Here is a 60,948-nt window from a genome sequence, read left to right on the forward strand (position 1 = left end):
ATGGTAGTTGACTCAGGTAAGAGTAGAATATGACATCATGAAACATACACTGTAAATATACATGTATATGCTCATTATTATGTTTCACGCAGGTTATTCTACTTCTTAGAAAGAAAAATAAAAATACGTAAAAGCATGGCATACATCCAGAGATTCTCAAATAAGACAATCTATCCAACTGAAATATCTTAAAAGTGGGAAAAAGAAAGTGATTCAAAATGGGATTGTGGGAAAGCAATATAAGCATAGTCTCTGACCTCTATGAGAAAATAGAGTTTTGATAACAACTCAAAAAATACATGATTCTTAAAAGGTTCTTAAAAACTAACGGGCCTTGTCTTTTAAATCAAACAAAGAATCGGGCAATTCGCAGAATTGCCCTTCGTTTGGGGTGGTCTTTAAATTTTTCTTCGTATTTGAAATCTTTAAATTTCTTGCCTTCGCATAAACCCATAGGTTCCGGGTTCGAACCCAAGCGATCAAAATTTTAAAAAAAAAAAAGGCAAGTTTAAATTTCGCTATGCTTCCCCAACGGCATACACTTGTGAAGGAATTACCAAAGTTATAGCGGACCATACTTATGCCTTATGCGGCGTATAAAGATCTGGCACGTATAACTTTGATAATTCATTCAAAAGTTTATGCCGGATCCGCATAAAAGTTTGCCCATTAAAAGTATGCTCCCCACCGGCATAACTTTGTGAAGGAATTACCAAAGTTATCTTGGACCGTACTTATGCCTTATGCGGACTTGGCATAAGTATCCGGGTCCGGCATAACTTTGATAATTCCTTCACAAAATTATGCCGTCTCCGGCATAAAAGTTTGCCCATTAAAAGTATGCCAACTTGGCAAGATAACTTTGTGAAGGAATTATCAAAGTTATGCCGGGTCTCAATATTACGAAACCCATATTTATTTCCTATTGAATTATGTTTTCTGCCAAAGATTTAGTTTCTAAGGGGTTTGTTTGTATCTTAAATGTGCATGTGCATTTAAGATTAAAAAAATTGATGTCTCGGGTTATTTCAAAGCAGGAGATATGGAGTTGCTCAGCTACTGTTTAATAAGATAAGAAGCTGGTTTCATGAACGATTATGACATTACAACAAGAAGGGCTATGTTTTGGTATTTGCTGCCTTCCTGCTTGATGGCTGATGATTGCTAGTGAACTATTTGCAATCTTTATTTCTCCTGAAGTCTTCAAGTACTGAAAATTTCAGTCAGCCAATTCTGAATTACTATTTCTCCTTCAGTTAAGGGATATGTAGAGGATTCTTGCTTACCTATATCTTTGAGCACCCAGCATAACATTTACTTTATGTGACTCTGAATGTTCCAAGATTTACTATTAAATAGTATGCCGGATCCGGCATAAGGAATTGTGAAGGATTATCTTAATACAGAATTATCGGTACGCCTAAGAGCATAAGTATCAGGTCCGGACCCATGTATGATACTTAGTTAGCGCATAAAATTTAAGTATTTTTTTTTAAAATTTCATTGCACGCCTATGGGTGTTAAGCGAAGAAATAAAATTTAAACGTTTCGAAATATGAGGAGCAAAATTTAAAAATACCCCCGAAAGAAGAGGCTTTGGTAAAAAAAATTCCTTCACAAACATTTTTTTGCACGGATTGCCGTTCTTTGGCGTCTTTAAATTTTGCACTCGTATTTGTGTTCTTTAAGTTTTGCGAATTTTTTTTAAAATAAAAAATAATTTCGACCGCGTCGGGATCAGCGAAAAACCAAAAAAAGACCTAGGGGTGCCTTAGACATTTTTTTTTTTTTTTTTTTTTTTAACTTTTCAAGGCACACTTTTAGTTAAGGCATACTTTTGGTTATGCCTTAATTAAAAGTATGCATTTCCAAAAAATTTTGAGGGGCAAAACTAAATTAAATAACTTTAGTTTTCCTCTATGCGGAGAAATGGAACTTTGAAGGGACTTTTTTTTTTTTTTTTTTAACTTTTCAAAAAAATAGTTAAGGCATACTTTTGGTTATCGCAATTAAAGTCCGCTAAGGCATAATTCCTTAAGGAAAGTTTTGTGATAAGAGCAAAACTAAATTATGCCTTGAGAAAGTGATGCTTCCATGATAACATTTTTTCCTTAAGGAAGTTATCATAAGCGGACTTTGCCTTGAGACATTTTTTTTTTTTAAAAAAAAACTTTCAAGCGCACACTTTTAATTAGAGCATACTTTTGGTTGTATGCCCAATTAAAAGTTCTACCACTAGTATGTTTTCCCTAATGTACTCAAAAAAAGTTATCCCCCTCCGGCATTATACGTATCAATTATGATCCTTTGCCTTGACTAAATTATCCCACTTTTATCCAAGATAGCCAATTAAAAGTACGCATAGTGATTTCCCATTCTAAACTATGTCTTGAAAAAGTTAAGTTAAAATTTTAATAGACATAAGTCTTACTAAATTATTATTTTCCAATAAACTTCAAACAAAGACAACACAAGCGTAGTAACTTTTGCACTCATTTTTAGAACATTGAGAATCTACTCGTATGTTTTCCTAGTACTCAAAGTTATCCGGTATTATACTTGTTTGATAAATTATCCGTGTGTGACAAACGTTTCCTTGTAATAGGCTATTTTAATAGTGTCTTACTAAATTATTATTTTCCAATAAACTTCAAACAAGCAACACAAGCGTAGTAACTTTTGCACTCATTTTAGAGGTTTTGATGGTTTCTTTGTAATAGGCTATTGTGTACGTATCTTGATGGCAACCACTCAAGCATGTTTAAGCCCATGGATGGTATGCTCAATAGGTGTTGGTAGGTTATTAACAACTTTTGACAACAAGTGAACATTTCAAATTTGGCATCCGTATGGGAAGGTTAAATGATGAGTCAAAAGGCTTTATGTTTCACAACTTGGTTATTTACAATTGCAAGTGTGCGTCACATGGTACATTCTTCCTATTCAACCTTAGGCGTATGCCGACTCAATGTATAAGTCCATTGGCGATAGATATTAAATTGTTGAAGTTTGTGGTTGCTCCTGAGGAAAATTCAAACATTTTACTCTTCTTGCAGAAGAAATGTGCTAAAGAAACGATTCTGTGCGTTCTTGATTAAATTACGTTGCAAGATGTATTTATGTTTAGTGTATCGCAATGCCCATGCTAGTTTCTGTGATATGTTAAGAGTTAGCTATGATATGTTTTGGGCAATGAACCAATAGGCATCAATCTACATTTCTAGCATCTCACCAAAACAAATAGCTAAAGGGCAAGTTAGTAACTCAAGTGCCAAGATAAAGAGAAGCGGCGTCTTATATAATTCAACCACCAAACATCCTTTTCTTATAAGGCGTTCAATCACAAACATCTTACAACCCGCAAGACATAGGCTTTAACAAAACTTGCTAGCATTAAGTTTCAAAATTTGAAGCTCGAAGGAAAATTAATGAAGCAAGCCAAAGCATAAAAAAGTCTCAACATCATCCCTAGAAGTAACAACTAAAATGGAAGCACCAAGCTCACATTCCTAGTAAAAAAGCTTTTTTCCCACCACCAAAGACACCGGAACCACCTTCAAGACATCAACCTCGCGGTTTTGGACAAAGGCTCCTAGAAAGCAGAAAATGTTACCACATACAATAACGAGAAAATAAAGAAAATTACTATAGCAAAATAAAAACGAACGGTCCAAACTCAAAAGACCTGTCCAATAATAACATGATCACCCTCTTTCACACTTTGAAGCATGGTGATATGTGAGCCGGAATATCGAGTGCCTCTTCTCATATCCGACATATTAATTTACATGTTACAACTAACAAAAGAAGAAGTTAAGCGACGAATATATTTAAAAGTGACAAGCTCTTGCCTGCGGTACTTCTTGACATAATGTAGGTAATTCCGTCGAACAATGATGGTTTACTTCATCTTATGCAATCGTGCATGCACCAATGAAGATACGACCTCGGATGGAAACATTGCCGGTGAATGGGCATTTCTTGTCAATGTAAGTACCTAAATTCAAACGGACCAAACCGTTAGGTTAGACCATAGAACAAAGAGAATTAAGCAATCATAGCCATTTTAAAATGCAGAAAAAAATTGCTTGCAATATACTTTTCTATATTTGAAAGCCAACATTAAGTTCATGCAACTTATTGTTATACAGGGTTTTAAAAAAGCACGTAAATCTAAAAAGTAGTCGTGGAAAATTTACCATCTAAGCCAAACATAACTTAAGTGAAAGAATCCCAACGGATTATAAGCAATAACAAACCGCGTTAAGATTCACAAGCGAGAACATGTACAATTCTTTCTTATTGGCAAAATGATGATCACATGTACATAAATTAATCATTGTTGCTTTGTAAATATTTACTATCTTGGCAAATGAGAAATGAACGAAGCATAATCCGTGAGGTTTTGGCTTTTTCAAGCCCTACAAGTTGCTTTTGGCTTGAATCATATGTACATCGATCAAGTCCATTTGTTGGACAAGAACAAAGAGAGGCAAGCGTCAAGGCCGCGAATAAGATACTTAAAAGCAGCTCTAAGACAAGATGTAGGATACTTTGATCTACGCGTGGCAAGCACGTACGATGTCATAGCTAGTGTCTCCAAACGATCTTGTAATTCAAGGCTGCGTTAGCTTAATTTGTTCTTTCATTATTCTAAGTTTAGTAAAATCATTCGAACATTAATTAATAATGTTTATAATTTGGAATTAATACGGTTCCGCTTTCTTGATGAACGTAGCAACATTTATTGGGTCCTACGTGGTAGGATTCTTGATGATATGGAGGTCGGCACAAGGATTTCCTTCTATTATTCTCCTAGTGATTAGGTCTTATGTATGGGAGGGCTCTTATGACATAGCCAAAAATAAGGGACGAATATGGCAAAGCCGGGAACTATTGTGGAGCAAGCATTTTCTTCTCGTAAGAACAGATATTCTTTTGTGGGAGAAAGCAAAACTATAGAAGAATACTCTCTGCTTCAAGTCCGTTAGGTTAGACCATAGAACAAAATTCAAGCACCAAACCATTAGGTTAGACCATAGAACAAAGAGAATTAAGCAATCATAGCCATTTTAAAATGCAGGAAAAAATTGCTTGCAATATACTTTTCTATATTTGAAAGCCAACATTAAGTTCATGCAACCTATTGTTAACAGGGTTTTAAAAAGCACGTAAATCTAACAAGTCGTTCTGGAAAATTTACTATCTAAGCCAAACATAACTAAATTGAAACGGATCATAAGCAATAACAAACCACGTTAAGATTCACAAGCAGGACATGTACAATTCTTTTTTATTGGCAAAAGGAATCATCACATGTACATAAAGTGATCATGTGCTTTATAAATATTTACTATCTTGGCAAATGAGAAATGAACGAAGCACAATGGATGAAATGAAATAACAAAATTGCATTAAACACGTTCTACAATGTGTTTCCCCTTATGTACTCAAATTGCATCAAACAATATTTTGTACACACTCCACAATCATCAATTCCTCTAACCCTCCAGTATGGCCACAAAATAAGTTCCTAATAGAAAGATTACCAAATGCCAACAACATTGCAAAAACTAAAACTTCTTAATACAGGATATACCAACTGCCAACTACATTACAAAAACATAATCCAGGATAGGTAGGCCAGTTGCTTTTGGCTTGAATCGTATATACATCGATCAATCTTAATCCCATCTAGTTGGCATTCACTACATGAATCCAATACATCAAAGTAGAAAATGATACAGTAAAACTATATTCACTATACTGCATAGATCAATCAACCATTCCTTAAACCCAAAATAATTGGCATTCACTACATTAATGTTATAGAATATCTGTTCTGCTTCAATCAGACCATCTGCAAATTAATTAAAAAACCTAATATCTAATATAAATCAAAAAGATACAAAGTGAAATACATATTAATTAGATGAAATGAAATGAATATTGACCTTCAGTAGCCTCACGAGGAGTCTTGAAGCCTAAGCCAATGCTCTTAAAGTATCGATTCCCTCCCTTTCCTGGCCTCTTTCCCTTACCAGTCTTCTTTGAGCTGCCAAACAAAAAACTCAAATCTTAGCCTCAAATTAATCTAATTTACGGAATTGAACGAACAAAGCATAGAGCATTGGTGAGGATACTGACCTTAGAAAAACACCAGGCTGCTTCAAAAAAGCCTTCTCAGTCTATGACACAAAACAAATTCATTAGATTTTTCTCTATACAAACTCATAACGTGACAGGCAACACGTGCGTGTGTGTGTGTGTGTGAAAGAGAGAACCTCGCTCCGCCATGATCAAGGGTAGTTGAATTAAACGAGGAGAGACGCGCGGCACCAAAACCCTAATAGGCAGCAGAGAGTCACGACTTAGATAAATATAGGCAGGATTGCTATATTGACTGTGGACTGGACTTAGAAAATGGGCTAATTTTTACAGATGGGCCCAAAATCCAACCAACTAAAATTGTAAACTTTGCTGTATTTTAATCATTTTTTTGCACGGATTGCCCTTCTTTTGGGGTGGTCTTTAAATTTTGCCCCTCATATTTGTGTTCTTTAAGTTTTGCCCTTCGCTTGGATACCTGAGGTTCTGGGTTCGAACCCCGCCGCATAAAATAAAAAAATAATTTCGCAAGACACGTCAGGGAGAGTGTATGGGATCCAAAGATACAATCCTTAAGGAAAAACCAAAGTTATGCGGAGGTAGCGCACTTTGCCTCGAGACATTTTTTTTTTTTTTTTTTTTTTAACTTTTCAAGGCACACTTTTTAGTTAAGGCATACTTTTGATTATGCCTTAATTAAAAGTATGCCCCATAAGGCATAGTTCCTTAAGGAAAATTTTTGCCGTAAGGCAAAACTAAATTATGCCTTGAGGAAAAGTTATGCCCTCCGATAACTTTAGTTTTCCTTAAGGAAGTTATGCTTGAGGAGGGCGACTTTGCTTGAGACTTTTTTTTTTTTTTTTTTAACTTTTCAAGGCACACTTTTAGTTAAGGCATACTTTTGGTTATGCCTTAATTAAAAAAGTATGCCCCATAAGGCATAGTTCCTTAAGGAAAAATTTGCCCCATAAGGCAAAACTAAATTATGCCTTGAGGAAAAGTTATGCCCCCTCCGCATAACTTTAGTTTTCCTTAAGGAAGTTATGCTTAAGCGTACTTTGCCTTGAGACTTTTTTTTTTTTTTTTTTTAACTTTTCAAGGCACACTTTTAGTTAAGGCATACTTTTGGTTATACCTTAATTAAAAAGTCGCCCCCATAAGGCATAATTCCTTAAGGAAAAGTTTTGCCCAATAAGGCAAAACTAAATTATGCCTTGAGGAGAAAGTTATGCCCCTCCGCATAACTTTAGTTTTTCCTTAAGGAAGTTATGCGGAGGGGGGACTTTGCCTTGAGACTTTTTTTTTTTTTTTTGAAAAACTTTTCAAGGCACACTTTTAAAGTTAAGGCATACTTTTGGTTATACCTTAATTAAAAATTTTTAATTTAAGGAAAAGTTTTGCCCCATAAGGCAAAACTAATTATGCCTTGAGAAAAAGTTATGCCCCCTCCGACATAACTTTAGTTTTTCCTTAAGGAAGTTATGCGGAGGAGGGCGGACTTTGCCTTGAGACTTTTTTTTTTTTTAAAAACTTTTCAAACACTTTTAGTTAAAGCATGATACTTTTGGTTATGCCTTAATTAAAAAGTCTGCCAAATAGCATAGTTCCTATGAAAAGTTTTGTCTCCACAAGATAACTAAACTATGTCTTCGATAAAAGTTATGCCCCCTCGGCATAACTTTAGTTTTTCCTTAAGGAAGTTATGCCGGGAGGGCGGACACTCCCTCCCCTGCGCTAAATTATTTCTTTATTTTATGCTTGAGCGGGGGTTCGAACCCAAAACCTCGTATCCAAGCTAAGGGCAAAACTTAAAGACCAAATATGAGGGCAAAAAAATTTAAAGACGCAAATATGAGGAAAATTTAAAAACATTACCCAAAAAGAAGGCAATTCTGCTAATTGCCCCCATGATAACAACTCAATTTTTTCGATTACTGCATGAATGAATCCATTCTGCCATTTACTCTTAGCCCTTCAAATTTCATCAAGTGATCATGCTAGAAATAAAGAATCATGGATAATTATATTATGAAAGTTTCCCAATGAGCTAAAGAACATCTTTATTTATCATAGTTCGTTTTCTTAATTGGAAATTAAAACAGTAAGTTAAAAATGATATTGGCTTCTTAATTACAGGAAAAAGAGAACAAGACGGTTGATGGCAGCTTCTGTATGAAGATGAGAGGATTAAACTTTTTTTTTTTTCTCTTTAGAACAAAACGACAAAATTGTTCATGATTTATCCGTGGATTAGAGGGGTGACAGGAATATTTCGAGTAAATAAAAATGAGTATAGTATAGTAGGTTAGCAAAATCCATAACATTTAAAGATGCAAAGCTGGAAGGAGAACTTCCAGATCGACCGTACAAATAAGCATCTTAACGTTGGTTACCATGAAAATTGGACACAAACCACATAGTAGTTTACACCAGAAATCCCCAAGAGGTTATCATTCCACATTGCTACTGAAATGGACTAGAAAAACATCAAAACGAGAAAGTATTACACACGGCCATTTCAGTAAGATAGGCACTGATAGCTCGTTGTACTTCTTTAACAATTGACTTTAGCGGCTCACATGCCATTAAGAGTGATCACAATTCTTCGTGGGGTAGCCGAATCACGGTGCTCACACAACCATATGCCCTGAGATTCAGAAAACATTAGTTGTTCATAATACCTGTAAGTCTGCCATTCAAGAATTTTCAAATAAACATGTAATGGTCTTATCTCGATAGAACAGAAAAATTGACAGTTGGTAAGAACTGTCTCTGCAGAGATCTTTTCATCCTTGTGATGGTTTCGATCTCTTCTATCCAAAACGGAACCTTACTAGATGTGTAATTAGCAATTACATGTTCATCAAGACTGGGAGCAATTCACAATCAGTAGAAGTAAAAGAGTAGGAATCGAAGGATAGGTTTGACCAGCTTATTAACAGTACTAGATGTAACAACTTTAACTGCTCCTTTTAACAGAACACATCCAACATGAAGGTGAATGCATTAAAATTCGTTCTTCTAGCCATGCTCAAATCAAATGACACTGGGAAAGAGCTAGCAAACATACCTGCCAGGTTCCCATGTTTAGTTTTCCGTCCGTGATTGGTATCCTGAAAACCAAAGACATGGTAAATATATCGGTGTATGAAGAGGTGCGGGAAAATATATGGATTAGATCAAGGAGAAATTCAGACGTGAGGGTGCAGCCAAACATCGATGACTTGATATGAGCGGGCATATCATCTGGGCCTGTCAAAATTGCAACATAGAAACGTCAAAATAGCAAGCAATAAAATTGAGAAAGATGAGTTAACCAAGGAGGAAAAGAAAGAAACAAAGAACTTAATCCCTGTAAATCCAGTCAGGAAGATTGAGGGTGATGCAATAGAATATAAATAAATAAGTAAATAAGTGGTAGTATTTTTTTTTTTTTTAATCAAGATAATTAAGCGGTAGTATTATCAGAAGGTATGACACAATTTGCGGAATGGAAGTCAGAATCATCAAGAAGTAATAAAAAGATATTTGCTGAACATTTAAACCCACTCCAAAGCTCTCCAGAAACAACTCAAATGCAGTAAAAGAGTCGATCCTGTGCAATAGCCCATAAACCACACAGGAGAGGTAACCTGCACTAGGGGAGCCCCGTGCGACGAGCTCGACCCAGAAGGCAAAATCCCCATCTGTAGGCAGGGGTTTCGAACCTGAGACCTCCATCATGGAAGTCCCATGCTCAACCAACTGAGCCACACTTGCGGGTGATCTAGCTATGCATTGGCTGATCACATGAGGAAGCGGAGCTGGATGCTGAAGTACGCGACGACTGAGCTAGAATTTAAGTAGTTAAACCTTGAATCTAAGTTGGTTGGATAGCAAATTGTTAGATTAGATGGAGCAAAAATTCCATTTGAACTCAGTCACAAGTCTCATTGTATAAATGTCGTCGATGTACATTAACTAGATAAATAAGAATATGGATACACTTTAGCTCAATCGCAATTCTTTTTAACCGCCTCTCGGATCAATTATATCTTTAGACAAGTTCTCTTACCTTCTTGAATCTCGAACAAAACCTAAGTAGTAAAACCTATGTCAATTTTACTTCTGTTACAACTCCAGTCTCTCTCTTCTCATTTTTGGTACAGATATCCTCCTCTCGTAATTTCTCGACTGTATCCCATTTCATTTTAGGTTTTCTTGTATTGAGAACACGTCTGTAAACTTACATCACACTGAAAGGTGCTAGGCTGCTAGCCAGCACTGCTTAAAAAGGGGACATGGCAACGTCAGCTTGAGGACTACTATGGATTTCATGTCATTTGATTCCATACCTTCTCTTTGTAAGAAGTAAGTTACTATATCCATTTGAAGATGCATTGAATGAGGTACTTTTAGTTTCTCACTGTTTTGAAGGAGGAAAGTTTTAGGGTTTGATTACTTAGTTTTGTTATTTCAAAGATTACTTGAATTTCCAGTGATTTGTGGAGTTTTTATTATACTTGATCATATCGAAAATGCGGCTTTCTTGAGTTGGAACATTGACTCTGGAATACTGCCATGCTGGCCTTATTCAAGCATCGCAGGCCAAGCACAAGCTCTTTAGATCATAGCAGACAGTCAAGCTCAGGCAAAAATTGCAAGGTGTTCGGCTCAGATAGTTTTCACCCCAAACCAATATCACCCACTGAACTGCCACCCCTGGAAGAAATTCAGTCCAATACCTGACGAACAAAAACTAAAAGAAAAGAAAACAGCAGTACAGAGGACAGGGATTAAGCTACACACTTACCCTCAAGAGTATGTTTCCACGGTGCAGATGACCCCTGAAATTGTCATTTTAAAACAAAATGAGACTCTCCACAACAATGAATGACTATCACTACACTTGGCAGAATATACTCTTACCTCTGGGACAACCCTACTAAGAAATGTTTCTGTATCATCTCGAACATCTGAGTCGTAATTTTCATTTATAGTTAAAGAAGCACTTGTATGCTGCACTGTTTAAACATACAGCTAACCATATTCAGTCATAAAAGAATTCTGGCGAAAATTAAGAGACATCAAGTAGAATTTCAAGTTAAATATCAAAATAAGATTACTTACGAAAAAGATGAGCAAGGCCACATTTAAAGCCTGCTAAATCTTGACCAATTTCTTTCGTGATCTGATGAAGACATAAAGATGTTATTAATAAGAATATGATCTTCTTTTTTGGAGTGGGAAGGGGGATAGAACACAAAAAGTTGGGCAAGAGAAAGAGAAAATTAACTCCTCAGTGAGTGTTTTGTTCGACAGTAGAGAAATGCTGCTCCATTAGCAAGGTACAGAATGCTTAAGTTTAGATAAGTTTATCATAAGAACATTTATTTTTATTATTCTCTGGATCAATATATTAACAGCATATAGAAAATAAGGGCAGCTAGAAATACTAATGCTAATTACTGCCCATATAACTGTATAGAAGTTGGGATATCACTCATATCACCTTTGAAACATGATCAAAAGATGTTTCATTAGCCAGAAGAATAAGAATGGAATCTGACTACATTCAACTTCTGTAAGAAAACATGTCAGTTTAGTTTGTGAGCCAACTATTACGCCATGTTGTGATAACATTTTCAGAGTTTCTATTTTCACGTTGGTTCTTGTAAGGGCAAACATAAATGTAATTAAAAAATAATCTTGTCCATATTGATTATGCCTACTGGTGTATGCTTTTCGCGGATGACATAGTCCTGATCGACGAGACTCGTAGCGGAGTTAACGCTAAGCTGGAGGGTTGGAGACATACTCTGGAGTCTAAAGGGTTTAAGCTGAGTAGGACCAAGACAGAGTACTTGGAGTGCAAGTTCAGTGAAGCACCTCAGTAGGCTGGCGTGGAAGTGAGGCTTAGTACCCAGGCCATCCAGAAGAAAAGTGGTTTCAAGTATCTTGGGTCTATTATGCAAGGCAGCGGGGAGATTGACGATAATGTCACACATCGTATTGGGGCAGGGTGGATGAAATGGAGGCTCGCTTCCGGAGTGCTATGTGACAAGAAGGTGCCACCACAACTAAAGGGCAAGTTCTACAAAGTGGTGGTTAGACCGACTATATTGTATGGGGCGGAGTGTTGGCCAGTTAAGATCTCTCACGTTCAAAAGATGAAAGTTGCCGAGATGAGAATGTTGAGATGGATGTGTGGGCACACCAGGAGTGACAGGATTAGGAATGAGGCTATTCGGGACAAGGTGGGAGTGGCCTTGGTGGAAGACAAGATGCGGGAAGCGAGGCTGAGATGGTTTGGGCATGGAAAGAGGAGAGACACAGATGCTCCAGTGCGGAGGTGGGAGAGGCTGGTCATGGATGGTTTTAGAAGAGGTAGGGGTAGGCCGAAAAAGTATTGGGGAGATGTGATTAGACAGGACATGGCGCAGTTACAGCTTAACGAGGACATGACCTTAGATAGGAGAGTTTGGAGGACCCGGATTAGGGTAGAAGGCTAGTAGATAGGCTCGTTATCCTTCCTTATTAGTAGTCGCATTATCGCAGTATAATTTCTTGTGCTCTGATTTCTACTATTATCTGTTATCTGTGTCACTTTGATTTCTGCTATTTCCTGTACTTTGATTATCCTATTTTATCTGTGTAGCTTTCGGTATTTGCATTTCCACATCGCTTTGAATTTCTTAGCCTTATCTGACCTCTTTTTATGCTTTTTATTGAGCCAAGGTCTTTCGGAAATGTAGTCCTACCTTGGTAGGAGTAAGGTCTGCGTACACTCTACTCTCCCCAGACCCCACGTTGTGAGATTTCACTGGGTTGTTGTTGTTGTGTATTGATTATGCCTACTGACACGATATATATTTCTCACTCCCCTCCAGAGGCGAAGCTAGGATTTGAAACTTATGGGTTCTAAATTCTAGGACAGCGACATCAGGTAACTGGTTTCTAAATTTAATATTTGTACATATTTAATAAATTTTCCTTTATACAAATACATGGTTTGAATTAAAGCTACTGGCTGCCCCTGCTCCTCTCCACCCATCCCCACCCCACGCCACCCCCTAAAAGTTTTGCTAAACTTGAATTTGTATTACAAAATTGCTGAAAGCATTCCCAGAACAATCTAGTGAAGTAACTTCTCCACTTATCATTTTTTGAACCAACATAAGGGGAAATGGAAAGGTGGAAATTTTAAGCAATTTTCCACTGGAAATTTTAAGCAATTTTCGGAAACAGCCGTCCTACCTTGGTCGGAGTAAGGTTTGCGTACACTCTACCCTCCCCAGACCCCACGTTGTGGGATTTCACTGGGTTGTTGTTGTTGTAACAAAGATGGGAACGTTATGACTCTACAAACCAATTAATCAATCACTCTTCCATTTGTTGTTCTAAGATGAAGATGAACTGATACAACAACAACAACATACCCAGTATAGTCCCATATAATTTTTGATTGAAGAGACCCGTGAAGCAGTTAATGCTAAGCTGGAGGTTTGGAGACAGACCCTGGAGTCCAAAGGGTTCAAGTTGAGCAGAACCAAGACGGAATACTTGGAGTGCAAGTTCAATGGTGCATGCATGAGCCCGGAGGTAAGGCTTGAGACGCAGGCCATCCAAAGAGAGGAAGTTTTAAGTATCTTGGGTCCATTATCCAAGGAAATGGGGAGATTGATGATGATGTCACACAACGTATTGGGGCAGGGTGGATGAAATGGAGGCTCGCCTCCGGAGTCCTGTGTGATAAGAAAGTGCCATCAAAGCTCAACAAGTTCCACAGAGTGGTAGTTAGACCTACTTTGTTGTATGGGGCGGAGTGCTGGCCAGTCAAGAAATCTCACGTCCAAAGATGAAGGTTGCGGAAATGAGGATGTTGCGATGGATATGTGGGCATACTAGGAAGGATAGGATTAGAAATGAAGTTATCCGGGACAAGATAGGAGTGGCCTCGGTGGAGGACAAGATGCGGGAAGTGGGCTGAGATGGTTCGGGCATGTACAGAGGAGATGCAAGCAGGCCCCAGTGCGGAGGTGTCATAGAGGTAGAGGTAGGCCGAAGAAGTAATATCAACAAGAAAACTAGAATTCTCAAAAAAAAAAAAATAAGAAGAAGAAGAATCTCAAATCAAGGTTTCCAATAAATCACTTGCTTTATGAAAATAATACATAATAACAGGAAGCAAACTACCCTATGTTGTTTTGTGCATAGAGAATCAGAAGTAAATTAAATGCATCAGTTCGACCTCCAACAGCGAGAAAAATCAAAGAAATGCGTTACACATTTTTACAGGGTGATCAGGCAGGAAATTATTTTGGCATCACTCACTACAGGTAAGAGCTTATTGAGCCATTATGCACATTTCAAGTTCAGCGGAGTTGATTGTGGTAAAGCACCAGGCAATCTTTTCAAGCAACAGTGTCACATAATTAAAGTTTAACATTACTCTAAAATCCTTTTAGTAGCTGCAGCTAATTAAAATGAGGGCCATAACAAGCAACCAATGGTGTAGCCTAGCAGTCAATGAAGTAAACCTTGGAGCCAATGGTTCAAATCACAAGACAAAAAGGAGTTGGGTGATTTCTTCTCATTTGCTTAAGCACTGGTGGTCATAGTTACCCGGTACCTATACTAGTGGGAGGTAATAGGTATTCGATGAGATAATCGAGGTTTTGTTGTCAGAAAAATAGGATTTCCATAGACGCCAAAACAGGTTGACCACTACCATCAATTTCTTCGCAGAAGCAAGAAATAATACAAAATAAGTTGCTACCAATAAGGCAGAGATCATCAAAACACCAAACACCCAATATTTCAATTACAGAAGCGACCCCATAGCCCATAAGTTAACACTATCACATCACTAAAAAGTGCAGTCTTGGCAATATCTTGGTTCACTTAATTGTCAGGAGCAAATTAACACACAGGAAACAAATAATCGATCAAAATCTTAATCATCAAGAGCTCTGAAACACACAGCCAGTTTTTTCTACTCCCTCCGTCCCAATTTATGTGACACTTTTCACTTCTCGAGATTCAAATTATGTGAAGATGAACACTTTAAAATGCATTTTTGCAACCTATTGGCATGAGAAGAACTCTAACTTATAGTACTTCCATTATCTAAATTTCAATTTTAAATTATCGAGTTGATCTAATCAAACTTTTAGCTTTTAAGTTGTCAAATTGACTCCCAATAAGCGAAAAAATATCACATAAATAATTGGGACAGAGGGATTAATAAATATTTACAAGTAATCAAAAGCAAACAGATAAAAGGAAATGGATTTTAGCTTCTAAGTAGACAAATTTACCCTCAATAAGCCAAAAACATCACACAAAATTGGGACGGAGGAAGTAATAAATATATGCAAGTAATAAAAAGCAAACAGAAAAATGAATTAGATAAGTTGATTGACATGACACATATATATATACCTTGGATGTAACAAGATGACAACCTCGCCTTTGAGGTGGAAGAGTTACAGTTTTTTGAGCCCATTTTGGAGAAGCCATAGAATCAGAAGGGTTGTTAATTGATGTTCTCAAAGGAGTATACTGACACTTTAAACTGATCGATGCCGTAAATGGCTTAGCAATTCCACCGAATGATACTAAAGAGGAAGAAGAAAAAGACAGCATTTGCTTGAAAGTGTTTTTTTCAACAACTCAACTCTATTTACTAGTAGAGCAGTGTGGGACTTTGGACCAAAGTAGTGTTAGTGATTTTGGGCTTCAAAAGGCAATTCCAACAAAATTTAAAATGAGGCCTATAAACACATATGGTTTGTTGTTTTGTTAAAAGAGTGTATGGTCCAGAATTAGAACTCCTAACCTCCACTGAAATGTTAAAAGAGTAAAATCCTATGTCAAAACTCCATTATTTGCCCCTAACCTTAATAAATAAAGAGTTAAGTTATATACTCCCCTTGTCTCAAAAAATAAGTGTTAGTTTAAATAAATAATATTCAAAATTAAGTGTCACCTTAGAAATTCAAGATAAAAATTGACAAGTGTGTCTAACTATGCTCTTATCATTAAATAAATAATCCTCTTTAATATTGCTCAACTCCCAAAAAACATCTAATAAATAGGCATAGTTTAGTAAATTTCACAATATGTTTATTGATTTCTGATGAGTGTGATTTTTGTTAAGGTGGCATTTATTTTGGTACGGAGGAAATATATTGCTACTACAATAATTTTTTTACTGTATCAGGTCATTCAAATGATGTTTACAAAGTAAGCTTTCTTAAAGGGATTTGTAATTTGAAAAAACTAGAAATTAGAGAGAAGGATCAAATTTGGCCCTGAACTATGCGAAACATGTAGTTTGCCTTCATTTAAAATTTACGATTTATGACTTAATTGTGGGACACATATCATCATCGGTACTCAACTTCCGCCGTACAAAAACAAGGGCAATTTAGCACATTTTGATACGACGATAGTATAGTCAACCCAAACTATTAATGGAAGGTAGATTTGTACTATTTCGTATAGTTTAGAGGCGATTGGCTAGTTTTGTTGTTTAGGAGAAGGTCCTTATGTTAGGGGTAGGTTCAAAATATTCTGGCAATTTGTAGGATTGCCCTTCGCTAGGGATGGTCTTTAATTTTTAGCCCTCAAATTGGTGGTCTTTAACTTTTGGCCTTAATGCATGGATTGATTTGCAAAATTCTGCATTCTGATTTTTTTTTTTTTTTGCTGAGCTGGAGTTCAAACTCACAACCTCGGGATATTAGGCGAAGGGCAAAAATTAAAGACCACCCCAAATGAAGGGAAATCCGCGCAGAAAAAAAGAAAATATTCCCTCCAATATACTCTTGAGTAGTTTTGGGCTTTTTAAATTTAAAAATGAGCATTTTTTTATCCCAATCAAATATTCAACCAGCTTTGTCTGTAATTTAATGAGAAATGTGAAAAAAGTTATTTAGCAGGCATCCATATTTTGAAATGCAGTTATTGTAGTTTCTAATATTATAGGGTTTAGTGCAATGTCTATTACTATTTTTGGTGTTCAGCGTAATTCTTTTGTTAAGTGTCCCACATCGGTCAGTTAAAGGGTACATGATCTCCTTATATATATGTGGACAATTCTTCTCTCATGAACTAGTTTTTGGGATTGAGTTGCTTTGTACAGTCAGACGCACCTCTCTGTAACAGTCACACATAATAATACGCTCTTTGTAAAATTATCCCTCATATAACAGCTATCTTCTTATTTTAGTAATAAAATAATTAACCATCTTTATAAAAATAAAATATCTATGATTAAAAATAATAAATGTAGAGATTTTGACTAAATATTTGATCATTTAATATACTATTTATGACAAAAAAATCATATGAATATATAAATATTTTCATTATTAAATGATTTTCTTTCGTTATACAAAGTGTAATTAAGCTTAAAATTTGATAATTAAAAATAAAAATTAAATTTTATGTATTTTTTCCCCTATAACAGCGAAGCTGATAGAGAGTTTTGACTGTAATACTGATGCTTAACCTTTTTTCCAGTTCCACTCAAATCTAAGAGATAAATAAAAGATATAGGATCAAAACTGATCAGAAGTATATTTAAAGGACTATTTTGTATATACCCAAACATAAGGGACCAATTCATCATTTTTCTCCTCTTCTTGGTCATGTCGCCCCCATTAATCCCTCCTATATAAACGGTATTCTCAGAGCAAAGGAGAGAGAAACAAACAGTGCCAGTGTTTCAGTGTAGTAGGTAAATAATATCATACAATGGATGCAGATTATGGCATAGCTAGACAACTCTCTGATCTCCAAAAACTTAGATCTCAATACCAACCTGAACTTCCTCCTTGTCTTCAGGTCTTTCTTTTTTTTTTTTTTTTGCCCTGGCTTCACTATGAACTGTTTTTCCCATCTGTGTATAATTTATTTGTTACGTATGTTTAATATTTCGACAATTAGTAAATAGTTACTGACCAAATGTATGTATTTGTAGTTTGTTGAGGTGTACTAATGTGCTTAACAACAGATCTGATGTTGTAGATCAGGTACATGGTTTTTTGATGGCTACGTGTATCTCTCATCGTATTAGAATTGGCTTATTTGTAGCGATTGATTTATCAGTATGATGATGATATGAAATGAGCTTAAATGAAAGAAGTTAGGATTCATACAGCCATTCATACATTTACCTGCAAGGGTGGCTCAGTTGGTTGAGCATGGGGCTTTCATAATGGAGGTCTCAGGTTCGAAACCCCCTGCCAACGACAGCAGGGGATTTGCCTTCTGGGTCGAGCTCGTCGCACGGGGCTTGCCTAGTGCGGGTTACCTCTCCTGTGTGGTTTGCGAGCTATTGCACAGGAGCTGGTTTTACCCTGTGCGCACCCAAAGGGTAGCAGCTGCGGGTTCCCATGTTATCAAAAAAAAAAAAATAGCCATTCATACATTTTTCCTTGCTCTACTATGAACTGGTTTTCCCATCTGTGTATAATATTCATTTGTTCGTGTTGGAATTAGAACTCGGATATTTATGCGTAATAATGCATACTTTTTTCTCTAGTGAGGAAAATCAAACTCCCCACCTTGGAATAGAAATGATCTTTATTCTTTTGTCGATAAAAAAATTATTATTCAGTAAATAGTAAATAGAGGATTTCCTAATTCGATTATTTTATATATCAATCAGAAAAGTGAAGAGAGTTCCATTATGTATTGTGAGCTAATCAATATCAAATATGAAAGGGAAATTGTTAAATTATTCAATTAGATAATAATTGATTGAATAATTTCAGAATAATTGAATTCTTTTTTCAAGTTGATTCAAATTATTCTAACGTTTTATTACTTATTTATTTTTGTTTGGCGTACAAAAAAAAAAACTGTTGGAATTCCCGGTAGAAAGAGATTTCGCTAACGAAAAAGCCTTTAATGCTACCCAATATCCCTTCCTTTTCCAAATATTTTTACGAATACGCTTTTTTGATGTCGAAGTGCGTTTTTTTGGAACTGCCATTTAGAAATTAAAAAATTACTCATTGTTATAGCTGGATGTGAAAGACATCTATTCTTCAAAACGAATTCTTTTTACTATGTGTGTGTCAGTGTTACTATTACCAATTGCCAAACGATTTCTTACAAGACCACTTGTAGAGTCTTGTAAATTGTCCACAACAATCACACTCTATTCTAAAGATGTTTTTTCTCTCAATTTTGTGGTGTGTAGAATGACCTCAAAGTTATCCCTTTTTATAGTAGAAGAAACTACTTTTAACTCCCACTTTCTTTAAGAGCTTAATAACTCTTCTTCCATTAACTAGGGAGTTACTATGGAGTTACAATTTGCTCCATTCATGAACCGCATTCATGTGAAAAGTAACTTATGTATTCACCCATTAAGGGTGGAGTTACATTAGTTCTAACAGTTCGCCTGCTAAGTTTCATTGGTATGATTCCGAGAGCAGTTGCATATGTTTAACATTTCGAAAAATCAGCGAATAGTTTCCAGCCAAATGTATATTTCATTAGTTTGTCTAGGTATATTAATGTGATTAACAATAGATCTGATGTTGTAGATCACATACGTTCTGCTATCTGTCTTGTTACTGCTTTTCGGTGTAAGGTGTCTCTTGTCGTATTAGAATTATTATCTTATTCGTAGCGGGCACAATTTTCTGTTCGATTTTTTTGTCATTGTGTTAATATAGGATTTATTAGTATGATGATGACATGAAATGAACTTAAATGAATAAGTGGGGATTCATATAGCCGACCTCAATTTGTTTGGGATTGAGGTGTGGTTGATCTTTGTGTTTATAATATGTGCCAATTATCAAATTTAAAAGTAAGGTGGTCGAGTAGTTGTGAGAAGAAAAAGAAGGAATAATGTTAAGTTGGACAGGTTAGAAGTGCAGGTCTATTATTCACCGAGTTTCAAACCATGGGCCATTTGCCCTCAGGTATTTCTTGGTTATTAAGAGAAAGAAGAGAGAATGCATTCTCCTATAGTGTCAAGCGCCTCCAGGAAGAGATACTGATTGTCTCGGGTCCATTTTTCACTGACTTTTAACCCGTGCGCCACTGGTCCTTGAGGATTTTTTGGTTATTTTCTGAAAAAAAAAAAAAAGAGAAGGGAGAAGCATTCACTTTCCTGTCAAGCACCCTCCAGGAAGAGATGCTGATTGTCTCTTGTTTGATGGATAACGAAGGCGGACTTTGTATATATAGTCCTTATCCTCGCAGAACATGTGTATACTGCACTTATATTTTTAGTATAAATCAAGGACGAATTATGTATGGACTTTCTTTAACGTATGTGATAATGTATTTTGAAGTTTTCTGTTCATTTATCTGATTATTCTGTTAGATGTGTTTTCATTTTGATAAGTTACCAATTTCCACTAGATTGGTAATGAAATATGCTGCCTGTTCTTTGTATCTATGATAATATCCACTAAAAAATGCTCTTTGAGTTCGCACTTGATAGCTGCTCAGAGAGTTCAATCCTACTAACTGTGATAAGGTTGAAAGATTTTCTGTCTTCAGTCCTGAGTTTATTAAATCTGGTTTCACTACAACAGGGTACTACTGTGCGGGTAGAGCTTGGTGATGCAACCACTTGTGCAGATCCCTCTGGTGAACACGTAATAAGTCGGTCTTTTCCTCACACTTATGGTCAGCCCTTGGCCCATTTTCTTAGGGCAACTGCCAAGGTCGCTGATGCTCAGATAATTACCGAGCATCCAGCAAAGAGGTATGTATTATAATCCTTCCTTTTTGTTGTTTTTGGAATTCCACACTTACTGTCTTTAGAACCTAACCGAGGGGACTAAATGTCTAAAGCTAGCGGTTCCTAACAATACTGATGCATTTATTATGTATAAAAATAAGGACAGAAGTTCACTGAAACATGGATTTCTGTGAAATGAGCTTCAGTCATTCTTAAGCACATCATAAACATTTCTAGTATTGTGCCGTTCTTATTGTGTTCATTCATTCTTTTTAGGGTTGGAATTGTTTTCTGTGGGAGACAATCTCCTGGTGGACATAATGTGATATGGGGTATTCATGACGCCCTTAAAATTCACAATCCTAACAGTACTTTGCTTGGTTTTCTGGGTAAGTAGTCTTTTTATGTTTGTGCCCTATGTTCTGTGATGTGTCTACCATGTTCTTCTATAAATCTGTAAGACTTCAAGATTGTTTCTCATACTCTTCTGGTTGAAATCTCCTTGTCATCTATTATTGGAGGACAGTAAACCCTTAGAAGACCTACTTTAACACGGTTAACATGAGTGTCTCTTACATACGTCATGTACTCATATCTACTAGGTTGAGTTTCATCATTTTTCCTGCTGAATCTCTCCTTTTCAAATGCCAACAGGTGGGTCTGAAGGTTTATTTGCACAGAAAACCCTAGAGATCACCAGTGATGTTCTAGCCACCTATAAGAATCAAGGTAGGATCTGGTTTTTGGATAAAGTCGGTATTTATTCCTTTTTGCCTTTGAGCTGATCATTAGTTGATTTATCCCCCATTAAGGTGGTTATGACATGCTGGGCCGGACAAAGGATCAAATTAGAACGAGCGAGCAAGTTAATGCCGCGATGGCTGCATGCAAAGCTTTGAAATTGGATGCCCTTATCATTATTGGAGGTACTTATTATGCAACTTTTTCGGTTCATTATGGATCTTCCAGCAGTAGCGTGCGTGCGCGCACATACACACATATACATTCTAACATATGCTTTGTATTTTGAAGGGGTAACATCAAACACTGATGCTGCTCAACTGGCAGAAACATTTGCTGAAGCAAAATGCCAAACAAAAGTATGTATGGGTTGCGGCTGTTCTCTTTATCTTATTTACTGTTATGCTTCTGACTTTTCATGAATAGAAATGAATAACCAAATTTTTTTCCAAATGTTTTTGCAGTATTCTAACTTTAACTTCTGCATTTTCTTCCATTTTTCCTCTCATTATGGAAGTTTCATACTTTCTGATTGTCCTCTTCTCCAGGTGGTTGGAGTTCCTGTTACATTAAATGGAGATTTAAAGAATCAGTTTGTTGAAGCAAACGTTGGTTTTGACACAATATGCAAGGTATTAGTCCAGTTATGTCAATCATATGAAAGGAAGCATTCATCTATGGACCAACTTTTTGACAATATGCTAACATCTAACACTTTTTCCTTTTCCTTTGAGAGGCATTGTCATTTTCATTTGTGTTCATGCTTCCCACTATAACTTTGAGGGTCTAGCTTATGGTGGTCGGCAGGTTGAGAGTTCTTTTTACTTGTTATTTAATATGTGATGGAATTTGATGTGAGTACATTCAGCAGATACTAAGTGTTAAATTTGTAGGTCATTTTGATGACTTCTGCATGAGCAATAAGTCCTTGTTTTTTCTAGTTATGATGCTATTTGTGTGCTTCAACTGAAACAAATTTCTAACAAATTATAAAATTGTTTTCTTGGGAAGAAGCTTATTGTTATCCTTGTTCATCTTAGGTTAACTCCCAACTGATTAGCAATATGTGCACTGATGCGCTTTCGGCAGAAAAGGTAATTTAATGTCTTCACATCTCTTCCAATTTCTATGGAATAGTCGGGTTAATTTTAAATATACGTTTCTGCCTTTGTGGTGGCTTTCATTTCTGTTATATAAATTTCTTATGATGGTGTTGAGTGTCTGTTGATTATGTTTACAACCTTATGTTTTATGGTAACATGGTAATCTTTCCTTTTCAGTACTACTACTTCATCCGACTCATGGGACGAAAGGCATCACATGTTGCTTTAGAATGCACTCTGCAGTCACATCCTAATATGGTTCGTTTTACAGCTTCACTGAAAAACTAATGAAGTAATGGTGCTGTTAGCACATTCTATCTTAGAACTTGCAAGTGTTCTCTATCAAAGTGTTAATAAATGATCTTGCAGGTAATTCTTGGTGAGGAGGTAGCTGCATCAAAGCTTACTCTTTTTGACATCACAAACAAAATTTGTGATGCAGTTCAAGCTAGGGCTGAACAAAGTATGGAAACTTTACCTTTTCTTTGTTGTCGTTTGAGGTGTTTTTCCAAAAAAATTGTCTGCTCACTAAGTTTTTCGATTTAGATAAAAACCATGGTGTGATCCTGTTGCCAGAGGGGCTTATTGAAAGTATTCCTGAAGTATATGCTCTTCTGCAGGTAAAATCCAAATAAAAGAGTTTTATTTCTTAGCCTGCCTCACAGGATCCCTTATCACACCCTCTTCACTCACCCAAGGAAAAAAGAAATAACGGGAAAGAGAACAAATAGGCCAAGAAAGAAATACTTCCAAACCTTAACTGGGCTTTCTATGATTCTTTGTTTGGAATTGGAATTTTTGGTTTTCATATTGCCTTGTTGTGATCCTGTGTGTTACAGGAAATTCATGGTTTACTCACAGAAGGCGTTTCTGCTGATAAGATCTCCTCTCAACTATCACCTTGGGCATCTGCGCTCTTTGAATTCTTGCCGCCTTTTATAAAAAAGCAGGTACCACTTGTCTATTGTTGGAACTGAGTACTCAGATATGACCGATATTAAGTTTCACTTGGATGGTTCTTAACATAAAATACTTATGATGTTGCAGCTCCTCTTGCACCCAGAATCAGATGACTCTGCTCAGCTATCACAGGTAACCTATTCTCCCTTTGGATGGTGTGTTTGGTGATACATGTGCACTATATTTTAAGTTGATTATTCTTTTATTCTTCCACACAGATTGAGACCGAGAAACTTATTGCTCATCTTGTGGAAACTGAAATGAATAAACGATTGGTATAGCTTCTGTCTTCTTCTATTCTGGAATGTATAAGTGTTGCATGTAATGTTTCGTATGGTTGTTCTTTAGCTACAATAAATAAAATATCCCATCTCTAAACATGAAAGAAATTTTGAGAAAGGATATGTATGTTGTTTTACTACTATAAGCTTTTGAGCTTGTAAGTGAATAGCACTGAGTTCTGCCAACCTCTACATTGTTGTTGTGTTACATTTCTTGGCGAATTTATTTGATGGAAAGTTACAAGAATGATTTCCTTCAATACAACTCATACTGTCTGTCAGAGAAGATTAAGGACCACATTTGTGCAAGTTTGGAGTGGGGAGAATGATATGTTTAGACCTCAGAAAATTCAATCAAGTTTTTCTCTTTCCTTATTTCATGAAATACAGCTCTTCTTCCTAACGTTTTACGTCGGAATGCTAAATCTTAAAGCTGCTTACGATATTGTCCTCCCAAAAACAAGGTTATGTTACATGACCTCTTCCTTTGCTTTGACATTGCCTGTGTCAGACAGTTTAGACTGGATATGGCTATTTCATATGGTGCTTTATCAGAGCTTAAAATCTTGCTCATGAACTGAATGTAGCCGTATTGACTACATAATCATGTCCATTGCTAGTACTAAAGTTCATTGACCATAGAAGGTTGTTACTGCATACTTGATACAGATCCTTCAGCCATTATTATGTTTTCACTGAGCAGTCTTTCTATGTAAATTTTTGTTTGCTTGAAAATCATTGTTATTACTTTTAACAGCTGGTGCATTTTGAAAAAGTGAATCTCACATGATTTAGATATTTGCTGCCTTGGTCAGCGTTGCCTTAACATAATATCTCTTGTATCTTGTATGACTTTACAGAAAGAAGGAACTTACAAGGGAAAGAAATTTAACGCAATTTGCCATTTCTTTGGTTATCAAGCTCGGGGATCATTGCCATCAAAGTTTGATTGTGACTATGCATATGTAAGCTTAATCTTTTTTCCTTTCTTTTTCTTTTAAGTGAGACATACTCCCTCTGTCCTATTTCATGTGCTGTTGTTTGACTGACATGTAGTTTGAGAAAGAAAAAAAAAAGAGACTTTGAAACTTATATTCTAAAACAAGCCATAGATATTTGTATGGCTATAAATCAAGTAAATTGTTTATAAAAAAAGGGTACCATTCTTTTCTGGACAAACTAAAAAGGAAAGTGCATCACATAAATTGGGATAGAGGGAGTACAAGATTATTACAGAATAAAAAGATAGTAACAGAATTACATGCCAGGTACTTGGTCACGTCTGCTATCATATTTTGGCTGCTGGCCTCAACGGTTACATGGCCACATTGACTAACTTGAAGAATCCTGTCAACAAGTGGCGCTGTGGAGCTGCTCCTATAACTGTAAGCTCCTTACTATATTTTGCACTGATGTCCAATTGGAACTTGTTGACTAATGCACCCTAAAGCTTATCTATTTTTGGTGAAGCTGTACTAATTACGTTTAAGGTTTCACACTGTCCGCTACCTACCAAAAAATAAAAATAAAAATAGAAGAAAAGAGGAAAAAGATTTGACCTTATCACTGTTTGTTTAAATTCTAGGCTATGATGAGTGTGAAGCGGTATGGTCGTGGTCCTGGCAGGGCATCACTTGGAAAGCCTGCTGTGCATCCAGCCACCGTGGATTTGAAGGGCAAAGCATACGAGTATGTCGATATCTTAACTTTTGCTTTTTTACAAGTGAAGCTTAAGAGGAAGCTGAACTTTTGTGGTTGAAAAGTAGGAAGTAGACAATAAATTCCAAGGAAAAGCTCTCTTAAGAGCTGGCATTCTATACTGAATTCTGTGCATCTAAGTGATTCTTCTTTGGCCTGCCACTGGACCTGATTTGTCTCGTTACTTTGGTGCAGATTATTGAGTCAGAATGCAACAAAGTTCTTGCTCGATGATGTTTACAGAAACCCAGGTCCCCTCCAGTTTGATGGCCCTGGTGCTGACGCAAAGGCTGTAACTCTTTGTGTTGAAGACCAGGATTACATGGGTCGCATTAAGAAATTGCAAGAGTATCTGGACAAGGTGATGACTGTAGATATCTACTCTTACATAAAATTATAGCATCATTTATTTATCATGGCCAAGTGCAATCCAAGCTTGGCTATACATTTACATTCATTTTTTTTTTTTTACTTTGGTTTGGTGCATGCCTTTTCATTTTATTATCTACTTTCCAGGTTCGTACAATCGTGAAGCCTGGATGCTCGCAAGATGTCCTGAAAGCTGCATTGAGTGCCATGTCTTCTGTCACAGACATTCTTTCTGTGATGGCCTCTACTTCAAGCAATGTGAGCACACCATTCTAGATGAGAACACCCCTTAACCTTGCGGAAATTTAGAGATTGCGGAAATTCTATTTGCCAAACTTAATAGAATTCAACCTCTTCTTTTTCTCCCCAATCATCTTTTGTCGGATTTTGCAGAAACTTTATTTAGTTACAGAAATGTTAGATTGTGCGACAATATAGAGGTCTTCAAATGTCTCGAGTCTGTTTCTTTATTTGTGCTTTTGTATTTTTGACGAGTTGAATAATGTTGAGAAGGGCGGTTTCTAGGGATATACAAATGTTTGGTGCTTCTCTCGATGAGATCTTTGGACCACCAATTTGTTTGATTTGTTGCAACTTTCGTCTTTGGTGGTGTCTTCGAGCAAAGAAGTACATAATTTGTGCATCACCAATTTGTTTGATTGCAACTTTTGTCTTTGGTGTGTCTTTAAGCAAAGAGGTATGTATCACACTCATTCACAAGCACAAGGTGCCCATCTGCTTGAATGGAGAGAGGATTTGATTGGCGTGTCGAAAACTTTTGCAAAAATTCAATGTGTTTATCAAGGATTTTAAGAACGGAAAAGGGCCAAAATTACCCCTGAACTTTGGAAATTAGTTCATTTATATCCTTCGTTATACTATAGTTATACCCAAACATCGTTATCAGAGATGGGATCAATTATACCCTTATGTGTTCTCAAACTGTATCCCCTTCAAAAAAATTTCCCATCAAATTTTTTTTCACCCATTAAAATAACTCAACCCAACTAAATTATTTTCCACCCAAACTAATACGGACCAACCCATTCCCTAAAAACAAGTTTGAAAACATCTTTGCAGTGTATGAAGAGAGATTGTGCGTTTGGGGGGGGGGGGGGGGGAATAGTTTTAGGGAATGGGTTGGTCCGTATTGGTTTGGGTGGAATAAATAATTTCGGGTCGGGTTGGGTTGAGTTATTTTAATGGGTAAAAAAATTTTGATGGGAATTTTTTTTTAAGGGCTGGGATGATGCCACGTGGTAAACGTTACACATAAAGATATAATTGATCTCATAGTATAACGGTAAGGGTATAATTAGCCCTATAGTATAACGAAGGGTATGAATGAACTATTTTTCAAAGTTCAGGGGTAATTTTGGCCCTTTTCCGTTTTAAGAAAACCCGACAGAGACTTAAAATGTTCTCAAACTGTACCCTACTAAATCTAGATAAATATAATCCACGCACATAATGTCATTATAAATATATTGCATATCAAAGCAAAAAGCTTAAACAATAACTATGGGTCAAGTGCCTTTTCCTTTCCTCGTGGACGCTCCTTTGCATCAATTTTCAGCTTGCGAAATATACTAAGATCCGGCTCTTGAAAATCAGTTGGGTAGAAACAAAACAAAGAAAAGTTAGTTACCAAGCACAAGTGCATTTTTGGTAGAAAACAAATGGCAAGGCACCGAGCGCCATGTTTCGCCCAGGCTATGGTTCGGGGCGTGATATCACTTTTATTAAGAATTGTCTTACTTGTTATTTCAAAGTTCTTATAAGCACTAAAAATTTATATTTAATATTAACTAATAAATAAGCTAGGAAAATTATAAATAATAGGACATTTTATTATTTTAGGGTTTAAAATTTTCTATAAAGCCCCTGAACCCGACCCGACCCCCTAATTTTGGTTTGCTTGTTACTCTCATGGCATATGTTGTTAAGAAATGAACTTTAAATTTCCATTTGGCATATATATAAGTTAAGTATTGTGTATTGTTAGTTTGGACTATAGTTTAGTGCTTATGTTATTTCGTTCTTCGCAAATTCTTACCATCAGTTGGGTCAAAATGGGTTTATTTGGGTCAAAACCCTACCGAACACAACCCAACCGAATTGGTCCTTATTTTTCCTCTTAAACTCAGAATCGCCTCTTTCAGTGGTTTCTCTTCATCATTATGTTGTGTTTCTCATCCTCCTTCACTCTTTCAGCGGTTTCTTTTTATTTCCTTATGATTCTCTTCATTTGCAAATGGAGTTTATGTTTCTTGTTAAATTGCATTGAATAATATGTTGCATTCTAAACTTCTTGTCATTTTGATTTTAGTGTCATTATTTTGTTCGGCATTTAGGTTTTGTTCTTGAATGATTTTTATGTTTTTGTTTAAATTGCTATTACATATCACAGCATACTTTTCTCCATCTCTCTTTCGCACTTTCATCCAAAATGAATAAAAAGGGTCTCGTGAAGCTCGCTAATCGACTCTTCTCGTCGGCGTATCAATGTCAGATAGGGGACTGTGTACAAAATTTTCGAAAGGCTATGCTTGTAGAAGAACATGTCCAGCGAAAACATAAGTCCATCACAATTTTCTGCGTTTGTGGCCAGGATTTCGATTCTGCTCAGTCGTTGGTGTCACGACCTATTTTGCCTAGGTCGTGCGGGCACTTACCTTCCCACCAAAATGGAAAGGATAGGGGAGTCACAGCCCCCAACCAAGGGAGTGGTTACGTTCACTATGTCCCCCTTATTCCCGGACGAGCATCTAAAGAAATAATACAATCCGGAATATTAAGACATAAGTGTCTATGTCTCCGGATAAAATAGGACATAAAGATAGGAAAGTCTTCAAGGCGGCGGATGGCCATGCTCACCCTGGAAACTCGAGAATAGAGCTGAAGCAACTATCAGCCACGCGTCACGGAAGTGGATCCGGCCTGATACTCTGCATTCATAAAAGAATGCGGCAAGTGCAGGTCGGTACAAGACAACAATACTGGTAGGCATCATCGGTTGACTAAGCATAGCTAACACAACTCAGATATAAGCAAATAAACCAACAAGTATAAGACAATGTAATCAATGCCAAGTATCCATCAACGCCTATGTAAAGCATCTAATCCCAAATATGTTAAGTCTGAATATATCCAATCCAATCCAACATCACGATACAATCACCAAGCATCTCAATCAAGTCATAATGCCAATGCAATGCAATGATGGTATGAATGCAATGCAATAACATGCACATGCGGTGTACACATATTCTCCGGGCGAAAATATCGACGTCTCGATAGCACAACCCAACCTGACTCGCGAAGTCTAAGTGTCACCCGTCTCAGATCTTTGCCTAACAGATAGACGGGACCCCGAATCTTTGCCCACGGGGGGTTCTCACCGGCACTACCCTGGGGGACTTGCAGAGTCCATGCACTAACAATGATTCCGGAACTAACATCAGATATCGGTCATACAACAACGATTCCGAAATTGATCATCGGATATTGGCCTCTCACATCACTCAAGTAAAAGAGTTTCATCAAGATTCCGAAATTGATCATCAGACATCGGCCTCTCACATCACTCAAGTAAAAGAGTTTCATCAAGTATCAATTTCACTCAACAACCATTCCGGGATGAACCCCAGATATCGACCATGCAGTAGTGTATCATGAAAATGAGAGTGCATGCAATGCATGGATTAGCATTGATAATCATGCTCAACATCAAAAGTACCAACAATGGGGAAGCCACAATATATCCGAATCACAAATACCAATAGTGGGTATGCCAATAATATAACTGAATCACAAGTACCAACAGTGGGTATGCCAATAATATAACTGAATCACAAGTACCAAGAGTGGGTACGCTAACAGTATGTTTTAATCACAAATACCAATAGTGGGTATGCCAACAATATATCCGAATCACAAATACCAACAACGGGTATGCCAACAATATCGTAATAAAGACGATTAACAGAATCCAATATCTATCAACAACTCACGATTGCAAGACAACACAATAGAACAATCAAACACAATACAACAGGATAGCCAGTCCCAACACACAATAGGGCCCAGCCTATGGCAATGTCCAACCCAACTTCATACCCGAAGTTTCACATGCTGTCTCAGATAATATAATATAAATATGTGCTTCGCTATACGAAGTCTCACCGAAGGTAAGCCATAACCTACCTGGATGGTCGAACCGCAACACCAATAACTCACTCCTTTGCTTTGCCTTTCCGCTGAACCTCAGAACCTAAGTAGTCTAAGCATAATCGAAATCTAGATTAGAAATCATGAAGAATGACACTAATATTGTTACTATTTCAATTAGGTCAATTCTAGCCCCAGAAATTGGGGAAATGAGTCCATAAGGGGCATAACGGGGAATTCGGAAGCAAAATGTCAAATTAAGTACTAGGTGATCATAACCCATCCACTAATCGCTGATTTAACTCAAAGATTAGCCTAATTTCTAATTTCAAGCAAAACCCGAAATTGGGTATAAACCCTAAGTCTTTGATTCCGAAATTCAACACTAAAAATGAAAGATAAATGATTAATAAGATTAGATTATTCAAAATCTAATATAAACATCATCAATTTCCTCATACGTGAGCCTAAGGAAAAGTTCATCAAAACCCTTTTTCAACTTCCATCACTAAGGGATTATTAAAGAGAAGGGGGAAATCTAAGATGATTGTGATTAAGGAAGAGTAAAGGAAAAGGCAAGATTTACCTCCAAGAATGTCTCCAAAATATCTTCAAGAACTGTTATCCAAGCTCTAATTTCGAAATGGAAAATAATGAGGGTCTAAGGGCTTATTTAAATCACACTTAATGAAAATACCTGGCCCGTCACCGCCACGACGATAACGGGGCCGCTACAGCAGCACTGCTATAGTGCCCAAAAGGCCACCCCGGCGGCTAGCACACCGCAACAGCGGTGCCGCCATATCGGGCACCATCTACCAGAATCCCTCCGTTTTTCCTAAGGCTTTAATTAAAATTTCGGTATATTCCCGAGGCCATCTGCTCACAAACCATACACACAGACCCACACAAAAATATGCTACGAGCGCGCTCGTGGCCTCGGAATTCCCAATGGAGGCTTTATTGACCAAGTCAACCCCCAACGCCTTAGTTTTAATTTTCAACCCAAGTCCCAAAATGCATCCAAGTGCATTGGGAATCGAACCAAATATACACACAAGTCATAAGCAACCATCCGGACCTCTCGAAATTGACACATTTTCAAAAAAGGTCCGTTTACCCAGAAGTCAACTTCGGGTCAAAATGCGCTAGTCAATGCTCAAAAAAGGCGAAAATGCCGAAAAGACTATAACGACTAAACAGGTCATTACAGTTGGCAGGTGTGTGCACTAAAAGGATAAGTATGGGAAGTTCATATATCCATACCCAAGCCATACCAAAATGAAAAAGAATCTCAAAGAAAATTGCTTGAGAATGTTGGAAAAAGGTGAAGTGCCACCGCATGTTCCAGATCCAAATGCTAAATAGCCGCCTCATGTTCTAGATCCAGATGCTAAATAGATACATATAGCTACAACTGTGTTTGCTTGCTGGCAAATGGAGATTACAAACACCTATTTATATGAAGACTCAATATCGACATGATTTAGTAGATCCTAATGATCTAACTTTTTCACCACCTCTACTCTAATGATCCTAATGATCTAACTCTTTCTCTACCTCTATTCAATATCGACATGATTTAGTAGATCCTAATGGTCTAACTATTTCACTACCTCTACTCTTATACAAGATGTTTGTGAATACTTATTTGGAAACTTGTTTAGTTGGGGATGCTTATTATGTTGTGGTTTATATTTATCAGAGTGAACCTTCTAAAAAAAAAAAAGTTATTAGTCTCAGCTTGTCTGCATTTTGATTTTAGTATCATCATTTTATTCGTCATTTAGGTTTTGTTCTTGAATTGACTTTATGTTTTGTGTTAAATTGCTATGAATAAGAATATGTTAGTCTGAGCTTGTGTGCATTTTTATGATAGTATCGTTGTTGTGTTTGTGTATTTAGGTTTTGTTCTTAAATGGACTTCATGTTTTTGGGTTAAATTGCTATGAATAGTATGTTATTAGTCTCAGCTTGTCAACATTTTGATTTCAGTATCATTACTTTGTTCGTGCATTTAGGTTTTGTTCTTGAATGAACTTCATGTTTTGGGTTAAATTGCTCTGAATAACATGTTATTAAATTGTATTGAATAATATGCTCTTATTCTTTAACCTGTTTGCATTCTTTTATTAGGATCATTAACTGGTTTGTGGTATAATTGAATTTTCTTTATTCTCTTTTTTCAGGAACCAGTTGAGGATTATGGCAGTGCGATTTGTGCTAGTGTTAGGCACAGACATGTCCATTGCAGCCCTAGGCTTATGACTCCAATGGGCTGCAGCAAACTATACGTAAGTTCTCTTACATATTTTAAACTGTTTTGATAGTCTTTTTCTTGATCAGCCTTTGACTTGCTGCTTATTTCTTTGTCATAGGCGGATGTGGTGCTTTTGGGTGTTTAGGTACAGTTAGCGCGAAGCATGCCATTCAACACCCGGATCAGGCTGTAGCAATTGATTTGTTCAAACAGGAGATTGTATATTGCATTCTTTACAAGTGTTTATAGTTTTTATAAGCACTATAAAGTTATATATAATATTAACTAGTGGGTTAACAAAAAACTAGCCATAAATAAGTTATTATAAATTCTAGGACTTTTTATAATTTTAGGTCTTAAAAAAAAGCCCTGGAACCCGACCCGACCCTCTAATTTTGGTTTGCTTATTGCTCTCATGGCATATGTTGTTTGGCATATGTTGTTTGGCATATGAACTTTAGATTTCCATTTGGCATATATATAATTTTAGTATTGTGTATTATTAGTTTGGACTATAGTTTAGTGCTTAGGTTATTTCGTTCTTCCCAAATTCTTACTGTCGATTGGGTCAAAATGGGTTTATTTGGGTCAAAACCCTACCCAACACAACCCAACCGAATTGGTCCTTATTTTCACTCTCAAACTCGAAACTCAGAATCTCCTCTTTTAGTGGTTTCTCTTCATCGCTATGGTATGTTTCTCATTCTTCTTCACTCTTTCAGCGGTTTCTCTTTATTTTCTTACGATTCTCTTCATTTGCAAATGGAATTTATGTTTCTTGTTAAGTTACATTGAATAATACGCTGCTTTTTAAATTTGTGTTCATTTTGATTTTAGTATCATTATTTTGTCCAGCATTTAGTTTTTGTTCTTGAATGGTCTTTATGTTTCTGGTTAAATTAATATGAATAATATGTTGTTAGTCTCAGCTTGTCTGCTTTGTAATTTTAGTATCATCATTTTGTGCATCATTTAGGTTTTGTTCATTCCCTGATATGATTCGTTTTTATACAGAAGAAAAAATTGTGCAAGAAAGATGATTATACTAGTTGGGAAATAAAAAAAAAAGTGAGACCAGCTGACAGAGTCTACTGCTAAGTTATATGTATATGCTAAGATTGCTATATTTGTAAGTAGCATTCTAGGATAGCAAATTCTTGTAAAATTATGCACCCCAGTATTTATACTTTGGAATCAACACTTGTTTTAGACATCTTTCCGACACAATTTATCCACTAAAAGCATAGGCATCCAGTTGTGAATTGTAAATTTATTTATACAATAAAAATGAAAGGAACATACTCATCTAGTTTTTCATTAATCATAAGAGACATGAAATGAATATATGATATCTCAAAACCTCTTTTGAAATGTTGTTGTACTGCACGTGCAATTTCAAAATATGAAATATAGAGAACTTTTCTAACACATTATCAAAAATAATCATTGCGAGCCTTCGATAATATGATGACTACTAGTGGCATGTCATAAGCATAAAGGAGTTTGTTAGTACTTCGTATATATAAAATTCTTCCAATAAGAAAATAAATAAAATTTATGTGAAAAATAGGATGAATATTCATTTGTCTTTACTGTATGAAAGTATAAGATGTTTAAGTATTTTTAAAGCGCTCTTTCTCTAATAGAGGTAGAAAAATTAAAGCTACATGCTGTCAATATAATGCATTCTACAAAATAAGAATCAACCAAATATTATATGCATTCAATTCATCACAAAGACTGCTCGAAAATAACTAAAACTTATTAGAGATACTTCACTTAGTATCTCTTAAGAAGAACATATGAGATCACCTCTTACGGTTAAAGCAGTTGTAACTATAGAGACTGAAATGTTCTCAAACACTACTAAATTTAGATAAATATAACACAAACAAATCACATATCAAAGCAAAACGCTTAAACAACAAATGCTTAATAACCATAGGTCAAATGCCTTTACCTTTCCTCATGAGACTCCTTTGCATTCATCGGGATTTTCAGCTTGCAAAATACACTAAAATTTGGCTCCTGAAAATTAGTTCAGTAGAAACAAAACAAAGAAAAGTTAGTTATCAAGCACAAGTGCATTTCTCACAGAAAAAAATGCATGTGATTATCAGTTGGTGCTTGCTTACCACTCCTTTTGGCCCGCATGAAAGGACATCTTCAAAACCAGTACCAATTTTTTTTAGCAACTTAGATGTGAAAAGTTTCGATAGGAGTACCAATTGTGAGATTCAAGACTTTAACAATCATGCAATACTGGTCGTATCCCGAAATCAGATAATTGACTTTCTCAATCTTTAAAATTTTGTATTTGAAAACCTACAAGGGGAGAGGGGCAACTATATAATCGCTTGTAGAAGTGAAGAAACTAAAGTAAAGGAAGGATAGTCGGGGGAACTTATATAGGGGGCATACATACATTATGCTCTTTCTTATTATATTCGTCGATAGCACGGTTAGCCAGTTTCATCATTAAATCAAAGTCAGGGAGCTTCTTGAAATTGAGAAGTCGTACTATTCGAACAACGTGACCGGAAAAGTTATAAAATTCAAAACCCTGCCAAATAAGCAGACAGTATTCGACAGTATTAGAGCTTAAATTATCAGATAGGGTTGTTGTTTGGACACTAAGACACAATTTGATCCCTTTTATATAACTAGTTTAGTTACCAATTTATTGTCATTTATGTTAAAATGTTTTTGTACATATCAAATAATTATTAATTAAAATATTTTTGATGCTTGTGATTATTTATCCAAGAAAAGTATGCCCAAAATTAGATTACTTATACACGAAAAATTATTAATTTTTGGTAAGTATTCATTGTCATTAATTATGATGACAATTTAAGGACATTCGTGCTTTTAATATAGAATAGATATAGATTAGTATTGGAAGAGTTTTTTTTTAAAAAAAAATTAATTTTGAGTTAAATAGGCTTCTTATAATTATAAATAAGGGTGTTACTAGCTATTTTTATAACACGAGAGAAAAAGAAATATTGTAGAGATTTATAGTAGAGTTTGTTTGTTTGTTGTTTAGGACTAGCGATGGCTGAATCAAGAATATTGGGGATGAGTAATGTTGAAGAGGAAGGAAGATCCGAGAAGAGGCATAAATTGAAGAATAAAGAAGAAATAAAATGCTGGTGCTATTATTACGACAACCAGGATGAGCGACCATTAGAAGGAAGCCAGATGTGCAATACGGACTACAACGACGACAACGAAATCGATGACTATATCGATTGCTATCCTCCTGGCACTCCAAAGGAACTTCATCCTGATTCTGATCAAATTTCGGCTAGATGTGCCCATCAGACTTGTCTAACCCATGTTTGTGTAGTAGTATTCATTTTTTATCTCATTCTATTTTTCTATGTTAAGTGCATGGTCAGCTAATACTGACTATTTAACAGCTGTAAGGTTTCCAACCTTGAGGGGAGGCTCTTCTCATACATAATGTTCTTCCATTGTTTTTTATTTTTTTAAATAAAACCTAAAAATCCTAAAAACATGTCTTGCATTAATTTATAATAATTAGTACTAGTTTGGGGCTAAACCGTTGTTGATTCCGTGACCTCTGTCTGCTCATATCATTACTGCCATGGAGAATATTATTGATTTTCCCATTCTGTTAGGCATGTTTGGGAATTCATCTCACTTTCCCCCTGTTTAACTAATTTCAATCCTCGGGCAAAAAGAATGATACTTTCTCAGTAATTTTAATACAATCTTTAATAAAAAGGAAGCTGAATAAATTGAAATATCAACATATAACAATGAGAAACATCGTATTAACATCAAAATTAAAATAAACTTAAAGGTGCGGGATACTGGCTTTTTCCAATGTCGCCAGCTAACACACGAGCAATCAGATTGGTATCTAAATTGCAATGATCATCTTCGAGGTCACCCATATCACAAGTGTGTTTTGTGTAGAACTTTGAAATAGTCCACATCTTTTAAAGATAGCCTCCTTACCACGAGCATCCATTCGCAACCTTGATATTTTCGCTTCCAGACCAATCGCCAAAGTTTTCGTGTCGAATCGTCAACTTTGAACTCCCTCATCCCCTGGATGCAATAAATCTTCACATCCCTTTGCAATGATTTTTTCAAGTTGAAAATCATGCCTTTTTCAGTACCAGCCTTTTGTTTTACAAGATCTACTGGCTCTTTCCACAAACTTCGCTGAATTGATCATCTCTGCAGAAGAGACAAAGGCATGCGGGCGATCTTGGATGATCAAGATGGGGGATCTCATCGAAAGTCACTGAACCGGGTTCGACTCTTGCTATTGAAATTGGTTTACAGACTGAACTCTGTCGATCGCACAACGGCTAAGCCGGGTCGACTCTTGTTGTTCAAATGGGTGATGTGAATTCGCTCTTCCCCGGTGCTTCGATATTCATCATGTCTTGACGCCAGTTCTCTAGTTGATATGGATTAGTTCCAACCTAAACCTCATCCTCACTTTTCTTCATCTTCACTTTCCTCCGCATTAGATATTTCCTCACTATCACTCGATGTATTACCATATAATTCGGATAATCCGCACCATCCATAGTGTCTTTGTTTCATAATTATGGCGCAACCACCACATTCTCCCTACATAATAAAGTAGAGTATTTTAGTTACTACACATTAAATAATACTATTGATGTTAAAAAAATAGACGCATCGATAGCAATCAATCGCACTAAAACTGAGGAGCGGAATCGGCGGGGCACAGTGAGCTTTCTCTTAAAGACCGGAACAAAAACTTTAGGTCACTAAAGGCTTAAATGCCCAAAAAGACGTGCTATGTCAATGCCACCCCTGGCACTCCAAAGCAGTTGAATTTTGCTCTTAACCGCTTTCAAAGAATAACCTGATAAAATACGTTGCCTCAAAAGGGAATACGTGTCAACATAGTTACGTCGTATTCGTATCCATGGGATTCGGACCGTGGTGACGTCCGATGAAGATGATTCCCCATGATATTATTGATAGTTGTACCGTATTAAATAAAGTTGGTGGGGTCGTAGTCACGATCCCACATCCTATTGAGTTTGATTCCTATATAAAAAGCCTTTTGCTACTTATTATCTACTTAAAATTCAATACCTTTTCTACTTAGTATCTACTTAAAATTCAATGTCGAATAGTAGAAATATAGTTTGGTCGGTATTTTCCACGAGGATTCGAATAGCGTGATGACAACTCAAATCATAGCAACTATTCCGGTGATTCCTCAACCGACAACAGTGAATTCATGCTAGACGATTTTAAGCCTCACCTTTTAATAGTGCGTAACGACACCAAGTCTTCAAACAAAAATGGAGTTCGAGCACTTTTCAACCACTAAAACGGCAATCCGAAGTTGTTTTATCCTCGACGTATCAATTTTACCTTATTAATCGCATAAATAAGTAGGGTTCTATATAAAATATTGATAGTTTCGGTCCCGAAGCATGATTAATCTATGGTCAAAAACACGTTAAAAAGTATAAAGAAAGAGAAGTTAACCAAAGAAAAAAGAAAAAAAAAAAAGGGGGCTTTAAGCAGTGAAATTCTTTTGCACTAAAGGAGCTTTTGTCGTTTTTTTTTCTTGTTGGGGTATTTTGGTTCACAAGCACTTTTTTTGGGTCATTTTGGTTCCGGACAAGACACTAACCTCAGTGGTCAATAATTTCCAATACATCGTTGGCCATGCATATATGAATTTTAACCACTCTATGATCCTTGCTTTCATAAGGGGCAGATCATATGAACCATAAGAAATGAAATAATAACAACATGTGACTTTTCATGACTAATCATCACGACTTGCACCAAACACATCATCTGCAAAGCCGGAACAAGTAGAAGTAAACTATTGGAAATATGAAAGTCAAATAAAGGAGTAAATTCCCTAAAGGCCAAAGTCATGGATTCCTAAACTTATCCCGATTTTCCATTTAGAATCCCCAACTGAAACGTTAACCATCTGAACTCTCGAACATAAGACAAATTGTGCCATTTGAACACCTCGTGCTAACTTGGCACATGCGTGCAGTACACTTGCTGTGACATGGAAAAATAGACCAATAAAAATAAGCCATGTCAACAAAAAAATTAATTTTTAAGAAAAATTAATTTTAAAATCTATTTAAATAATTTAAAAAAATCGAAAAACCCAAACCCATCCTCTCAGATAGCCCACTTTCACCGCCACCATCGTCGCTATCGACTCGTCGCTCGCTTCAAAATCTATTTAAATAATTAAAAAAAATGGTGTCGTTTTTCGTTCGAGATTTGTTTAAATAGATTTTGAGTGGAAAATAATTGCCGAGTGCGAAGTGGGCTATATTCGGAGAAGATGGGTTGGGTTTTCAATTTTTTTAAATTATTTAAATAGATTTTTTAAAATGTAGTTTTTGTTAAAATTAATTTTTAATGATTAAAAATTGTAAAAAAGAAAAAAATTTAATCTCTCACGCTCTCGTTTAAAGCGATTACCGTACGCGTGTGCCATTCGGGCACGAGGTGTTCAAATGACACAGTTTATCTTATGCTCGAAGGTGCAGATGGTCAACGTTTCAGTTAAGGAGTCTAAATGGAAAATCAGGACAAGTTTAGGGGTCCATCTATGACTTTGGACTTCTCTAAAAGATCACTTATGTATTGAGAATTGTCTATAAATATCACTTTTGTCTCTTTTAGGACTAGAATATTACCCAACTATCACTATTTTTCTCAAAATGTACTAAACACAAAAAACCCTCCTCTCCTAGTTGGCATGCCATGGCACATAAGATTCTATTTTTTTTTTAGTAAATAGGAATAATTGCATAGACCTACTGATTGCATCCACGGTAGCGTACATCCATTAAAGTTTGATGGGCTTAAATGTGAAATCAAGAAGATGCTTATCATCGAAAAAAAGCCCAAGGATAAGCTCAAGAACTATAACGAGGAGTGGACTAAGTACTATACGTATTCACGATCCAAGTGCTGACCAAAACAAGGAAGATTTAGGCCTACAAGAAGCCCAAAAAAAAGAAAGTCCCAAGAGGCTGATTGCATGCGGTTAAGGGGTGATTTGCACGCCCAATTTGGGTGAAAGACACGCCCAAAATGGGGTTTAAAGACACGCCAAACATGGGCTCTTTGGTTGACTTTTTCCTTATTTCTTTAGGAACAAGTTGTAATATTTTATGCTTTTCTAGTTTAAGGTTTCCTAGTTTAACCTAATTAGGTTTTAGTATTTAATTGTTTTCATAAAATTAGATTCTAATCCCATTCTATTTGGGATAAGTTTCCCCTATATATAGGGGGATTTATTATTTTCATGAGACAAATATTATTATTATTAAGGAGTTCTCTCTTTACACCTTTATATGTAGCCTTACTTTGGATCTTGCAACCTTATAAGAATGATTCTTTTAAGAGGTAAGATTAATTCGTACTTGATATGTAAGAGGTAAGATTAATTCGTACTTGATATCTTTAGTTCTTCTTCGTAAATTAAAGAAGGTAAATTAGTCTTATACTAATTATTGTCTCTAATTTCTTCGAAATAGGGGTCTAGATCACCTTTTGATATAAATTCTTGAATTAACTCTGTTAGTATCTTAATTAGTCTTAATCGGCCAATTTTGAATACTAAGATCAATTAGGGATTTTATCACTTAATCTTGAAATTTGGGGATTTTATACTTGAATTTCGCCTATCTTTACATTCTTGTCTTTAATCTTCGTATTTTCGCTTCCGCATTATAATCTTGTTTTATTCAAGTAACTCGATTCTTATCACCTACCCTCAAGTTAGGCCTTATAATACTAACTTTCCTTATGATTTCTGATATTACGCTTACCTCTCTTATTTTCAACTTTTTGTAAGCAAACTTCTTTCAATGATAAAACTTATCAAATATTTCAAAGTTCCCCTTTCTTGGCTTTATATTGAATATTTAATTGTGGGACGAAAATCTTTAAAATATATTACATTAGAATTAAAATATTCGACCTAGTATTTTCTTGTAAATTACAGAACTTGCTAATTGTTATACAACTTAAACATATTAAAGTTTAGATGTGTTTTTTTAAGTTAAATAGGCAATATTTAAGTGCAAAAAAACTGTTAATTAGTTTATTATAAAAATACAGTTTACTACCAGTGCAATTAAAATATTGTTTGGTGCATATGTGCAGAAAATCTAATTTTTATTTGAACATGATTTACTTTTTGTTCTTAAGTCCAAAAAAATTATCAAAATAAAACTGATTATCTCATGTTAGATGAAAAAAGTAATGGTTAAATATTTTTTTATTATATAACTTTTTTCATAGGTTTATTCGTCTTGTGAATTAAAAAAGAGAGTCAAACATAGTGTTAAAAACTTAAATGAAATTTTGGTCAGATTACCAGTCATGTAGGAGTACTATTAAATAATTATATTAGTGCCACAAAAGGGTATTTTGGAATATTGTTGCAAGATTACCATTTAAACAAGTTTGGATACAAAAATTAAAAATAAGGGAGGTGAGCATAATATCTTAAACCACAGGAAAATTAAGTATTATAAGATTAAATGTGAGGGGGGTCTCTGAAATTATTTCATTATTATTAAAAGAAAAATAGAATTTTATGTGACATGTCATTGCCAACTAGGAGAGAAGGAAAATTTTGTGTGTTTAATATATTTTGAGAAAAATAGTAATAGTTAAGTGTCATTCTAGTACATCAAGTCAAACGTGGGTGTTTGAGTTAAAGAGTAGTTTTTGTTTTTCAAACACGTGGGTTATTGGGTTTAGGTGTTTTTTATGGATAAGATTAGTTACTTATTTTAGTGAAACTCAAATTTTAAATTAATTATTTATGCATTTTGCCACTTGGCAGTATTATTTTTTATTTTTTTGAATTTCGTTTCAAAAAAAAACAGAGCGGTCCTTTAGCAATATACCTATCACAATTATAATAAAACTCAAAATCTTTTCTTTCATATTTAAACCTTCAATTCCTTAACCAAATAAACCCTAGCCTCAGATTTCACTTATTTACTGAATTTGTTGAAGCTCAGGCAAGTTTTACCAGTTTATCTGTCTGCATTGGTGGTTTTTTTTTTTTTTTAAAGATTTTTTTTAAAATTTTTTTTTTTTATTTTTTTTTACACCCTTGACATATAGAATAAAGTTTTGATCTTTTGTCCATGCATTGGTCTATAGGACATTTTATTGTTGTCATTCTGCTAATAGGTAACGTATGGTAATGAAAGATTAAATTTTTCTCTTTTTTTTTTTCCTCAAGATATTCTGTTTTGAAGAAACTAGGGTTTTTTTTTTTGGGAAAATAACACTCTATGTCTATTTGGAGAAAATATTTACCCGAAATGGCCCATTTTGTTAAATATTACCGGAAATAGCCCTTTTTACATTATTATACACTTCTATACAAGGTTTATACATTGTCTACAGTAATTGTATGAACACTGTTGCACAAAAAAAGTTGGCTATGCGGATGTAAAATAAAAATATGGCTACGTGGATGTAATATTTTATGCTGGATTGTATATTATTGAAATTATCCCTTCTTTTTTTTCTTGTCTCTGTGTGCGCGCGCGTGTGTGTGGAGGAATTCATGTTTCGCGTTTGTGGATTTTACTAGTTGATCCTTTTTTTTCTTATTTGATAGTGTTTGACTGGACAAGGATTCAAGTTATATAAGTGGCAGTGAAAGAAAATAAATGATATACTCCTTCCGTTGTAATTTTGTTTGTCTGGTTTTGACTTAGCGGAGTTTAAGAAAGTAAAAAAGCTTGTGGTCTTAAATTAAAGATATGTAGAATGTACCAAAATGCCCTTTAATTTTGCGGTCTTAAACATGCCATGTGGAAAGTTGGAAATAAAGCGTTTTCAAAAAAGGAAAGAGACATTCTTTTTGAAACAAACTTGAAAGGAAAGTAAAAAAAACAAATTGAAACGGAGGAAGTATTTGATAGTGTTTGACTGGACAAGGATTCAAGTTATATTAGTGCCTGTGAAAGAAAAGAAATGATATATAGTGAATTTGAAATAAAGTTATGAAATTTTTATAGAATCATTTAACTACTGGAATGATGCATGTCAATTTTTTTGGAAGTTATTTGAGCTCCTTTGAAAGGACCTTTTATCGTTGTCATTCTGCTCATAGTTAACGTACGGGAATGAAAGATTAAATTCCACGCGCCCCCCCCCCCCCCCCCCCCCGGGAAATTCTGTTAGGACAAAACTAAGGTTTTTTCTTGTGTATGTGTGTGGAGGAATGCAAGTTCGCGCTTGTGGATTTTATTAGTCGATCTGTTTTTTTTTTATTTGATACTGCTTGTCTGGACAAGGATTCGAGTTATATTAGTGGCTGTGAAAGAAATGAATTTGAAATAAGGTTGTATAATGAATTTGATAGAAAGTTCCTTTTCTTGATTAAAAAATTGAATTTGAAATAAAGTTATGTAATTTGTTAAGAATCATATAACTAGAGGAATGATGCATGTCAATTTTTTTTAAAGCTAAACACCCTTGAGATATGAACAAAGTTTTGATCTTTTCCCCATGCATTGGTCTACCGGACCTTTTATCGTTGCCATTCTGCTCAGAGGTAACATTCGGGAATGAAAGATTAAATTTTCTCTTCCCCCCCCCCCACACACACCCACCCACAACAAAGAAATTCTCTTTTGGAGAAACTAGGGTTTTTTTCTTGTGTGTGGAGGCATGCATGTTCGCGCTTGTGGATTTTATTAGTTGATCCCTTTTTTTATTTGATAGTGTTTGGTTGGACTAGGTTTCGAGTTATGTTAGACTATTAGTGGCTGTGAAAGAAAAGAAATGATATAGTGAATTTGAAATGAAGTTATGAAATTTGTATAAAATCATATAGCTAGTGTAATGATGCATGTCATTTTTTTTGAAGTTATTCATGCTCATTTGGACTACGTGGTATTTCCTTCTTTCTTTATTTTTCTTCTTTTGACTGCTCTTTCTTGAGAAGATGACTATTAGAATGCTGAAATTTGATACATATTATATGTTGCCTGTTACTAGTTTTCAGAATGGATAATAGTGATGTAGAGATGGTGGAGGATGTTGTAAAGACGGTCCCTGCTAGTGATGGCCAAGTGTCCAATGAGTCACCAGTCAAGTACGAAAACAGTGTCAAGACAGAAGACCCAAATAGCAACAGTAAGAGTGGGGCTAAGAGCTGTATAAATGGAGTTAAAGAGCAAAAGAATTCTAGTATAGTGGAAAACGAATGCAATGCTGATGACAGGCCAGAGGATCAAAGTGATTCAAATGGAAGTGAGATAGAGGACCAGCTCAACTCTAGGAGTCAGCCAGAGGCACATGGCAATGTAGTCGATGATGACAAAAACAGTACAAAAATTGACTCACAAGGCCCAGACAATGCTAAAGGTGATGCAGATGACAATATTACGCAGAGATCAGAAGAACAAAATCAGAACAAGAATGAAAATGGAGAAGGGGAACTTGAAGGAACTGTGGTGCTGCAGAACAAAGAACCTACTACTGATGCTAGTGATAATGTACAAATGCCTGATGATGAAGTACATAAAATTGATAAAGGAGAAGTGAAGGAAGATCATCAGAGTGAAAAAATAATCTACGAGGTCAATCAGAATGGGATTGATATGATGGTTGATAAAAAGAAGGACCATCAAATTAAAACAAATCCTGCAACTCTTATCACTGATGGTGATGCTAGGTCAGATGAGTTACCAAAAGCGGAAAATGAAGTTAGTGATACTTCTATTGGAAAAACGCCAGAACCAGCTACTCCAAAGTTTCTGGGTAAACCATCCAAGAATATTTCTACAGAAACAAAGGTACATACTCTGATATACCCCTGGTGCTTAATTGATCTACAGATGGGGTGAAAATTGCTCAACTTTTCAAATTAATAATTTCCCTTCAAATTTAGATGGCTGATGATGAGGATGAATATGAGGATGGGGATGATGAAGGGTCCCCTGAGGATCAAGCTGCGTTTATAAGAAAACTTGAAAGCTTTTATCGGGAGAGGGCGATGGAATTTAAACCACCTAAGTTTTATGGCCGTCCACTTAATTGCCTAAAGTAAGTGTATCATGGTTTATTGTCGAGCCCTTTTATTCTTATCTTGTCCCTGGTACTTATTAGATGTTTTTATGTTCTTGCTGCTAGGTTATGGAGATCTGTGATCAGATTGGGTGGCTATGACCGGGTAGGCCTTTTATTCTGCACTTGTGTTTGATCAGTTCTCATTTTTACTGCAACAGTTATAGTTTTTCCAGCCATCTCTTGATTATTATTTTTTCCTTTTCGCTTCTGTTTCACCAATTTACTTTATAACTTTTCCTGAGGACTTGTTTGGTTAGTGTTGGTTCATGGTGTGTAATCTATTTCTTCTCTTCTAATTCTGTCTGCCCTTCCTATTATGTTGCTCTCAAGTTCTTTGGATTATTTCAGTGCTTAATTCTCGTGGTCTCTTAATAAGGTTCTCAAGCATTTTCTTCAATTAATCGAGTCGCTTTGGTCCAGTGGAATATACCATAGTATTTATTTCATTTAGCTGAAAGTGTAATCAAATGGGCTTATAGTGGCAAGGCCTGATTTTCACTCGAGTTATTTTAATCCAATTCCAATTAGAGGTTGAAGGATTCCTTCTAAAGTGAACTGCAGAGGATATTTTATTTTATTACTTGAATCAAGAACCACAGAGGATATTAGCCACTTCCCAACATGTCGTTGGCTAACCAGGAGCGGTGGGTAGGAGCGGTGGGTCAACAATCAAGTGTATCAAGTCAAGGAACTACTTAGTTCTTGGTTAACCATGATTTTATGTGGTCATTTTTGTTAAAGGCTTTTTGCTGCTGTTACACAGCCGTGTCCAAAGCATCCTCGGACCTGGATGGCTATGTTTATCTTTCCGAAAATATCAGTGTGCGGACCTCGCGTTGTTAGGGAGGGTATTCTTAATTTATTTAATGATTTATTTTAGGTCACATCACGTCCCTAATCTGTGAGTCTGATTCTTTTTCTCGGGTCAAGCACATGGAAATATTTCCTTGATAGGTGGAATGAGAATGAAAGTCTGGAATCTAGAATTACTTCTTGCTACCGACTCATCTTAAAGTTTAAGCTATTAAGGCCAGAAGATATTTTTTAATTTTAGATCTGTAATACAAGAAAAGGAGATTTTTCTGCGTAGATTGTATACTCTTCATAGAGTTAAGATTTTCAGAAATAAGCGGTGTGGCTCAGTAGTTTGGTTTAAAGAAAACTCCAAGCGGTGGTTGTGTATTTTGTTGTCAGTAGGTGGACTAATTAATGACTAATTATGTTGTGAGATGAATTTTATGCTATTCTCATGTGCTTTTGATGGTGGACTATTAAGCTACTTTTATCTAAATAGGTAACTGGATCCAAGTTGTGGCGGCAAGTGGGAGAGTCATTTAATCCCCCCAAGTGAGTATTTAGTTGGTCCTGTTTATTTCTGTGTTTGGTCCTGTTTATTTCTGTGTTTTGGCAACTTGATATGAATATTTCTCCTATACACTGAAAAATATAGCTCTTTCTCGTCAAGCATCAACTTCCCCAGTATATGTAAGGGAGATGTCTGTCATTGTTTTACTGATGACGTGCCAATGATTTTAAGGTTTTTTATTGCAAGCAATATAAATTTTGTGGATGTGAAATGGAACAATATATTTTGGGTACATATGAGAGGAATAAGCTGCTTGGTTGCTAGAACAAAATATCAGGAGGTAGAAGAGAAATTGTTCATGAACTGTACAAATCCTTAATTACTATTAAAACCACTAAGACAAAATACGAAGAAACCACGAAGTACCATTAAAAAAAGCATAGATTCCAACACCAGGATCCAAGTGCTAAGAAAACATAATTGCAATCACTATTTTTAGATCTGGTAATGAAGTTGCATCTTTCTTTGTGATAGGTCTTTGTCAAATATAGAGGACCAGGGATCTTATAGGCATATCTGAGTGGTGGGCAATTGGTTCTGGTGTTAAACTTGCAGGGAACTTGAAGTCTAAATAGAAACTTTTTGTCCTATAAATGAAAAATAACAAGTTAAGAAGTTCTGGAATGAAAATCAACTGAATAAGACAATAGCAATGCTGAAGCTTCTATCTACTATTATACAACTTCCTCTAACTGCTTTTGTTGGTGATCTGATGATCTTCTTTCGCAGGACTTGCACTACCGTGTCTTTTACATTCCGCATTTTCTATGAAAAGGTAATAATCTGAAATTCTCTTCCCTTCATAGCTATTAGCATAATTCGCGACTGTTGTCAACCATGTTGCTAATATTTGTATAATGTGGGTTTCTGGGAAATGGTAGGTGGTTTGTGAACGTTAGCTCTCATGATGTGGGTTGTATGGAAGTAGAAAATGGGGGAGTGTTTGAAGTTAAGAAAATGATTTAATAAATCTAAGGGATTAGCCTTCTCTAGTATCTTTTTGGTGCGCCGATGAGGTTCCTGCTTTATAGATGACTGGTTGTCTTTCGTAGATGATCATGTTTTTGTATAGGTTCTCTATTTTTTGGTATACAGCTTGCATACGGGGTTTACCAATTTCCCCAATTATTGAAAAAATATTTACCTTTTCAAAATAATTGGTGGGTGGTTTGACGAAGTATCAACTTACAAATTTACTAGCAGCCACCTTCTTGTGAGGCCTATAAAGTCACTTTAATAGTTTGTGTTTGTTTCTTTTCATTTTTGTGTTTTTGCATTTTGTCTTCTCTAAATTAGGTTTCATTACATCTTTGGTTTGGCATTTGATGATATCACTGTGAGATGGAAGCTGCACGTTCTCGCTCATTTTATCTTATTGGAGAGGATATATATATATATAAGCTTACTAGCTAAGGAGAGCATATATATATATATATATATATATGCTCTCCTTAGCTAGTTAGCTTGCACAATTTGAAGTGCCAAAATAGATGTTTAAGTTGAATAAAGAACAGCATCTCCATACATCTATGGTTTTTTTGGAATAGAATTTGTGCTAAAAACTTATCTGTCTCTTACTTTTTGTTTCTAAACTTTCTATTATCTCATGATTCCTCTGCATGTTAGGCACTTTTAGAATATGAAAGGCATAAGACACAAAACGGCGAGCTTCAACTTCCTATTCCTCCTCCTGATTCATTGGTGGTTGACAATGAGGTAAACTTGTGTTTACATTGTTGGTATGTGGTGTTTCTCCACATCTGCTGTGTTATATCCACTTTGCTCAAGTTCTCAAAGTTGATCATGGAGATCCTTCTTTCGTTTGTGCAAGTAAAGTTTCTACATCTTCTTCCTACAGTTTTTAAGTTGGAACCTGCAAGAATAAATTAATGAATTAAAGGGAAATCAGTCTGGCCTTACTTTGGTAAAACTAATTCCAGCATGCATATGGTGGACGGTTTGGAAGGAAACGGATGCAGTTGTTTTGAAGACATAGCCAACTTAATTCAAATTGCATACTTTTGTTTTCTTTTTGGTGAAAAGAGGAATTTGTGAATGAAGCATAATAAATACTTAGTATCTTTGAATCCCTGTAAGATTTGTTAAGGGATTTTTCTTCTGTTTTTCTTCTCACTTGAAATTACTACAACACTTCCTTAGTGCTAGCTTTATAAGACAACCTTCCCCTAGAAAAAAAAAAAAAAAAGACTAACAAAAAGTGAATTCATGATTCAACCAGAGTCATATATAAGATAGTCCCAACTATATAAGCAAAACATTCTTTCAACTACATGAATGAAGAAACCCCCCCCAGCTTGGTAGCACAAGCTTGCCGTAGGGTGATGGGGCACTCGTATATTAAGTCTTTGAGGAAAGTGGGGTTGGACCAGAAATGATATTGGTATGCTGTATTATATAATAATACTGGTATGACCTTCCTGAAGGAGGTAACTTGTAGAGGGGAGTTGGTGGGTGCTGTAGCACACCTCATGGCTGTCTCCGCAATGCAGTGCCAACAAACAGTTGCTGTCAAAGACCTCAGTCCGAGCCCCTAGCCCCCTATTAAAGTGTCTGAAGGGTTGTCAGATTGGACCATCATATTTTAATATACAACAAGAAGTTGAATGAAACAGAAACACTCATTTTTATCTAGAAGAAGCTTTGATGAGCTTCAATGTATTGAGATATGTGTAATTACTCAAGTGGGCATTTGGTTCCTTTTTGATAAAAAATAGTTTATGGAGATGGTCTTTACTTCATCTAATCAACTAACGTAGCCTTGTAACATGCACACACACACACACACAAAAAAAAAAAAATGACATGTTTTAAGTAATTCTGCAGGGAAGTGGTTACCAAGCTTCCCCATCAGGAAGGGCACGAAGAGATTCTGCTGCTCGAGCTATGCAAGGATGGCATGAACAGCGCCGCCTTGGTTATCGTGAGGTTGGTGAGCCAATTGTAAAGGTCTGCTGCTGAAACTTTGTAGCATTCTTTGGGCATTGGTCTTTTAACGTTTGATCATGTCTATTGACATGTATTAGTAATTTTGGTGTTTTTCTATCTTTTATGGGACAAGAATACCAACAATATGCCAAAGCGTGAGAAGAACCTCAAAAACATTGGTAAGATTCTTCGTCAAATCTTTGCTAACTTCGCTTCTTCATATCCCTATCATTGAGCTCTTTTCCCTCAACATTTCCCAATATGAAGTCTGGCATTCTGCAAATTTTTGGGCCGTAGTGGTTGGTTAGTTAACACTTTAACTATATCAAGATCATCACCTGGAAACTTTTGATCTTGCTTTAAGTAATGTTATAATAATAAGGAATGGTGGCCGTGACAGAACTTCTTGTTGCATTCAGGTTCTCTTAAACACAAGAGACAATATGAAGTGGAACACTCTGTGAAGGCGACACGAACTGAAACATCTAAGCAGTTAAGTCATAGTTTAACTTGATCTTTTCTTCTAATGTTTTTATTTAAGTCAAACTTAAGTAATCTTGTTGAAATCTAGTATATTTCATAATAAATGCTAGTGGTACTTCATATCTTCTGCACTCCATCATTTGAAATTTCATTTGTTTGTTTAATCATAGTATGTTCTTTTGGTGGGTAGGTCTTTTAAATTGCATCCAGTTTCAACTCACCATAGGGCAGAATGGAAGGCAATGCTAATTAGTTGGGATTAAGTTCCACGCATGCTTGTTTGTTTACTTTAGCTCTTAGAGACTTATATATTAATAGAAAATATAGAGAACTTTCATCCTAAAAAATGTTAATAGAAAATATAGAGAACTTCTAGTGCTAGAGAAACTAGAATTTTATAATATTGGATTTTGGACTTAGACAGGCTTAAATGGTTTCATACACCCGACCCCAACTTGCTTGGAATGGAAGCATCGTTGTTGTTGGGCCTGTTGTAGCTAAAGGAGTTACAATCCTCTTTTGCAAAGTCATGTACGGATAAAGTTTATATCTTGCCAAAAGAATATACCATTAGGCTAAAGGCCTGTGCATGTATATTTCTTTTGGTCGGGCAAAAGTAATTAAGTATCTTTTTGGAAAACCTAACTTATGTGCATTTGTTTCCTTTTAGCCTGTGAATATGTGATATGGATATCTTGCAATTCTAAATTTCACCACCTTTATAGAGATCCTTCATTTTGGGTAAAGATGACTCTTCCTCCAATTTATATGCAGCCCAGAAATGCCTTAAAAAAGAACCAGGATTTAATTATGTCTTCCATATATAGAGTACTACATATTAAAATAGAATGGCCAAAAGGAGGATCCTACGAGGATGTTGTGCGATAGGAATACGTACCAACGCAAACGACAAATTCAATGAAACAATTGTGGGATTAACTATGTATATGGGAGTGAATGTTGTGTCCTAAGGTCATATATTTCCACACGATTAAGTTTATTAGAATGTGAGTATGTGACCAGTGAGATGGATGTGTGACTAATACAAGGCTAGACAAGATTAGAAGTAATCACATTGGATAACCAGATGCAAGCAACACATATAAATGATAAACCAAGACGAGGTTGCTTGAGATGGTTTGACGATGTCCTATATGTCATCTATATGAATTGGTTGATAGTTGCAACATTGTGATGATTGAAGATTTTAAAAGAGGATGAGACAAACATAAAATGATATGGAGGGAAGTTAAATCTCTTGAAATTCAAGATTTCGATAAGAGCAGAGGCACATTGAAAACAAAAGATTATATAGGTGTTACCAACTAATTGAGGTTAAGGTTTAACTGTTGGTGGTCTGCTTACATTAGGTTCAAAGTTTGCTTGGAGTTTTTCTTAGCTTGGTTGATGATTTAGCGTAGGGATAAGTGTCACATTTATATAATCTCTACCTTTAGAGAACCCCAAATTTTACTTAAATAGACAAATTATTAAATATCCCTTCGTTTAAAATGGGCCGAAATAGAGCAAAATGGAAATAGATGATCCATATGAATGGCGTAGGATATTGGTTAATGAAGTGAGTGCAAACTTTGGAAACCAGCATTCAAATCCCTGTGAAGTCAAAAAAACACTAGGTGATTTCTTCTCGTTGGTGGACAGGTTTACCTAGTACTTGTGTTGGTAGGAGGTAACAAGTAGCCGGTGGAATAATTGAGGTGCGCATTAGCTGGCCCAAACACAAAGTTCATAAAAAGTTGAATATAGATGATTTATATAGTCGGCATTAACTAGTTTGGGATTACAATTGTTATCTTGGTTGCATCTTAATGGATTAGTGAATATCATTACTCCTATAAAGATTTGGAGCTTGCCGGTGAACAGATGAAAGCTTGTCTTTTGTTTCTAGTGAATTTTTGATGCACCGAAGTTGTTCCCGTCAATATAGAAAGTGGGTGTTATTTGTAGAGAATCATATTATTGTGTAGGTTATCTGTAACAATGCCGCTTGTAAACTGTTTTCTTTGAGCAACTTGTCTTTTTTATCATTTTCTTATTCTTAGTTTTCTATTACTACTTGTCGTCGCTTCTGCTTTAGTTTTCTTAGTATCCTGATGTTGTTACTGCTTATGTTTTCATAATTGTGGTATTTCTTCCTTACTTGAGCCGAGGGTCTATCGGAAACAACCTCTCTACCTGCCCGGGTAGGGGTAAGGTCTGCGCACACTCTACCCTCCCTAGACCCCACTTGTGAGATTACACTTTGTTGTTGCTGGTGGTTTGAATGCCCAAGCAATGAAATGCCTCCCTAAAATGGAATGAGGCAATCATTGGCATTAGGACTCGTAGGATTGAGGACATCCTCACGTGCATTCTCTAACTTTTGACCTTCCTAGCTTATTCTTCTTCTCAATATATGGAAGACCGACTTCATAATGGATAGGCTTGCTTCAGGATGACAAAAATTTCACTATTTTGAGATATTTGAATCAATATATTGTACACCAGCAGTTGTTATCACCCAAAAGAAGAGTACTAGGAATTTCAAGAGCATTGCTCTCCCCTCTGTGTTTTTGGTTTCTCTGTTTCTGATGTAAAGCTAAATTGCTTTCCATCTGCCAGGTTGGTTACAACAGTTGTTGATGTTGGACCCCCTGCTGATTGGGTGAAAATCAATATTCGTGAAACAGTAAGTTCCTCTCAGAATAAAAGAGCCTCTGGATTATGCATTCCACTTCCTCCATGTGATTTGTAATGATTTTATGCAAACAGAAAGATTGCTTTGAGGTGTATGCACTGGTGCCTGGGCTTTTGCGAGAGGAGGTATATACCAATCGTGCTACTTGTTTCCATCAAGTGCATTCAGTTTGTTTTCATGTGTGTGCTGTCATGATATATTGTATGTAAGGGCACTCTGCGTGGTAGTTTTCAGTATAATGGACACGCACTCGTTGATGTGTATGCCTTGTCGCTTGGAATCATTGAGTATCCAGTTGTACTAGAAATGATGGGATGGCCTTTCTTACAACCTTTGGATTTCTTGTACTGTCATCTCCTTTTGGTTTGATGTACTATATATGTTCGGGAATGTGAGTGTCAAGGTCCTTTCTCCACAACACATGCGACTCCAAAAGTTGATTCTGCTTTCATCCCTTACTTTGAAGTTGATGTGCCGAAAGTCTGTGCTTCCTCTTATATTATTCCTCCAAACCTGAACTCAGAAAGTGTGATTTTAGTCCTCCATCCTTCAACAGCTTGTCTGCTATCACCTCATAGAACATACTCCTTAATCCCAAATCTCCATAATCATTCCGTAATCCCAAATCTCCATAATCATTTTCCTAATAGGGCCTTCTTGAAAACTCGAAGCTCTTTTACCACGAGATCACCACATTTTCTTGGTTGTGTAACGTCCTGCCAGCTGACTAAGTGAAACTTCCTAATCCTTATGTTGTATCTCATTAAAAATTCCATTGGAGGATTTCTAATATGCCTATGATACTGGCCAGGTGAACCAATGGCATAAAGTACGTAAAGATGCTCGAAAGTGTTAAGACAATTAATTGTTACTCCAATTAAAACTACCATATAAAATTTTCTTTTTCTTTTCTTGACAATTCTAAGAGATTAAGGATCAACTTCTTAGATATTTCTCTCCAAAGAATCCGGTGTTTCTTTTATTTTTCTTAAAATTTATCGCTGTCATAACTTGTGATAGTGACTTAATTAACCTGCTAGCTTTTACAAACTTGTATTTCAATGAATCATACTTCAGTTTTACTGTAAAATTTCAGCATAGATAATTAGAAATTTAGCATCATAAGACCCCACAATATTCAAGAAATTGGCTGAAAAATTATTTAAATTGTGTTTCTTTTTCCTTTTTTCCATCCATTTTACACCATCACGAAGCATTGATGCCCTTACTTCGTGGTGAATATAGGTACGCGTTCAATCTGATCCAGCTGGTCGCCTGGTCATTACTGGTCAGCCGGAGCATGTTGACAATCCTTGGGGTATTACAGCCTTCAAGAAGGTACACATTGCTATTTGTTGATTTTGACTTTGATAGAGGAATTCAACTATCCTTGCTTTACTTGTCATATTTTAGCACAGTTCTGGATCTCGATTTTATCTGGAAAGAGAAACTGTCATGCATAGAACTTTGAAGACACCAACTTTCCTCTGTCATTTAGGGCTGAAGAAACAAAACTAAATTGATTTTTTCGCCATTTCTTTTTCATTGGTCTAAAATTTCAGAGTTTTTCATGCATTCTTTCTATTTTTCACATTTGTCGTCTGCTCTTTACCTGGTAGAAAAGTTATTTCTTACAGTGTTAGTTGCTATACCTATGTTTTCTCTCATATTATGGTTAACTCCATTCTAATTTGTGCGAATTAATAATTGTGGTTGTTAGAACAATTGGAATAATCTCGAAGGAACTCCATTCTGTAAGTTGACCCTAATTTTTTTTTTCCAGGTTGTCAGCTTACCTGCTAGAATCGATCCGCTTCAGACTTCTGCTGTTGTAAGCCTTCATGGGCGTCTATTTGTTCGTGTACCCTTTGCACGATAAATATCTGAGTTGACAAAGCAGGAGCATTGGTAGTTGACAACATTGACTTCTGTTGTTGTAAGCCTTCATGGGCGTCTATTTGTTCGTGTACCCTTTGCACGGTAAATATCTGAGTTGACAAAGCAGGAGCATTGGTAGTTGACAACATTGTGAATGCTAGGCCTTAGTTGTTGGAATTGTGTGTCATTGTTTTGAACAAATTAGTAGTTGACGCTCCGTAGGTCAAAAACTCTGAAGGTAAGGCCCAGACAGCAGAGGAGGCATTTTCGGCTTCAGCCGCCCCAGTATTTACGTAGGCTGTTTTCTAGGACTAATGGATTTGTGATGAAAATAGCTAGGAGTTGCATGCTGTCGTGACAGTAATGTTGCCTTACTACTTTAATTTATCTCTTTTTAGCATTTGGCAATTTTAACAGCTTGTAAGAGATCCTCTTGGTCAGACAAATGTCAAATAACTATCCAGTGCATTAGGTTTACATTCATCAGTCTGATTCTTCATTGATGACTATAAAGCTCAAAAACTGATTAAGGTCCTGAGGAAAATACAAATATATAATCAAAACCTTAAAGACATTCACTTGAGCACCAAATTCTTGGAGGTTCTCACACTGGCCAAGTGACACCCTATAGAAGTGTTTGCAGTTTCAGAATTTGGGCATTAGACATCTGCACCAAGGTCATATTTATTGAAACAGCCTACAGTTTTGGTGTATCAATATATGCAAATACTAACTCTAATATTAGCCGAGTAGTCTTCATCAAAAAACATTGATCAAGTGGTTGGTTCATGACGAGCTCCATTTTTTCCCGAGTCACCATAATATAAGTTACTCAGAACTTTAATTATATTCCTATCTGGCGTTTGGAGGTTCCACTGTCCTGATATCACCGACGATATTTGCCTTTCACCAAATAGCACACCAGAAGTTCAAGCCAAAATTTGTGATATCGCTCACTGTTGTGTCATCATATAAATCTGAAAGAAGAAACAGCCTGCACAGTGCAAGAAAGTTCAGACGAAAGATTCCAAACGTGTGGAAGTTCAATACTTTTGGATCCACTTGGATATAACATTAGACTAGATGATTAGCTTAATCATTAATGCACAAATTCTTGCTTATCAAACAACAAAACGACAAAGATTTCAAAACAGGACATTGCGACACACAATTATTGATGTAAACTTATTCAGAGGAGCAATCTGTTCTTTTCTTGGTAGAGTTACTTGTAAACAAAAAAGTAAAGTCAAACTTCTCTGAGAAGCGTTCTTAATAGTTCCCAACGGTTTGTGAAAAGGCAAGGATAGTACATTTGCCTCTCACCAAATAACACGATATCCTTCGTTTTCTTTCAGAAGAGTTGAAAGGAATTAACATATTAGTAGTAAGTAGTAGCTCTCAGAATCTTGATAAGTTCTTAGGGACAGAAAAAAGAAACATTAATATCATTTCCGGGATTAAGAATTCTCTTAAGAAATCATAAAATGTTCTAAAATTAAGGTCACCATATTGAGAGTTTTTCCTATTTCGTCGCTGGACTTGGTGATCGAACTGAATCCAATATAATAAACAGGCTCAGAAAGTAGATGACAGGTATGGTAAAACTGTGGAAATATTTCAGTCAAGGTACACAGCTTTTTGCCTCCATGCCTATTTTTCATGTGCGCGAGCACACTCTTTTTCTAGCTATTTACATGGCCACTAAAGCACAGTTCCTTATAAAGTAAAAAAGAGAGCTCTTCCTAATCTATGAGGAACACTTCCTTTTGAGATATCCTTTATTTTTCTAACGTAAGTTTCCATCTATATCAAGCAGTCACATTCATATATCTTTCAGCTTTTACCTATACATGCTTTACGAACAAAATTACACACACTTAAATAGCTACCTTTTGGGAACTATAGACATTTTTGTGATGCATATTTTCACTCAAAAACTAGCACACACAATAGAAGAAGAAGAAGAAAATGCTCTTATACCAACTGTACTGTGGCACCATATTTCTCTGCCTCCTCGTCTATAAACTGCAAGATAAATTTAAATCCTAAGATCAATTTTACAGTCTCTTAGTAAAGAGAAATCTATCACACTATTCATCATCCTCTCGTAATAAATAAATAAATAAAAAAGCCAAAGTAAGTTTAATGCTTGTCTTTTTGCTTCGTTAAGCTGACCTGTCCAGTGAGAGTATACAGCCTATTGTAAACCCCATTGTTTGCTATCCCGAGCACGGAAAATAGATGTCTGAGACTTTCACCGGGATTTTGGAGAGTGTACTCGATGTAATACAGCCCTGATAAGAGTGACAAATGACACACATCAGCAACCTTAAACTGAAATTACCTCAAAAAATCAGACGTCCTTAAATAATGTTCCAAGGTTTCAAGCAAAGGAAATGGGAAGTCACAACTGCTTCAGTGAGATAAGTTTCTGCAATTAAGCTAGACCTATTATTCTGAATGGATGGAGGATATACTCTCTTATCCATTGAAAAAAGAAAGTGTGCTCTCATTCATTTGATGCTTATCGTTATTAAGTTTTACTTTCAAAATGGTTTAGTTATACAATAAAAAAAGGTGGTGCTTCTTAGTGCAACATCTAATGTATCAACAAATTGGGGTCGGCTATATGGATCCTTACTGACCATGTTTCTCCATTTAAATTCAACCAACATTACACAAAATAAAATTAAGAATAAAATGTGCTAGAAATTTTCTATATTTTCAACTGGCATAAAAATCTCTAATAGTGAAAGTAAATGTACTAATATGACAAACATTTTCCTGACTAATTGGTACAACCTATATATAGATCTTTTTCTTCCATTTTGCCCTATCTTTCGCTAACTCTGTATGGATTTCAAGAAATTATAAGCACTTTGTGATTGCGTAGGCACTATAGTAAGCATCCATTTCATTGTTTTATAAACAAACCGTGATTGATTTATGAATAAAACCTCAGAATTACAGTTTGTGGTCCATACTATACTAGGGTTCTTAGCAGAAAGTTAATGGAAATAAATTGAGAGCCTAAGTTTTAAGCTCCAACAAAAGTTTAAGAAGCTCCAAATTTCAACTATGACCAAATCATTGTTATACCAAAAGTTATAGATCTATTCGCCCGAGCACTTTTCTGTATAATTACAACAGATTAAAAGGTGTCGTTCTCAATCAAATGTTAGTGAGTGTTTTAGATTGTGTCATATACCTTTAGAAGCTTTGCTATCGATGAGTTTTGCCTTCACTCCCGCCGGCCTTTGCCAGCTTCTGTCTAATCCACTAACCTGTTAAAAATCATCGAGGACTGAAGCAAGAAGCAAAAATAAAAGGACATGAGTGTTTTTCAAAGTAAAGATGAATTGAACCTCACCAGATTCTCTGCAAATTCATCAACTTTCCCGAAAGATTCCAATTTAGTGAAATCAGCACCAAGGCTTGTGATTACAATGCTGACTGAAGCAACAAGATGATCGAGTTTATATACAATAATAATGAGGCTCGAACAACCGACTCATCATAATGTCCAACTAATACCATTTGAGTTAGAAGCTTCTTGAGGATAGAAAGCTATGAGAGACCTTACTCCATCACCTTCTCCCGCGCCTACTTGCCAATCTACAAGTAATTCTTCAACTTGTTATCAACATTTCTTTCACCAACTATGAAATTTTTCAAGTTCTACATCTCAATATCTAAGCCAAAAAATCCTACTTTGTTCTCACATTTTACATGCCAATTCTCTAAGTTATTACAGAATTCAGGTATCAGAGATTAGAAAATGCTGAAATCATAATTATCCGTCTTCTGCATATGGATATATTGATGAAGAGCAACTAACGGTGTGTTTGGTAAGAAGGAAAATGTTTTCCTGGAAAATGCTTCCTTATAAAATAAGTGGTTTTCTTACTTATTTTCCAGTGTTCGGTTAGTAAGCAAAAAAGTGTTGTCCTTAAAACATTTATACTTAATCCAGGAAAACACTATAGAGGTGGGGGTGGGGGTGGGGAGTGGGGAGTCGGGGGTGACGGGGGTGGGGTGGCCAAGGGGTGGGGGTTAGGGGTAGTGGAGGGTAGGGAGGCTTATGGAACTTGTTTTCCCAATTCAAAGGGAAGTCATTTTTCTTATTTTCAGTAACTTGTTTTCCTAGAGAAAATCTTTTCCAAAATATTTTGACCAGCATGGGAAAATAGGAAAGCATTTTCCTCCTTACCAAACACACCCTAAATATATACTTGAATTCAAGAAGAAAAAATGGAACGTCAACCATACCACGAGGTATCGTTATCTTAAACTTGTTGACATCATCTGAATAAACACGAAAATCCTCCGCGACATCTGAAATAACATCACCCTTTTTAGCAAGTACACATTTTCAAGGATACTGGGCATATTCAAAGCAATAAAATCAAAGTGTACCGTTCTCTGCCAATGCAATTGAAGTAAAGGTGGACAGAGAAAATGCAACAGAGCCTGCTTGTAACAGGAGCTCTCTTCTCTTGGTTAAAGATTCTTCTTTAACTTGCACACTATCCAAATGTTTAAAATTCAGAATCAAATAAGGTAAACACATCAAGAAGTTAACAAATGTATTCTGACCATTGATCTAGCATATTGAAAATTGACAACGGTTCATGGTAACTGAGTAAAATAAAACACAAACAAGATAAAGATAAGGTTAGTTTCATGTATCATCACCAAATTTTACTCACTACCAACTATAAAGCCAGTAACATTAATGTGATCAAAAAGAGTTTTTTTTTTAACTTTACTGTTATAGCGGGTGAAATTTTGTGTTTTTATTGCTATAGTGGATAAAGTTGAGTTACTTTAATCGACAAAATACATTTGTGTTTGTACTGTTATAGCAGGTAGAAATTCAGTTAGTGAGTGAAGTTTGGTGATTAATGTTACTGACTTTATTCACTGTAACACTAAACAACTAAACTTTATCCGCTATATCAACAAAATCTATCCATCAAGTTGACCTTACTGGCAAAAACACTAGGTGGGAGGTACCATGTACCCCATGAAAGCAATCCAAGTGCGTGTAAACTGGCCTAGATACCACAGTTATAAAAATAAAAAAAGGATTGACTATTCTGCTATATTGCGTAAAGTTTAGTAACTTTATTGTTACAGTGTGTAAAGTAGTAGCAGGTAGGTACCAATGGAAGTCGAGTCGAGGTGTATGCAAGAGAGCCCGGGAACCATAGTTATCAAAAAGGCAAAATACATAATCAGGCCCTCAAATTTGGCCTCAGCTAGCGAGGAAGCCCTCCAACTTTAGGTGTGCACAAGTAGGCACCTTAACTTGTCTCCACTTTGTCAGTTGAACGCTCCAACATACAAAATGATCGTATAGACACCTCGAAAATTTATGTGCCACGTCAGCATTTGTGTATGTGCACACCCAAAGTTGGAGGACAAGTTTAAGGTCTGTTTATGTATTATTCCTTATTGTTACAACATGTAAAGCTCAATTGACCCGAAAAAAAATAAGAAAGAAAATGAAAGATTACCCTGTTCTTGAATCAGGTACAGTGTTCTTGCAGCAGAAGATATTTGGGTTTCCATTTTTCTTGAGACCTGAACAAGTGAAAGAAAGAAGAGAAAAAAAAAAACTAGTGGGAGTTAATGTAATGCTACTTTTCAAAGAAGATAAAGAATGATAATGCAAGTAAACATTGAACCTTTAAGAAGACTGCAAGTGTTTGAGGGGACACGTGGCAAATGGGAATGGTGAAGAAGAAAGGCTTGTTGCTGGTAATTCAAAGAAGGAGATGAACATGAAAGAGTCGCCATTTTTTTTTTCTGAAGGATTAGAGATTTTTCTATGTCCACCAAATCCAATTCTCAACCAACCAGTTTTCTGATATTCCTTAGAGAAACAGTTGGAAATTCCACTCTGGCAGCCTTTTTATTCCTTTTTCTTTTTTAAGGTTTTTTTAAAATTTTTTTATCAAAGTGAAAAATAGGTATGAAGCAGTTTATCAATGAAAAGATCTGCTACCATTTACTTTCCCAATTAAAAAGATGCATAATATGTGGTTACTCTTAATTTTTTTAATCTTTTAATGATGATTAATTAATATATATTCTTGCATCATTAAATCATAATAAATGGATATGATTTGACGCAAACACCACTTATTTGAATGATTCACTTTTAAGTTCTCGCCTCCGACCTAATGCCCAATTCTCCATAAATAGTTTGATCCGTATAAGAGTCAGAGGCGGACCCGGGATTTGAGCGCAACAGGAGCACCATTATCTTTAGAGCGCCAATTACTAGCGACAAATTAGTTAGGCGTGTGACTCTTAAAAAACTGATTGATTACAATAGCAAAGTACAAATTTTAATATTATCAAAGTATAATTAATTTGGTATTAATATAACAAAAGTACATCATCAACTCATACTTGAACTCGCTGCGTTTTATTTTTTGAAAATGGTCAATAGTAGCATCATTGCTTACAGTTGCAAATACTTCCTTCTCAAAGTAACAAACTAAACAATTATTTTTTTAAAAAATCACTAATAGTACTACGTAATTCATCTTAGGCTCATTATCATCCTTATATTATTAAAAAGAGGATAAATAACCAATAAACTTCTCCCAAATCCATTTGAAAAAAAAAAAACTGACTTTTCAAGACCTTAAGTTGATTGTACAAAATCCCAAATTTAAGAATGATAAGATTTTAGGGCTTAATATAAGATAATATAATTTTTAGTTAAATAAAATATATAAAGTTATTTATTCCTCAATCCCTAGTAATTAAATACTATTATATAGTTATATAATAAGTAATCTATATTAATCACTAAAAAAGAAGGGAAAGCTTTACCGTAAGAGAAATCCGATTGTTGGCTCGAATTCGATTGCCAGAGAAATTAATGAATATCGACAATAGATTCGCCTATGGGTGACGTTCCTAACTTAGTGATTTGTGAGAAACTTGATAATGGAATAATGGAAGAAGGGTTTGAGAATAGTGAGAGCCAAATGAGTTTTTTTTTTGCTTATTACGTTGGAAAAAAATGAGTGGGAAGTGGGAAAAG

The 60,948-nt window shown here is 35.8% G+C and overlaps 4 protein-coding genes, 1 long non-coding RNA gene and 1 pseudogene across 8 annotated transcripts; 3 read left to right on the forward strand and 3 right to left on the reverse strand.

The window, feature by feature from the left end:
- Positions 1–3,509: 3,509 nt before the first annotated feature.
- On the reverse strand, positions 3,510–8,569 carry LOC132039304 (small ribosomal subunit protein uS17-like; annotated as a pseudogene).
- On the reverse strand, positions 8,414–15,848 carry LOC132039618 (uncharacterized). The gene is made up of 7 exons (XM_059430115.1): positions 15,532–15,848; positions 11,218–11,278; positions 11,017–11,111; positions 10,901–10,934; positions 9,306–9,360; positions 9,179–9,221; positions 8,414–8,755 (listed from the first exon to the last, which is right to left on the reverse strand). Exons 1-7 carry the CDS (start codon positions 15,733–15,735, stop codon positions 8,684–8,686), a joined length of 564 nt encoding a protein of 187 aa, XP_059286098.1. The 5' UTR covers positions 15,736–15,848; the 3' UTR covers positions 8,414–8,683.
- Positions 15,849–17,773: 1,925 nt separating this feature from the next.
- Positions 17,774–26,516, forward strand: LOC132038991 (pyrophosphate--fructose 6-phosphate 1-phosphotransferase subunit alpha-like). Its single transcript, XM_059429506.1, has 19 exons — positions 17,774–17,940; positions 20,658–20,830; positions 21,083–21,195; positions 21,461–21,535; positions 21,619–21,732; positions 21,839–21,906; positions 22,096–22,179; positions 22,588–22,641; positions 22,828–22,908; positions 23,020–23,113; positions 23,197–23,270; positions 23,490–23,600; positions 23,698–23,742; positions 23,829–23,885; positions 24,752–24,856; positions 25,160–25,276; positions 25,477–25,580; positions 25,785–25,950; positions 26,106–26,516. The coding sequence occupies exons 1-19, from the start codon at positions 17,851–17,853 to the stop codon at positions 26,232–26,234; spliced, it is 1,854 nt and encodes a 617-aa protein (XP_059285489.1). The 5' UTR covers positions 17,774–17,850; the 3' UTR covers positions 26,235–26,516.
- A 5,801-nt stretch (positions 26,517–32,317) lies between these two features.
- LOC132040678 (uncharacterized) lies at positions 32,318–32,887 on the forward strand. Its single transcript, XR_009410747.1, has 2 exons — positions 32,318–32,422; positions 32,507–32,887. It is a non-coding gene; the product is annotated as an uncharacterized LOC132040678 (long non-coding RNA).
- Positions 32,888–41,262: 8,375 nt separating this feature from the next.
- On the forward strand, positions 41,263–53,926 carry LOC132039771 (AT-rich interactive domain-containing protein 6-like). 4 transcript variants are annotated; one of them, XM_059430290.1, is made up of 14 exons: positions 41,263–41,441; positions 43,448–44,240; positions 44,336–44,490; positions 44,578–44,617; positions 45,809–45,861; positions 46,610–46,655; positions 47,507–47,596; positions 48,725–48,847; positions 48,960–49,005; positions 49,246–49,318; positions 51,932–51,998; positions 52,082–52,132; positions 53,253–53,345; positions 53,791–53,926. In XM_059430290.1, the coding sequence occupies exons 2-14, from the start codon at positions 43,449–43,451 to the stop codon at positions 53,884–53,886; spliced, it is 1,725 nt and encodes a 574-aa protein (XP_059286273.1). In that variant the 5' UTR covers positions 41,263–41,441; position 43,448; the 3' UTR covers positions 53,887–53,926. The 4 variants fall into 4 exon arrangements, with proteins under 4 accessions (XP_059286273.1, XP_059286272.1, XP_059286271.1 ...); XM_059430289.1 differs by having other exon boundaries at positions 41,264–41,472; positions 43,441–44,240; XM_059430288.1 differs by having other exon boundaries at positions 41,265–41,441; positions 43,441–44,240.
- A 392-nt stretch (positions 53,927–54,318) lies between these two features.
- On the reverse strand, positions 54,319–59,770 carry LOC132039772 (psbP domain-containing protein 3, chloroplastic). The gene is made up of 10 exons (XM_059430292.1): positions 59,576–59,770; positions 59,405–59,471; positions 58,302–58,411; positions 58,155–58,220; positions 57,420–57,500; positions 57,256–57,338; positions 57,094–57,169; positions 56,061–56,179; positions 55,866–55,910; positions 54,319–54,879 (listed from the first exon to the last, which is right to left on the reverse strand). Exons 1-10 carry the CDS (start codon positions 59,685–59,687, stop codon positions 54,853–54,855), a joined length of 786 nt encoding a protein of 261 aa, XP_059286275.1. The 5' UTR covers positions 59,688–59,770; the 3' UTR covers positions 54,319–54,852.
- Positions 59,771–60,948: the final 1,178 nt, after the last annotated feature.

This window comes from Lycium ferocissimum, chromosome 12 (genome assembly GCF_029784015.1).
Source record: "Lycium ferocissimum isolate CSIRO_LF1 chromosome 12, AGI_CSIRO_Lferr_CH_V1, whole genome shotgun sequence".
Lineage (NCBI taxonomy): Eukaryota > Viridiplantae > Streptophyta > Magnoliopsida > Solanales > Solanaceae > Lycium > Lycium ferocissimum.

Coding starts and splice junctions, on each gene's coding strand:
- LOC132039771 (XM_059430287.1), top strand. CDS start 41,571: ATGCATTGGTCTATAGGACATTTTATTGTTGTCATTCTGCTAATAG. Junction 44,618..45,808: donor GATTGGGTGGCTATGACCGG/GTAGGCCTTTTA, acceptor TTATCTAAATAG/GTAACTGGATCCAAGTTGTG. Junction 46,656..47,506: donor TCCGCATTTTCTATGAAAAG/GTAATAATCTGA, acceptor TCTGCATGTTAG/GCACTTTTAGAATATGAAAG.
- LOC132038991 (XM_059429506.1), top strand. CDS start 17,851: ATGGATGCAGATTATGGCATAGCTAGACAACTCTCTGATCTCCAAAAA. Junction 22,909..23,019: donor TGCAGTCACATCCTAATATG/GTTCGTTTTACA, acceptor ATGATCTTGCAG/GTAATTCTTGGTGAGGAGGT. Junction 24,857..25,159: donor TTGATTGTGACTATGCATAT/GTAAGCTTAATC, acceptor ATTACATGCCAG/GTACTTGGTCACGTCTGCTA.
- LOC132039772 (XM_059430292.1), bottom strand. CDS start 59,687: ATGGCGACTCTTTCATGTTCATCTCCTTCTTTGAATTACCAGCAACAA. Junction 57,170..57,255: donor ATGAATTTGCAGAGAATCTG/GTGAGGTTCAAT, acceptor GATTTTTAACAG/GTTAGTGGATTAGACAGAAG. Junction 54,880..55,865: donor ATGGTGCCACAGTACAGTTG/GTATAAGAGCAT, acceptor TGCACTGTGCAG/GCTGTTTCTTCTTTCAGATT.
- LOC132039618 (XM_059430115.1), bottom strand. CDS start 15,735: ATGCTGTCTTTTTCTTCTTCCTCTTTAGTATCATTCGGTGGAATTGCT. Junction 11,279..15,531: donor GTCATCTTGTTACATCCAAG/GTATATATATAT, acceptor TGTCTTCATCAG/ATCACGAAAGAAATTGGTCA. Junction 9,222..9,305: donor ATGTTTGGCTGCACCCTCAC/GTCTGAATTTCT, acceptor TTTGGTTTTCAG/GATACCAATCACGGACGGAA.